Raw genomic sequence first — 72,089 nt, forward strand, 5'->3', positions numbered from 1 at the left:
TGAAGGTAGCTTTCCGTTTCGAGTATTGTTTCATCCCCTAATTTCAAAGTGCGGGGTGTTGAATTCACATCGTTAAACACAACTGCGTTACATTTGCTCGCATTGTATACATAGCGATCATTCTCTGAGTTGGTAACACACATATGAATCAAAGAGTCTAGGCCGCGCTTGACGTTAGAAAGTACAACCATATCATCAGCGGATGTTGGACAATCACATTTTAATGTACCTAGTTTAAAACAGTATTGATTTCTTTCTATTTCATTCATCAAATCATTTATGAAAATAATGTAGAGAAAAGGACTGAGGCATTGACCTTGACGTGTTCCTTGCAGGATAGGGAACCAGTCTGAAGTGTAACCGTTTGATTTCACGCAGCTATAGCAGTTATCAAACAATGACATGATGGCTTTAAATAGCGTTATATCAATGCCCATTTTGAACAATTTTACTAGTAATAATTGGGTCCATGTACGGTCAAAAGCTTGTCTAGCATCAAGAAAGCATGCGTATACAGCGGAATTGTTCTCAAAGCCGTAATACACGCATTCCCTGAGCATAAAGGACGTCATAACACAGCTAACATTTTTTTGAAAGCCACCCTGTGATGCATTTAAAACAATTCTCCCGTCTATTTCCAGTAACTCCAACATAACTTTTTCATACAGTTTTAACATTACTGAACATAAAGAGATTGCTCGGTAGCTATTTGGGTCTGATTTCTTTTTGTTTCCGCCCTTAAACAGAGTAATTATTATACCTTTTTTCATTTCTACTGGGGTATGGGAGAGAAGAAGCATACTGTTAAACAATTTTGTGATAGCCTCAATCAATAGTGATCCACCATACATAATGTTTTCGTAATGGATGGAATCATTGCCACAAGCTTTCCGTTTTTTGCATGTTTGCAAAACCTTTTTTACCATTTCAGGTTTTATAGTAAACGTTTTACCAGTCTGGTTTTGACAAATTTTCTTTATTTCTAAAAGATCATTCTCTACCTTTAACCTATTGCTTTCATTGAATCTTGAGTTTTCTCCTGGTGAATAAAGCTCACCAAAATAGTTTTTCCATTCGAAATTTATAATTTGAGGATCATTATAAACTGTATCGTTAAAGCACATTTCAAGACCTGTGTTAAAAGCTTTTTTGTTACGCCGACGGTTAATAAGCCGCCAAAACTCATTGTTATCGCATTCCGCAGCCGTGTCGATTTCCGTTTCCTGTTCTTGCAAGAATGTCATTACTGCGTCACGATGTGCAGATCTGAATCTACTTTTGAGCAATTTATAATCCTTGAAGGGTACAGAGTCTGCCTTTCTTGGTTTACCAGCGCGTATCCAGTCAGCACGTTTTCTTTTCATTTGATTATGTAGGGAAGAGAGTGTACTATTTCAATATGGTTTAATGAATGGTTTGAAGTTTACCTTTGGTATAAACAAATCAGTTGCAAGGTTCACGATAGTAACGATACCGGAGTAAAATTCATCTATGTCATTTTGATTATTAATAGGAACGTTTTGTGCGTATTGCAAGACATCGCAACTTTCTAAGAAGCTTTTATACTTATCAAGATGGAAATGTTTAACGTTATGCCAGTTTATGATTTTACGATTGTTTGTTTGAGAATCGGTACGATCCAGCCCTATGAATTGTCTTAAATTCAATTCACAAACAATTGGACGATGTGTAGATACATTAAGTGCATTGTCGTCAAGGATTTGGCAGTCTTTTACATTTTGTCTATATAGTTCAGGTAAGACGATGTAATCTATTAACGTTTCTCTGTTACTATTATATGGAACATTACTGTATTTTGCTCCGCGACAAGAGTTTAATGTATTTATAGGTTTAAGAGAGTATTTTTGCAGTAATTCTAATAAAAGGGCACCTCTAGAATCTAATTTGAAAGAACCGCTGATCCGCTCAGACTCTAGTTCCGTGTTATAATCCCCCATTATCATCAACAATCCTTTATCATCATACATACAAATAAAATTTTCTAACTCTTCAAGACAATCTCTATAAACATGTATGGGATGATTCTTACACGGTAGATATATCTGGAAAATAAATATGCAAGTACCTGGGTTAACCATAACTTGGATACCAATAAAATATTTAGAATCAATGTCTAACGGCATGATATACTGATTCAATTTTTTATGCCATAAGAATGCAAGACCCCCTTTACCGACCCTCCTCAGCGATGGCATGTCAAGGTCAGGGTCCGACACGGAGAAACTGGTATAATTATTATTGACGCTATCTAAAAAGTGAAGGTCATTTCTGTACAACCAGTGCTCTGACAAACCAAATATATCTATTCTTTGATTTATTAAAAGATCACATAAGTAACTTGCGCCCGAAATAACACATGTTGAGTTCCAGGTAGCAATGGTTAATCCATCTATAATGTTACTAAGACACATATTTATTCTGCATCTTGGTCTAATACAGAGTATGGATTATAGTTGTTATAATCGTACTGATTGCCCTCCCAGTATTCTTCGTCAGAATTCTGATTAGACGTAACGTTCCATTTGTTATTTGACCTTTTACCTAGAGCTAATTGACCGTTCTCTCTATCTTTGTAACGGTTTTTATACGAATTGAGAGACATCCAAGGTCTGCATGTAATGCCCTTCAGCCAGAAGTACGGGTCATTTGTGAGGTAATTTGCTTTACCGTCGTCCTCAACGTTAATACGTACTACAACTGTTTTACGTTTGCGGTTTCTAAAAACACAAACTTTAGTAACCTTTGGTCCTTTCACCTGCACAAATTTTGTGATTTTTTGTTCTGTTATTGTCTGTTTGAAACCACCAACGTAAAAACGCTTTGTGCGTCGCCTAACATATTGCGCAAAATCTTCCTCATCATCTTCCCTTGATGCAATATTAGTTTGTTGGGCCGGGATATATTGAGATGAAGGGTGCGGGCTATTGCTATGCGAAACCTTTTGTAGGTGATTGCTTGGTGGGTTGGATTCTGGTTTGAGCACTTCATTTGACATGTGCTCTGTACCATTATCGGGTATATGGGTATCTACATTTTTGTTACTACCTTGTAGGGTTCCTTTTACATCATGTTGGGAGTTTAAAGGACATTCAACATTACCGGCTGAGACGTTAGTGTTTCTACATATGTCGGCAAACGTAACACCCCGTTTTCTCTTGTCAACAGACCTTGTTGTTATAATAGTGGGTATTGTTTTGTAAGAATGTCTTGTTTCTCTGTCATCAGTAGAAACAGATTCGTCTGATGTATATACGGTAGGCTTAAGTAGAGTTTGGTTTTCATATTCTGATAACTGATTTCCGGGTGACAGGTTGTTACATATGGTACCATCTTCGGGTGCAGAAGCTGAATTACCGGAGGGAGCTTGGTAAACAGGATCATTATGTGACGAGTCGGTAAAATCTTCTGCATCCGGAGAGTGTTCCAATACAGATACTCCGCACTTTTCAACACACGATTTTAAGTGTGCAAATGAAAAAGATATCTTGATAAATGTTCTTGGGTTTGTTTGATGGAATCACTATTTGATTGAATATAAGTTTGGCATGTTTTAAGATCGTTCATTGCAACAGATTCTAATTTAGTAACTCGCACTTTAATGTTGTCAACACAGCTTTGAACGATTTCCTGTTTATTTGCAAGATCTAATCCAGTTTCTGCAACTGAGTTTGTTAACGTTTTTATGTGTTCGTTTTGCGTACTCTCCATAGTGCACTGTTTCTGTTTTATCAATAGCAGGTCTGCCTGTAGAGATGATATTGTTTCCTTTAGCTGCTCAATCTCCGGTTTGCACATACATTTCTCCTGAGATACTGGTGTAACAGTTGCAGATGATTTACGTCGGTTTAGCTTCTTTGATGTTGTTATGACGTCCTTCAGTAGAGAATAATCTTCCCCTTCGATTACACTGAGTAATGTGTGGATATCGTATGCAAGCTTTATGTCTGCCGAGTCACCTTGCCTAGTATTTACACGTCGTTTTAATGCAGTATTGACGGCGAAAGGATATCCGTCACACTCTCGCAATATGTTAAAAAGCATTTGCCGACTGTTTTCCAGCTTCATGTCCGATTTATTATACTCCAGAATTAGCCTATTTACAAACATATCGGTGGGCAGGTCTCTAACCCACGTCTGCAGCTGATAAAGTTCAGCAAGATCAGTCGACGTACTACTATCGATCTGTAGATTTGTCCCATGTGATAACGATGCATCTAGAGGCGTGTCCATATTTGTGTGATAAGTAGACGGTTGAAAGTTATTCGGTGGTATGGGGGATAACTCTAGGCTGTATTCATTTTTAGTCTTACACCCCGCATTGCAAGTCGCATTAACGGGAATTTTAACTTCAGTTTGATCACTCAGTAAAATTGGTTCAAGTTCCGTTATATTTTTCTGAAGCGCCATAGTATAATAGTATAATACTATTTGTAGGTATAAACCTATCACCGATCACAGATCATCAATTATGTGGCGATTATAACAGCGAGCATGTCTTAGCGATAATACAGCTGACAACTTTTCACCTTTGATACTACCCAACAATAGAAGGCAATAGAAGACAGGAAAAAAGTTTTCCTTTCTTAATTTTAGTAAAACCATGAAATACTTTATAATTCCAGTAAACAATCCATTTTGCTTATCTTATTCTCAACAAGTACATTCCAAAAATATAATCCAACAACACTTTATTCGATATTAAATCCACATTTTTGACAGAGAACTTTTTTACACCTTTACATATCCGGCCGATTTTTACTGTCAATATACTGTGAATAGTCAAAGTCGAAATCACGAAACTATTATGATGAAAATGCGATACAATTTCGCGCTTATACCAACGTGGCTCCGTGTTTTCATCATTATGGTTTAGACTTCCGGCTTTCTTCATCATGATATCGACTTTCACAATTGTGGTTTCAATTTTCCAATCAAAACCCGTCATCATCTGGAGTATTCCCCATTGTACATTTTGCACTTATTTTAGGCAAATGTCAGCCAAAAATAAGAGTGACCTTTTTTTCGCAACAAGTAGAATCTGTTTGGTCAAATGGTACATTATTAGCCATATTTTAACTACTAGAGTATTTAGCATTATTTTTTGGCATACATTTTGTCAGAAAGAAATATTCGAAGAAACATTTTTCAAAATGGCGGATATCCTGGAAAAAAAAACGCTCGTACATCCTTAAGCCATTTTAGATAAAATGTTTTTCAGATTGAAAAGTACACACTACCAGACTGTGTAATTTTAGTGTAAGAGTAGAGGTGGGTTTCAAGCAATCTCATTAACACGTTAGCGCATGTATGCGAAGAGTATTCAACTCAAAGTCTAAATGAGACTTGGGTTCGATGGTCTCTCTGTGAAAGTCGAAATTCTTCAAGAAAAAAATCAGGTTAAAAAGTACACACTACTAATCTGCATAATTTGAGTGCAAGTAGGACGGGGGATCGAGCAATCTCCTCAACACGTTACCATGTATCGTGTAATGTAATTTCAAAAAGGGTGCTAGGCTATTGTTTTAAAAGACTAAATTATTCAATGTCATGGATAGTATATATTCATTCAAAATTAGTTAAAGGCTTTCGCCGGAAACTCTTGACCTTATAAAACTGACAAGTTATCGTAGCTCTGGGCAGGTTAAGACATAACACCAGGAAAACTACATCTTAATTTAGTAATCAACAGTCTGGCCGGTGCATATAAAAGGTCTATGTACTAGACAATCAGGGAGGCAAGGCGGCAGAGCCACCAACCGTGGTTCTGCCAACGTAAATCAAAAATACTATTATGCCTCGTTAGGTTACCTTCCAAATATGTAGATTTCATGAAAGACAACTCAAACATAATTAGTTCTTAACATTTTACAATAGCTAAATATTATTAGAAAGATGGACACTGAGACAATAAAACAACTTGTATTAAAAGACTTTCTTTAACTACCTGAAATTAATTAACATCAGAAATGAACTATTGTGTCTTCAATCTTTTATGTGTGTGAAGTTTCTCCCACAGGTTTTACAAGTCTGGTAACACTGGAGCCATGTGGCTTTTAGAGGCCATTTACCCTACAAGACGATTTTTGGTATCCGATGACCAGGATGTTCTCTGCGAGATTGTTGCGGCCGCGTATTACACGAAGTACTCTGCCACTATACATCACGCCGATCTGAGAAGACGTCACGAGCCACTAGAACTTCAAAAACGCAAGTAGAAATGTCTATTTTTCCTTTTAAAAGTTTTGGGCATATTTTGGGAGAAAAAATAGTTGAATTCAATCTAGCACGAAATGCAATTCAAAAATTAAAACTGTTACTGTAAAGTTTGCCTTAATAAATTATGTATCAAATCAGAGTTGCAAGTTATGTATAAAAGTATTTACAAATCTTGTAGGGTAGGCGAAAATTAAAGAAAGCAAAACACTAAAATATATAAAATTTGAAAACTGTAAATTAGCTAAATCGGGCAGACGAAAGCTGTCAATATAACAATGGTTATAAAACAATTGAAATATTACTTCATAAATATATCGCCATAAGGTTTTAGGTTATGAATAAGACCTAATATATGTTTTTTTCTCAAAGGTATGCATTATCTAGCGATGCCTATCAAGAAAGATATTATAAGATGAACAGTAGACTAAACTGTTTACAAATAAAGTAGAAAAATACAAAAAAAAGAGAATAAAATGAAATTACAAATGTAAAGTACATGAAAGATTTTGCTGCTGGCAGTTTATCTGTTTGAGAATTTTTATTAAAATTACAAATTGCACTAGGTTGGGGTAAAATTAAAAGCAAGGCAGTTGTCAAAGTAATGTGTGAGTAATGTCATTTGTGGTATAAAATCTAGATTACACCTGTCAAATATTAGTAAACATGTAGGTAACTGGTCAAATTTGCTTCTGGCAGTTCGCATGTCAAACTATATTTTAACATACCTGTATTCAATTTGAAATTCATAATTTAGACTATACTTGTTTTAAAAGTATTTTGTCATCATATTTTTTATGGAGCATTATTTAGATAAAATGTTTGTATGGTGTTTACTGTTTCAAAAGAATGAAGGTTCGGATTTTGTAAATAGATGTTGTATATATATTTCTGACTTTGAATGTAATATTTTGATTATAGTAAATGTAACGTGGCAGAAACTAAGACCACGGTAGACACAAGAAATGTGTTTGATGATGACCTGTGAGCAGTGACTCACAAAGAACACTAGATTAGTGTTATTTTAGGTATAAAGGCCATGCTAACAGAAGCATGGGAAACCTATAGAATATACCTATTGAATAGTAGATAAGTATGTCTACGTAACAAACGTATATTTTTTATGAGCAGTGAACAATATATATGCATTTTGTCAACGTTTTGTTTTGAATTAATATGTTGATATTTTATCAAATTGACACAACTGATAAGTTTTCATGTTAATTGAGCTTGTTGCATGTGTACAAGTTGACGAGTAGTGTGGAACATTATTAAAACTTAATAGATATGTAGAGAATATATCTTTTATGTGCATAAGTTATTCATATGAAAAGTTAAAAATTATTCGTAAAAAAAAAGATAAGACCAAAATTTGCTTAAATAATACAGTTCATCAAAATATGATTTAAAACGCATAATAAAATAAATGTAAATGAAAATAGAAGATGATTAATATCAATATTTTTCTTAAGGGCAAAATTATTTATTAAGGCCTTTCACCAGCTGTCAGAAAGTTGGTATGTCATGACCTCTTGTATTGAAACCGTATAGATCTAAATATAAATTACACAGTATTAATATTAAGGAAGTAATAAATTGGGTGCAACTGTTTTGTTCAAAATTTCAAAAACACGTAAGGGGACAGGAAAATGGGCGAAGACACTTGCTATGTGTGCATAAAAATGCTGTGCAAATTTGTGAAAAATTAGAAGTCATCACGGGAAAAATCATTGAAATAAAATGCAAAGTCATACTGGAAATTCTGTGAAACAAAGAGGAAAATAATTCATATTCAGATTGGGAATTTTGTCGAGCTCATGACACGGAGAATTCAAATAGTCATTTTCACATGGACTAGCCTTCGAATTAAAAACTCCATGGAAATATATATCCATAGAAACAATGAATGTTTACAACAATCATGGTGACAATATAATAACATCTTTATAAATTTATAACATGCGTCTTGATGGACATTTAAGCATGACCTGACAATTTTAGTTTTAGACGGAGAAACTCTTTCAAGATCACAGCCGAACATATAAATGCCATTGGGAATGAGCTGTCGAAATTCAATAACAACATGACATTTGCTGATCATACTTTTAGTCAATTTCAGTATATAATAATTCACCGATGAGGTTACACAGTACATGCCGCTTGATGACACAGCCTACAACATGACGATGTCTGCACGTAATACCACTGGGCAACGACGAAACACAGATAAATAGTCACGTGGAATTTTATGTACAATTGTACTACCATTTCAAATATTTACCCATCGCGTTTTGAATTTTTGTTAGCTCTGTGTCCATCAATTTTTGTTTTAAATCTGTATATTTGTCAGCAAAAACGTCTGATATTACCAATAAGAAACAAGCATATGTGTTCAAACACCTATTTTTGCATTACAATTCATAACATTCAAAAGTTTCCGAGGATAGTAAAATACCTTTTTTTATTGTTTTTTTTTTCGTGAAGAAATGAAGGAATTTGTAATGTAATTTCAAAAAGGGTGCTAGGCTATTGTTTTAAAAGACTAAATTATTCAATGTCATGGATAGTATATATTCATTCAAAATTAGTTAAAGGCTTTCGCCGGAAACTCTTGACCTTATAAAACTGACAAGTTATCGTAGCTCTGGGCAGGTTAAGACATAACACCAGGAAAACTACATCTTAATTTAGTAATCAACAGTCTGGCCGGTGCATATAAAAGGTCTATGTACTAGACAATCAGGGAGGCAAGGCGGCAGAGCCACCAACCGTGGTTCTGCCAACGTAAATCAAAAATACTATTATGCCTCGTTAGGTTACCTTCCAAATATGTAGATTTCATGAAAGACAACTCAAACATAATTAGTTCTTAACATTTTACAATAGCTAAATATTATTAGAAAGATGGACACTGAGACAATAAAACAACTTGTATTAAAAGACTTTCTTTAACTACCTGAAATTAAATTAACATCAGAAATGAACTATTGTGTCTTCAATCTTATATATGTGTGTGAAAGTTCTACCACAGGTTTTACAAGTCTGGTAACACTGGAGCCATGTGGCTTTTAGAGGCCATTACCCTACAATCGGAGCAGCAGCTGAAATGAGATTTGTATTCCCTGACAAGTTCTGAAATCCTACACGACAAAATAGTGCAATTTAAGCAATTTTACAAATAAGAAATTCCAGCAAAATCCAGATTAAAATTATACATAACTAGTCTGTATAAATGGAGAGCAGACAGAGGCAGGAGTTCGAGGGTCCTCATCTGAGATATTTTTTGAAATTCTACAAGACAAATGGTACACACTGCCAGTGAGTATAAATGTTTTGATAAATAATAAGCAAGTGAGTGACTATTAAATAGTCCAAGAATTTTGTAAAAGTTGTAACTGAAAACATAAAATCGTAAGTTTGTGACCCAGTTTACTGACCAAAAAATGACATTTCGGAAACAATATAAGATCGTATCTGTTACTTACGACCAACATTTTGGTCAGTTTTAGAAATATCTGCTGAAGAAAAGGATTGTATGTGCCAATTAAATTCTTTTGAGATTGCATGTTATATGGTTTCTACGGTGTTCCGTTCCGACAATCGTGACTTCTTATTGAAACCTAAATCGCGATGCATGATGGAACGATGACGAAAACTCGATGGCGCGATGGCACAATGATGAAACAGCGATGGTATGATGATGAAATCGCGATGGTACGATGGCATCGTGCCATCGCGTTTTCACCATCGATCCATCGCGTTATGACCATCATACCATCGCGTTTTCACCATCGCACCATCATGCCATCGCGTTTTCACCATCGTACTATCGCGTTATCACCATCGTGCCATTGCGTTATTACCAACGTACCATCGCGTTTTCATGCGATGGCACGATGATGAAACAACGATGGTGAAAACGCAATGGTACGATGATGAAAACGTGATATTGCATCAACATTTCACCATCGTACCATCGCGATTTCCCTTCAAGCTTGCCATCGCGTTTTCACCATTGTACCATCGTTGTTTCATCATTGTCTCGTCGCGTTTTTGTCATCGTACCATCGTGCACCGCGGTTTAGGATTCAATATATCAAGGGTTAACTAGACGCTGTATGGAAACTGTGAATACAGACTAGAAACTGTAGAGTACAATCCGCAAGCGGGTTGTTAGTCCAATAAACACCATGAAAACCATGTTCCAATTTCACATGCAAATGAGCTAATGGGTCGCTAATTAACATAAATATGTCGTTTAACAACACGCTAGTGGAGCGCATAAAAGATCGCATAATGGAACACATAATAGATCGCTTAATGGATCGCATAATAGATCGCTTAATGGATTGCATAATAGTGTACAGTAACTGTTGAAAACGCCTTTCTGTTAAAAGTATTAAAGCATTGTTACAATAATGTTAACTATATATATATTCTGCATGACAGGATATAAATTTAACAATCATTCAACATTTTCATGATCATTGCGATTCAGTTTTAAACAAATCATTTGATAAATCATGCAGATAACAAAAATTCAATCTTTATGAAATATGGATAGACAAAGAGAAACTGTTTAAACTTTAACATACATTACTTAGTTTTCATATTGTACAGTAAGTATGCCATTTGAATCAGCACTTCAAAAACTATTATGTTATATTAAATAAAATCTTGGAATTCTATCATGCATACGCTTATTTTATTGAAATCTTTAAAAAAATCACAATGTAAACATGTATTTATTTATACTGAATTGTATGTTTTAAGAAAATACCTTTATTTGTAAGTCATAGAAAATAAATGAAATAACAACCACCATTTCCTCTTCGATAATCCATCCTGTCCATCCTCTATTCTTATTACCTACAAAATGCACTAATTTATGTCCCTCTATATTATTCCTAAGATGAGATTACATAACATAATCATGGCAACTAGAAGATATGCTGTGACTTGTAAATCGGATGGATTAAAACCATATGTTTCCTGATAAAAGAGGTAAAAGTCTTCTGAATGTCTCTGTAAAGTTACTAACTCACTTCAAAATCGCGATCCATTTAATGGAACACGTTCCGTTAGCGATCCATTACAACTATTACTTGATTGTTTCAATGGACCGCTAATGGAACACACTAACAAGCACAGAAAAAGCGGTTTAGACAGTGTTTATAAGGTGTTTTGATAGTGTTTATTAGGAAATTTTTTTGTTTGGGGATAGAAAGAAATCCTTTTTAGAAACAGGCCTGTCTGGCTAACTTACCCTTAGTTTATAGATATTTGCAAATAGACAGTCTGGTTCTTGAACGTACCCAGTGTATAGTACCAATACATGCAACTAGACGCGGTACGGTATAAGGACTAGACGCTGTACGGTATAAGGACCACTGTAGGGTATAAGGACTAGACGCTGTACAGTATAAGGTATAGACGCTGTAGGGTATAAGGACTAGACGCTGTACGGTATAAGGACAAGACCCTGTAGGATATAAGGACTAGACGCTGTACGGTATAAGGACTAGACGCTGTACGGTATAAGGTCTAGACGCTGTACGGTATAAGGACTAGACGTCGTACGGTATAAGGACTAGAGGCTGTACAGTATAAGGACTAGACCCTGTAGGGTATAAGGACTAGATGCTGTACGGTATAAGAACTAGAGGCTGTACGGTATAAGGACTAGATGCTGTAGGGTATAAGGTCTAGACGCTGTACGGTATAAGGACTAGACACTGTAGGGTATAAGGACTAGACGCTGTACAGTATAAGGTATAGACGCTGTAGTGTATAAGGACTAGACGCTGTACGGTATAAGGACTAGACCCTGTAGGGTATAAGGACTAGACGCTGTACGGTATAAGGACAAGACCCTGTAGGGTATAAGGATTAGACGATATATGGTATAAGGACTCGACGTTGTACGGTATAAGGACTAGACGCTGTAGGGTATAAGGTCTAGACGCTGTACGGTATAAGGACTAGACACTGTAGAGTATAAGGTCTAGACGCTGTACGGTATAAGGACTAGAGGCTGTACGGTATAAGGACTAGATGCTGTAGGGTATAAGGTCTAGACGCTGTATGGTATATGGACTAGACACTGTAGGGTATAAGGACTAGACGCTGTACAGTATAAGGTATAGACGCTGTAGTGTATAAGGACTAGACGCTGTACGGTATAAGGACTAGACCCTGTAGGGTATAAGGACTAGACGCTGTACGGTATAAGGACAAGACCCTGTAGGGTATAAGGACTAGACGCTGTGCGGTATAAGGACTAGACACTGTATGGTATAAGGTCTAGACGCTGTAGGGTATAAGGACTACACGTCATACGGTATAAGGACTAGACGCCATACGTTATAAGGACTAGACCCTGTAGGGTATAAGGACTAGATATGTACGGTATAAGGACTAGACCCTGTAGGGTATAAGGACTAGACGATGTATGGTATAAGGACTAGACGCTGTAGGGTATAAGGTCTAGACGCTGTACGGTATAAGGAATAGATGCTGTAGAGTATAAGGTCTAGACGCTGTATGGTATAAGGACTAGATGCTGTACGGTATAAGGACTAGACACTGTAGGGTATAAGGGCTGTACGGTATAAGGACTAGATGCTGTATGGTATAAGGACTAGACTCTGTAGGGTATAAGGTCTAGACGCTGTACGGTATAAGGACTAGACATTGTACAGTATAAGGACTAGATGCTGTAGGGTATAAGGACTAGACGCTGTACGGTATAAGGACAAGACGCTGTAGGGTATAAGGTCTAGACGCTGTACAGTATAAGGACTAGACGCTGTAGGGTATAAGGACTAGACGCTGTACAGTATAACGACTAGATGCTGTAGGGTATAAGGTCTTGAGGCTGTCTGGTATAAGGACTAGACCCTGTAGGGTATAAGGACTAGAGGCTGTAGGGTATAAGGTCTAGACGCTGTATGGTATAAGGACTAGACGCTGTACGGTATAAGGACTAAACGCCGTACGCTATAGGGACTAGACGCTGTACGGTATAAGGACTAGACGCCATACGGTATAAGGACTAGACGCCGTATGGTATAAGGACTAAATGCCGTATGGTATAAGGACTAGACTCTGTATGGTATAAGGACTAGACGTTGTAGGGTATAATGTATACGCTATAGAGTATAAGGACTAGACGTTGTACAGTATAAGGACTAGACGCTGTACGGTATAAGGACTAAACGCTGTAGGGTATAAGGTCTAGACGCTGTTCGGTATAAGGACTAAACGCTGTAGGGTATAAGGACTAGATGCTCTACGGTATAAGGACTAGACCCTGTAGGGTATAAGGATTAGACGATGTATGGTATAAAGACTAAACGCTGTAGGGTATAAGGACTAGATGCTGTACGGTATAAGGACTAGACCCTGTAGGGTATAAGGATTAGACGATGTATGGTATAAGGACTAGACGCTGTAGGGTATAAGGTCTAGACGCTGTACGGTATAAAGACTAGACGCTGTAGAGTATAAGGTCTAGACGCTGTACGGTATAAGGACTAGATGCTGTACGGTATAAGGACTAGATGCTGTACGGTATAAGGGCTGTACGGTATAAGGACTAGATGCTGTACGGTATAAGGACTAGTCGCTGTAGGGTATAAGGTCTAGACGCTGTACGGTATAAGGACTAGACACTGTACGGTATAAGGACTAGATGCTGTAGGGTATAAGGACTAGATGCTGTACGGTATAAGGACAAGACGCTATAGGGTATAAGGTCTAGACGCTGTACAGAATAACAGCCCTTTTTTAATGGTTTTGGGGAAGGGTGGCGGGTCCTTTCAGATGGGGAAATTTGCGTCGTAAAATACCAAATTGGGGAATTTTTTTTTTATATATAAAAAAACAAAAAACACAGATTGAGTAAGATCAAGGCCTCCCCTGGCTGTTTCACACTTTTAGCCATGACTTAAGCCAATTGCAAAATCTTGGGACCATTTCATACCCTAAAGTGCCAGAATTAGAAGCCATTATTTTTTTAAAATCTCTATTTCATTTTATACTTTAACCAAGCAATTTGCCCTTGAACCATTTCATCCTAATATCACATTGAATCAAAAATAGTTTTTAATCTTGTCATTAAAATGTTTAAATTTTTCAAGAACAATTTCAAAGCTTAAGTAATTGCTCAATGTATGAAATTATTCCTTTAATAGTTTGCAATTTTTGAATTATCTCCCTTTAATGGGCATTTTTCACTACTTTGATGTTTATAAAGCATTAATATTTAGTTCTTTATTTTTGACCTTTGTATTTCAAACTTAATATAAGGTCATTTATCAAAAATAGAGTTGTCCTTTTTTATTTTATGACTTTTAAAAAGCTTTTTAAATGTTTTTAATTGCATTATATATAAATCTCAATTTACAATCTAGTCCATACATATTACTGTATAGCGAAAATACCACCTAAAGGTATGATTAGCACTTTGTTTTGAAGCACTTGGGAGGTGCTTTAAAAAAAATCATCCCTGTGTATCAATGCTTTACATTGGGCACGTGAAAGAACCAAACGAACTGCTTTAGTTCATTTGTATCTCAAACTTTCTTCACTAAAATTTAACGAACTCGAGTGAAATGTTGGGCAGACCGGAATGTTTACGCGTAGATTGAAATGACGCGAGTGAAATGTTGGGCGGACCGAAATTTGTACGCGTAGACTGAAATGAACGCGAACGAAATCTTCGCGTCGATTGAAATGAACGCGACCGCGACTGAAATCATTTCACCATCGCACAAATTATTTGTGAGTCTTTCGACTTAACAATATGTCCAGATTTTTTCGTTTATTGAATATATCCGCAAATCCGATTGTTGTAGATAAAATCCGATTGTTGTAGATAAATATATCCGCGAATCAGAAATTCTGGAAAGGCTTTTCTTTGGAAAGGGAAGTCCCGATGACCGACGCTAACGGTAATATCTGAGATGTTCCGATTGCGGCGTTTCTAGAAGCGGTGTTCAGAACGCATATACATTCAGACCTATTAATCCATCGGCGGTGGAAATTTTCGCTGATAAAAATGACTTGCAATTGGGGAATTTTTCAGTGCAGTTGGGGATAAAAGTATATTATTTTGCCAGGGCAAAATCGGCTTAAAAAAGGGCTGTATAAGGACTAGACGCTGTAGGGTATAAGGACTAGACGCTGTACAGTATAAGGACTAGACGCTGTAGGGTATAAGGTCTAGACCCTGTAGGGTATAAGGATTAGACGCTGTAGGGTATAAGGTCTAGATGCTGTTTGGTATAAGGACTAGATGCTGTAGAGTATAAGGTCTAAACGCTGTACAGTATAAGGACTAAACGCCGTACCCTATAAGGACTAGACGCCGTACGGTATAAGGACTAGACGCCATACGGTATCAGGACTAGACGCCGTACAGTATAAGGACTAAATGCTGTATGGTATAAGTACTAGACGCTGTACAGTAAGGACTAGACGCTGTAGGGTATAAGGTCTAGATGCTGTACGGTATAAGGACTAGATGCTGTAGAGTATATGGTCTAGACGCTGTACGGTATAAGGACTAGATGCTGTATGGTATAAGGACTAGACGCTGTAGGGTATAAGGGCTGTACGGTATAAGGACTAGATGTTGTACGGTATAAGGACTAGACGCTGTAGGGTATAAGGTCTAGACGCTGTACGGTATAAGGACTAGATGCTGTAGGGTATAAGGACTAGATGCTGTATGGTATAAGGACTAGAGGCTGTAGGGTATAAGGTCTAGACGCTGTATGGTATAAGGACTAGACGCTGTATGGTATAAGAACTAAACGCCGTACAGTATAAGGACTAGATGCTGTAGGGTATAAGGTCTAGAGGCTGTTCGGTATAAGGACTAGACCCTGTAGGGTATAAGGATTAGACACTGTACGGTATAAGGACTAGACGCTGTAGGGTATAAGGACTAGAGGCTGTAGGGTATAAGGTCTAGACACTGTATGGTATAAGGACTAGACTCTGTACGGTATAAGGACTAAACGCTGTAGGGTATAAGGACTAGACATTGTAGGGTATAAGGATTAGATGCTGCACAGTATAAGGACTAGACGCTGTACGGTATAAGGTCTAGACGCTGTAGGGTATAAGGACTAGACGCTGTAGGGTATAAGGACTAGACGCTGCACGGTATAAGGACTAGACGCTGTAGGGTATAAGGACTAGACGCTGTAGGGTATAAGGACTAGACGCTGTACGGTATAAGGTCTAGACGCTGTAGGGTATAAGGACTAGACGCTGTAGGGTATAAGGACTAGACGCTGTACGGTATAAGGTCTAGACGCTGTAGGGTATAAGGACTAGACGCTGTACGGTATAAGGACTAGACGCTGTAGGGTATAAGGATTACACGTTGTACGGTATAAGGACTAGACGCTGTAGGGTATAAGGTCTAGACGCTGTAGGGTATAAGGACTAGACGCTGTACGGTATAAGGTCTAGACGCTGTAGGGTATAAGGTCTAGACGCTGTACTGTATAAGGACTAGACACTGTACGGTATAAGGTCTAGACTCTGTACGGTATAAGGACTAGACGCTGTACGGTATAAGGACTAGACGCTGTAGGGTATAAGGTCTAGATGCTGTAGGGTATAAGGACTAGACGTTGTACGGTATAAGGTCTGGACGCTATATGGTATAAGGTCTAGATGCTGTAGGGTATAAGGACTAGACGCTGTATGTTATAAGGTCTAGACGCTGTATGGTATAAGGTCTAGACGCTGATGTAGTGTATTTTCATTAATACCTGCGAAAAAAATTAGTAGGAGACTAATCATTCATTTTTCAGACACAAGTTATTTTGAAAATGTAATCTTTCTGCTTCGGAATGTTGTGTTATTTTGCATAACAAATGAAATTGCATTTTTAAAGAGGTAAAAAAAATGTAATTGCTCAATAAAAAACCACCGAGGCAACTCCTGAATGTAGTTACGACACTGTCATGGGCAACGATGTGTTTTAAATGGATCTATTTTCGAACCTTTACGTTTAAATGTATTTTGACTCGGGTTACAAGAAAGAAACAAAAATGAAGGTTACACACATAAAGAATGCCGATCGAGTGTCCTGATCAAAGTAACTTCAACAAGGAAATAAATAAGCAGTCTGACAGCCTAGGTATTTTATGCACATCCTAGTATGTATCATAGCTCTCTGACAAGCTTACCACACCAACAGAAAAATGACTTTCACAGAAGACTTGCATTCGTTCATAGGAAAAATAAACCAAAACAACAACAAAGATACCTACCAATTTCTGTCATTTTCATAAAACTTGATTTTAGATGATGGTGAAGACGAAATGCATATCCCATACTCTCCTTTGGCAGATATACTGGAAGCCAGTTAAAATATGATATTTTTAAGAACAAAGAAATTTGCATATTTATACAAGGAATGAGCTTACGGAAACACTGAAGATATTAGTAACCATCTACTCGATAAAGTCACCTTCTTATCTAATTTCTAATTGCTTCATTAAGATGGGGAAACCCGCAATGGCTCATCTTGTTTCAAGTCTCTATATGAAAGTGTATTTCACGTAGTGTACTTAACCTTTAGGTTTACATATCTTCACATCTTAGTGCAGCTGGAATGGCCCACAAGAATTAGGAAGTTTATTTACAATACACGTTGCACAGAGTTTTTGTCTACTCTGGGCTTGTTTATATCTTTCCATATGTTGACCGTGAGTAGATATATTTCAACTTTTTTGTCTGACATTCTAACTCTGACTGAAACCTTAACTTCTGATAGACTAATAATTAATAAAAAGGATCTTTCATGCATGTCTGTGTAAAACATGGAAAAGCTGGCCCGAGGGTTGGGAAAGCACTTGCCCGACTCAGATATGTTAGATCATTTTTCTTGCTTACCGTAAATATTATTGCAACAGTTCCAAAAATATTGTACATTCAAATTCGCTCATACTATATGACTCTTAGTATTCACAACCCTCGAGGCAGCGTGAATAAAAGGCTTGTTAGCGCTTAATTTTCCATTCCACGCTGTCCCTCGGGTTTCGGAAAACCTTGTCTTACATTCCACGCTGTCCCTCGGGTTTTGGAAAACATTGTCTTACATTCCACGCTGTCCCTCGGGTTTCGGAAAACCTTGTCTTACATTCCACGCTGTCCCTCGACTTTCGGAAAACCTTGTCTTACATTCCACGCTGTCCCTCGGATTTTGGAAAACCTTGTCTTACATTCCACGCTGTCTCTCGGATTTTGGAAAACCTTGTCTTACATTCCACGCTGTCCCTCGGGTTTCGGAAAACCTCGTCTTACATTCCACGCTGTCCCTCGGATTTCGGAAAACATTGTCTTACATTACACGCTGTCCCTCGGGTTTCGGAAAACCTTGTCTTACATTCCACGCTGTCCCTCGGGTTTTGGAAACCCTTGTCTTACATTCCACGCTGTCCCTCGGGTTTCTAAAAACCTTGTCTTACATTCCACGCTGTCCCTCGGGTTCCGGAAAACCTTGTCTTACATTCCACGCTGTCCCTCGGGTTTTGGAATACCTTGTCTTACATTCCACGCTGTCCCTCGAGTTTCTAAAAACCTTGTCTTACATTCCACGCTGTCCCTCGGGTTCCGGAAAACCTTGTCTTACATTTCACGCTGTCCCATCGGGTTTCTAAAAACCTTGTCTTACATTCCACGCTGTCCCTCGGGTTTCGGAAAACCTTGTCTTACATTCCACGCTGTCCCTCGGGTTCCGGAAAACCTTGTCTTACATTCCACGCTGTCCCTCGGATTTCGAAAAACCTTGTCTTATATTCCACACTGTCCCTCGGGTTTTGGAAAACATTGTCTTACATTCCATGCTGTCCCTCGGGTTTCGGAAAACCTTGTCTTGCACAGACATGTAAGATCCTTATAGCCTTTCCCTGTTACATAAATATCATACCACATATATATTTCAGAATCAAAACGAAATTCCATATTTGAACGAACTTTAAGACAATCATTAAAATCACATTTACAATATTACTCTCCTCGATTTTGTTTTCCTGCTTCCCTTTATATATATCAAATCTATAAAAAGATAATTTGGAAGCATAAAATTCTAGGACAGATTCAGTTTGAACGATAACCACGAGAGGTATTGAAACGTGCGGCAGCTGCCACGCGCACATGCATCTCCTGAAAAGGAACTCTTTGCAAAATAACATTGAATAGACTCCATTGCTCTACGGAACCAGAAATTATAACACCATCTAGCCGATACACAGACCCAGACATTATAACACTATCTAGCCGATACACAGACCCAGACATTGTAACACCATCTAGCCGATACACAGACCCAGAAATTATAACACCATCTAGCCGATACACAGACCCAGACATTATAACACCATCTAGCCGATACACAGACTCAGACATTATAACACCATCTAGCCGATACACAGACCCAGACATTATAACACCACCTAGCCGATACACAGACCCAGACATTATAACACCATCTAGCCGATACACAGACCCAGACATTATAACACCATCTAGCCGATACACAGACCTAGACATTATAAGACCACCTAGCCGATACACAGACCCGGACATTATAACACCATCTAGCCGATACACAGACCAAGACATTATAACACCATCTAGCAGACCCAGAAATTATAACACCATCTAGCCGATACACAGACCCAGACATTATAACACCATCTAGCCGATACACAGACCTAGACATTATAACACCACCTAGCCGATACACAGACCCAGACATTATAAGTAGTATAAGAAATGGCGCTTCTGGCGCAATTTTTTCAATTTTAATTAACCACCCTCTTCTAAAAAATCCAAAGTCGACCAATTAAAAAAACAAAAGATTTTAATAAATAATTTATTAAAATCTTTTGTTTAACCAAATGAAGAAAACATATATTTAAAAATAAAATCCAGAAGGAAAATTTAAGAGATTCTATATTTAAACTCCACACTTAAAATAGTTTAAAATAATTTATAATTGTTTGTTCATTTACTCTTTGATTGTTAACTTTTAATATTCTATACAATAAATCATACAACGGTACTTTGTTTTGTAATATTTTTATGAAAAATAAACAATAGTAACCACAGAGTGTACTTGTTTTGTTTTGATATTGAACATTGTTGTACTTTACATTTGGTATATATTCAGTTACCTCCTTCGGTTGAGGAAGTCCAAATGGATCAAAGTACAAAGTATTTAAGTAACAAACCCAATGTGTTCCAGGCCCAACAGAGTCGTCCAAATTTATAATTCCACATTCATTATTCGACTTTGATTTTGGTAAACCTGCGGTCTCCGAGAGTTTCACTCTTGGTAAATTATTTCTACTAAATACACCCCTAAAATTTTTAATTTTTAATTTTTTAACCCATTGTTCAATTTCAAAGTTAGAAATTGGTTTGTTTATAAATTTTATTTTTTTTTACTATAGGAATTCGTCTGTACGGCCTCCGTTGGGAATCAATCTGTAATCCTTTCCCACTTAACAAAGATGTAATCAAAGGTATTCCTAGACTAGCAGCCAGCATACCCAAAAAGCCGCCATTTTGTCTCTGTTTTTGTGTTAATTTAATCACTCCAGATCCTACTAGTTGCTTTCTTTGATTAGGTGTAAGATATGGCGATATCATATTTCTCTTATCATTAGCTACCGAAATCATACCATTCCCAAGTAACTTACTGACACCAGTACTGGCCAGCCCAGAGAGGGCCCCGATGCCCAGAGGAGCTAATATTTTTGGGGCTATTTTTGCTGCCATTGGAAGAATTGTTTTTCCTAACAAACCAGCTAAAGCTCCTAAAAATCCACCATTTTGACCTTGACTGGACATTTGTTTTTAGCTCACCTGAGCAATGCTCAGGTGAGTTTTTCTGATCGCTCGATGTCCGGCGTCCGTCGTCCGTCGTCTGTCGTCTGTCGTCTGTCGTCTGTCAACATTTAGCTTGTGTATGCGATAGAGGCTGTATTTTTCAATTAATCTTCATGAATATTGGTCAGAATGATAACCTTGATGAAATCTAGGCCGAGTTCGAAAATGGGTCATCTGGGGTCAAAAACTAGGTCACTAGGTCAAATCAAAGAAAAACCTTGTGTATGCGATAGAGGCTGTATTTTTCATTTGATCTTCATGAATATTGGTCATAATGATAACTTTGATGAAATCTAGGCCGAGTTCGAAAATGGGTCATCTCGGGTCAAGAACTAGGTCACTAGGTCAAATCAAAGAAAAACCTTGTGTATGCGATAGAGGTGGCATTTTTCAATTAATCTTCATGAATATTGGTCAGAATGATAATCTTGATGAAATCTAAGCCGAGTTCGAAAATGGGTCATCTGGGGTCAAAAACTAGGTCACTAGGTCAAATCAAAGAAAAACCTTGTGTATGCGATAGAGGCTGTAGTTTTCAATTCTTCTTCATGAATATTGGTCAGAATTATAACCTTGATGAAATCTAGGCCGAGTTCGAAAATGGGTCATCTCGGGTCAAAAACTAGGTCACTAGGTCAAATCAAAGAAAACCTGTGTTTGCGATAGAGGCTGTATTTTTCAATTTATCTTCATGAATTTTGGTCAGAATGATTGCCTTGATGAAATCTAGGCCGAGTTCGAAAATGGGTCATCTCGGGTCAAAAACTAGGTCACTAGGTCAAATCAAAGAAAAACCTTGTGTATGCAATAGAGGCAGTATTTTTCAATTGATCCTTCATGATTTTGGTCAGTAGATTACCCTTGTTGAATCTAGGCCGAGTTCGAAAATTGGTATCTAGGAGGTTCAAAATACTAGGTCTCTAGGTCATATCGCGTTATTAAAAACCTTGTGTATGCGATAGAGGCTGTATTTTTCAAATTGATCTTCAATGAATTTTGGTCAGAATGATTGCCTTGATGAAATTTAGACAAGTTCGAAAATGGGTCATCTGGGTCAAAAACTAGGTCACTAGGTCAAATCATAAGAAAAACTTGTGTACTTGCAATGAGGCTGTAATTTTCAATGATCTTCATGGAAATTTAGCCAGAATGATTACCCTGGTTAAAACTAGGCTGATTTCGGAAAAAAATGGGGTCATTGGGGGCAAAAAAAAACAAGGTTCACTAGGTCAAATCGAAGAAAAACATTGATGTATGCAATAGAGGATGTATTTTTCAATGAGCTGCATGACATTGTGAGTCAGATGTGATTGCCTTGATGAAAACTAGGTCGGTTTTGAAATGGTTATCCTGAGGTCAAAAACTAGGTCACTAGGTCAAAGTAAAGAAAAAATCTTGTGTATGCGATTAGAGGGACTGTTTTTTTCAGTGATATTTATGTAATTGGTCAGTGGTTGATAGCCTATTGAAATCTAGGTCGAATTTGAATATGGGATATCTGAGGTCAAAAAACTAGGTCACTGGTCTCTAATCAAAGAAATAAAAACTTCTGTTATGTGATAGATGCCTGATTTTCAGGTTGTTCTTCATGAATTTTGTCATGAATGATTGCCTTGATAAATCTAGGTTGAGTTTGAACATGGGTCATCTAGGGTCAAAATACTAGGTATATCTAAGAAATGCTTGTTTTATACGCAGAGACAATTTTTGGTCACCAATCTAAGTGAAAAGTTGGTCGAATATTTGTTTCCATAGAATTCACTAGGTCAAACATGTTTTACACTGTTATGGAGTGTTTCTGAGGTGAGCGACATAGGGCCATCTTGGCCTCTGTTTGAAATTGATATTTCGAACCCTTATTATTCTAATAGACTTTTTAATTGATTTAATTTGTGTTTTTGTTAAAAGTAAAGGGAAAGTTTCCCATGCAGTTGGTTCATGTTTTAATCTAAATTTATATGGTGTTTTATTACTATAAGCTGTTTGCTAAGTTTTTTCTTTTGGCCGTTGTTTAATTTTACTTTATAGTCAATATAATTGATGCCATTATATACTTTATATTTTATTTTAATTTAATTTTATTTTATTTTTATTTTTAATTAAACAATAACAAGTCATTTCCAACAGTATTTATTTCAACTGTTTCCTCATACAATACAATTGCATAAACACGAATATTAGCTGTGGTGCAGCATTTTAAACTTAGCTGGTGATGTAATTATGCTTAGGATCTTCTGTTATTAACTTCCTTTTTTATCCAAATTAAAATGAAAACTAATCCAATAATCTATTAAAAGTTTGATCTATTTAGCAGACTTTCTGTGGTCTTATTATTTTGTTTATAAATAATTTTGTTACATCATCTTTTATTCTTGATATACTTGTGATTCTGCATCTGGATAAAAAACACCATCAATACTTCAAGGACGACACGATTCTAATGCTACAATTCACCATTGCTGCATTAGCTTTAAATGTATCTAATAAATGCGGATTCTGTCTTTGTGCATTACTTTTATTTCAGGTCGTTGTAAATAAAACAACACTTGTTGTGGTTTTGTTACACAGCTGTTTTCTAAAGGTTATATTGTCTGTTGTGTATCGGTTGATGGTGTTATCTATTTCCGAAGGTTTTGACCATCTTGTTTTGTAAATCTGTCATAAATTTGATTAAAACAATTATTAAAAATTAAACGTGGAACCCATCGAATTAATTTTGTTACTATTACCCTTCCTGGTATCAGCAGCATTAGCTCTTAAAAAATTAATTCATCATCATTCTGTCAGCTGCAGTGTTTTGTGAATTTGCCTTGGAGTTAAAAATTTTTAGTTTCTAAACCCTGAACAAAATGAATAATTATTTAGTAGAATTTTAGCATTACCTCATTAACCACCTGGATTGATAACTTTCTAGAAGCAAAACCTTTATTATTTCCAGATTGGTATCCCTACTTTCTGCAACAGCCAGTTAGTATCTACAATAGATAATATAAATAATTCATTTGTTTTCCAGTTGATTCTGCATTATCATTAGATAATTCAAATAATTTTTTACATTTATACCTTGTATAAATTATTACAATCATATACAATTTTCCCATTTTGTTTAAAAGCTAAACTGAGCTATTAATGGAAGCTACATTTTTAATTAAAGCAATTTGATTTCATCAGCATAATTAGCACCATTCAAACAAGCTATTAATACTTTAAAACTTACTTCAAAAATAACCATTAAACCAGTCAAAATATGTGCTGCTATCGTTAATTGTAAAGTGTGATATCCGTTTTTTTATGTTGCGTTAACATTATTTCCCAAGACGGATATGAAAATGATATCTAACTGAATAGGAGTTAGTTCGGATCTTTCACAATATTGTTTTGTTCCTAAAACATGTAATAGTATATATTATTATTTATTTTTATAAATTATTTGGTTAATACGTTTACGCGTCCCCGATCCTGGACATATTCTATTTATTTTCTTATTAATTTCCCCTTTCTTATTATTTTTACTGTTATTCTTTTTCTTGTAATTCCTTAACAATTTAAATCACCAACTGCCGGAGCAGGTTTCTTTTTAATTTTTCCATCAATTTTAGTACCAGCAAAATTTTTCCAAACTTCCATTCCAACCATTTTTTGTTCCACTTTCTATGCGGCTTTTCCTGCTGTTTTCCAGTGCTTTTTTTCCAGCTGTGCTTATTGAAGATGCAACTCCGCTTTTGTAAAATCTATTTCGTTAAAGTGTCAATGGATTCCTGTACCAAGGACTGCGTCTCGGAGACCACAGGTATACGTTGTGTGATTTCTTTTCCCGTGGTGAGCTCAACATAATAAATATTCCTTTATTTTTATCCATAAAACTTTCTTGTACATTATATAAAACTAAATTTTAATTAATTTCTTTTAATATAATGTAAAACCTTGCCTGGCTTCAACTCATTAAAATTATTATTCTACAAATATGTCTGTATATATATTCTTATTGAATTTATAATATTTTTATTAATTTCAGATTATCAACTCTTTGTGGTTCTTTTGTTAAACGGATTAAGCTTCTTGTTTAATCTGCAGTAATTAATGGCATAGATAATATCACTGAAATAACCATCAAACAGCGACGAATTATCAATAAGATCACAATGATTTATAAATTGTATCCACAGAGTAGTTATATGTGGTGGGACGGGGGTGTTGTAGTTCCTTTCAGTATTTATCAATGCTTATTTTCTCAACCCAAGCAATGTATGAAAATTTGACATTCTTAAAAATCCAACATAAAATTATCTTAATTTAAATCCAAATCTTTAAAACTACTTAAATCAAATTCCAAATTATTGGAGCAATGTTGATTTATCAAATTCTAATCATCATTAATTAATAATGTTTCCCTTATATAATTATTAATTACTGTGTAAACTGTAAGAACCTATTTGTAAATTAATATCTTTCCAATCTATTTTTTTTCACCCCCCCCCCCCCCCCCCCCCCCCCCCCCTTTTTAACCATTTTTTTTTATTAATATTATTTTTTTTTCCTCCCTTTTTTTTTTTTTTCATTATTATAACGAATTCTTTTTATTATCATATTCATCCCTAATATTATGCCAAGCATATAATTCATAGTGTTTATATATCCAAACAATCAGCATTAGTTTTTTTTTATCTTAGATTAAGAACGGACTAAATCTGATTGTTAAAATATCGCGGAGTATTTTATTATCATCTTTAAACTGTTTCAGAACTTATACTTTTTTTTGTTCCATTTATATATTCAAGTAAATATTTTTATATTACATTTCATGTTGTTCTGGTTAAGAGTGAATTCATTTTAATAATGATCTACTACCCTATACCTTTTCAATTTTTTTTTTTTTTTTTTTTGGTTTTTTTTTCTTCTTTTTATTATTTCCAGCAATCTCAATCGAACCCCACAAAAATTAGTTCCAAATCGTTAATTATTTTCGTCTGGATTACTGGACAAACGTCATAAACTTGTACCCTAATTACTTTTTTAAAATTCATAGATCTTTTTATGATAGGCATCCTGATTTTTCTGTTAATTCTTTAAAATTTTTCTAGAATGAATTGGAATGTTTTTATTATTTTTTTTTCTTTTATTAATCAAAATCAATTAAATCATTATCTAATTTAGTGGTTAATTACTTCTTTTCCAGTTTTTTTTTATCTTAGCAAATTAATTGTTTTGACCAGAAAAGTTTATTTAATGTTAATCATTAATTTACCATAATGTCCTTTTGGTGATGAAACTTTTAACGGATTATGATATCTTATTCCTTGTCCATATGTAGAAGACTTACAAGAAATATGATTTAACCGGACTTTGTACTTTTTTGAGTTCATTTCGTTCATGTTTTAATTATTTTGCTTCTTCTTGAATATTTGGATCTTTTGATTTAATTTGCCAGTTATTAAACCATTTAATCTTTTGATATCTCAGTAACACATTTATTTGTATTTTTAACTATGTCTTTATCTATTTTATCAGGATTAGATTCATCTGCAGTAAAAAAGTTAAACATTTCAGATGGTTTGTAATATCTATATTCTTCTAAAACATCATTATCCAGAGAAGTATCTAAATTTACTGTAGGTATTTTTTTTCTTTGGTCTTGCTCCCAATTCCTTTTGTCTTATTCCCAATTATTCTTTAGAATGAGTATACAGATCCTTCTGCGCATATTTTGGTGGCATAAAGTTTTTCTAATTTATTTAATTTCTTCTCTTGATTTTTATTATTAAATTTTTTCCTCCCATTCGAATTATCTGCTGGTGGCGGCCATGCAAATCATTCCTGCAGGCAAATACCTCTTTTCTCTTTCCATAATCTTCTAATTTCTTAAATTAATCTTGAGCGAACCCTTTCAAAGCAGGTTCATCTCCCAATCTATCGGTTGTATAAGGAGTTCATTTTAATGCTTGTTGTTTTTTAAGATTCTTCTTGCATTCATTTTAGTAATTCAAGTAATATCTTCTGATATACTTTTTGGAAGTAACGCTAATTGTTCCTTTAATTCCAGGTTATGCTTTTTACTGACTTGATAATTTTCTTTTTGACTTTCTATTCCTTCAGTATTTGCTTATAGATTTCTGATGTACATATCTCGTTTTGTAGCTTTTTTAGTTTCTCTCTCATTGTTTCTTCTCTAAGAGCCCTCATCTTTTGTCAGACTAAGTTTTTTCTTATTCTCATTTCCCATTAAGTTTTGATTTTGCATTTATTAATATGTTAGATAATGTAAAATTATGTAAGATAAGTAATATTATTTATATAATGGAAATGCCAAATTATGTACTAAAAGTATTTAACTCCAATACCTTTAAACAACTTTATCCTTTTATGGCCGGATTTATGTTTTAGATGTTTATATTGGATCTTCTTGGATCTGGAAAAACAATTACATTAATGCTTATCTATGATACAATATCCTCTTTATATTATTGATATATTATACTTGTATGCTAAAAACCTAGAACAATCTAAAATATTCAGGATTTAAATTAAACTTTTAAAATGGTTGCAGAAAAAAATAAAATAAATCAAATGAAAAGACTGAATATTCAAGCTGATTCCAGCCAACCAAATTGAACCTTGTGAGAATCTTGAATCAAAAAAAACAAAAGTAGTAATTATTTGATGATTTTATGTGAAGATAAAAAGGTTCAGAACAATGGTAACAAAATTACATCATTCAGGACGACACAAAAACTGTTGTGTTATTATTTAAGTCAGTCTTATTATAAAAACACCAAAAGATATTCGATTAAACTGTTCACATTATATTTTATTTGAAAGGCCCAAGTAAACGAGAGAAATGAATGATTTGTAATGAACAAAATATGAACCTAACTCTTTTGCTAATGTAACAAATTCAAAAATATGATTTTTATATATTGACAAAACCAAGGAAGTTTTTAGAAAAAACTTTACTGATAATATATAGATGGGAGTTTTTAATGATTTAAAACAAAATAAATCAACCTGACAGTATATGTAAGGTTAAATTTTGATATTGATTTAAGTGAATTTTGCTACTAAAAACAATTCAAAAAACTTAAATGTATCGGAATCATATCTTCACAGAAATAGGAACTTGATAACACCAATGAACAGAGCATTAGATATGGGAAGGTAATAACCTTTATAATCCTAGGAAAGCCAGATAAACCCAACGATTGCAGTTTCGAGACGATTTATGTTTAAAAAAGTTAAGGGGTAATAGATGATTATAATCTTAAGATATTAAAAGTATTAAACAGACATTAAGAATAACAGAAGTAAAGAATATTGAAGAAATTAACAAAAGATTTAAAAATATTTCATTATTAATAGTTCAATTACAAGACAAAAATTGAAAAAGAAATGAATGCTAGGTTGATTCTATTAAAGAATCTTGAAGAGAAATCTGATTTGACAGAAGAAAAACATTAAAAGACGTATTTGACTCAATTTAAACATTTTATTCACTCAAATTCAAGAATTATAAGATTGTATGATTAAACATGAAGAACTGAAAGCCAATCATAAGATTATTGAAGCTGAGATAAAAAGTTATACTCAAAATATGTATCAGTTAGAATCAGAACAGAAAGAAAATAAACTAAATTACTGGCTTTTACAAAAAAAAACACCAAGGGATTTACTCGATAATTTTCAAATAAATTTGCAGATATAAATCTGTATGGAAAATTGGAAAGGCAGCTTCGCAAAGAGGCGACGACCATGACACTACATTAAATTAACCTTTTAAAAGAGCGTAATTCTAAAATAGTTGACTTTAAAAATCATATTCGAATCTGGTTGTCTGTTGATAAACCGTTCATAATTTAAAGTATGCAGATCTTAAGTAATATTACAAAAAAAATTACAAGAAGATATTAATGAGTGTAATGCTAAAGTTGAGAAACATTAAAAATGAACTGGACCTTGGTAGTTGTAATAAAAAACCAGGTAAACAAGGAGAAGCAATAATATAATAAGGGGATCGGCTAGAATATTTGAATAATAACTCCGGATCTTGATTCGTACTGTTGACACAGCATAATTTAAGTATGCGGAATTAAGTACACTTAAAGGTTTATTACAAGATGATATTAATGAATTTAATGATTAAAATTTAAAAAAAAATAATGATCTGATTCTGTAGTTGAATATCTGCTACAAGGAGATTCAATTTCTGCTTAATACCCATGTTATTTCTACTATGGCTGAAGATATTTTAAAAGTAAAAAATGTTTTCTTAAAAAAGGAAACACAATTAGCTAGACCAAAAGGTGTTGTTGACAATTTGTCTGCTTCTGAAGTTGCACAACAATAACGAGTTGATGATTTCGCTGAAGTAATTTCTCGAACATGGAAATATAAATTTGTTAGAATATAAAATTGAACTGGAAAAAGTAAGACGTGAAGTGTTTCTTTTTGAATGTAACTGCGTTATAGTAAAGAAGAACCAGATTCCTTTACAACATATTCATATATAAAAATGAACAGTTTTTGATCGCCACGGTGTCTGGATATATTCATTATTGAAAATATATTTAGAGCGTGGTTCAGGTATTTTTTAATTACATTTAATTTGTACATGAAAATATCGTAGTAGAGAATATAGATTTTATAAACACAAACAAGTATATAAACTAGCTTTACCGGTATTGTACTATTTTAATTAATGTGTTTTTAGTCAAAAAAGCTGAATTGTATATAAATAGAATTAGGTTTTATTTAACGTCGATTGGTATCAGAGGGAAATGCCAAATAATCACATTTCTTTTTAGGTGGTGGCAAGATGGTTTTTACAGGTAAATTTCCCGGTGGAGTGTAATAATATTAACCCGAGAAATAAGTGATGTTAGGACCCACCCAAATCTGTATATGGGATATCAAAAAAATTAAAATGTATTTACAGAAATACATTGTTTGACATTCATCCTTATGACGATTCAACTTCCACAGAAGTATCAATTTACACTTTTTGTCGCGATAGTTATATTCAAATTCTACTGTATTGGAGGAATATATAATTTATATAGAAGTAAAACTTTTGATTAAAAACTTAATTAATTGCTGTATTTTATTAACTGGAATAAATTAATATAATGGGAATATTCAATAATTATAAACGAAAAAGTAGTAAAATTGAAAGACAAAAATATAAGGGAAAACCTCACTGTTTTTTAACCATGTTATACCGAAGATTATGTAGTGGATTATTTCAATGGAAAACTGAAAATCTAGTCTGGTTTAGTTATAATGGTAATAATGTAACAATTAATTTAATGTATTTTAATTATTCTTGTTGATGCAATTAAATTAGTTAAAGGAGAAGCTAAATTACAACTAAAAACAAATTAATTATAATTCTCTTCAAAGTTATGATGTAAAATATAACAGAAAAATGAATCTATTTATATTATTTATGCTATAATTTAACATGAATGATGTTATTTTATTAATCTTGAACGCCAAAATAATATTAAGTTTAACTATTTATGGTTCTTTTATTTATGTAGAAATTATGTTTCTCCTAAAAAATCATAAAAAACAGAAACTTATGTTTTTCTAAAACCGGAGCTTAAAAATTGGGAAATGTGTCCCAAAGAAAAATTCATCGTAAAGGATGTCTTATATTTTAGAAAAACTATGTTCTTTCTAAAATTGTGAAAAATTACATCATATAAGATGTCCTAAAAAATAAGAAACTATTTTCTTTTCTAAGTGTGAAAAATCACCATCGTAAAATGATGTCCTAAAAATAAGAAACTTTGTTTCTTTCTAAAGTGTGAAAGATGTATAAATCTTTAATTTATTTATGTATAGTGGGTAGTTTAACCCGTCCTCGAGGGATATATCTTTTATTCATGCATATACATGATAATGATGTTTTAATTTATAACATAACTAGAAAACTTTGTTTTTTCGATCTTATTAACTTTAAATTTATGCCTATTTGTGTTGAGATTAAACCAAAGTATCTTTGTAATCTTTATGAACTTTTGTCTTCTTAACAACACTCTTTTTATTCACGTTACATTTTTTAATATTCACTTCATCTCTAATAAATATGAATTACATTTTACTCCGTAATCCAACAAACTCAACTATTGAATGCCGGCAGCTTCTTCTTTAAATTTTCCTATTACTTTTTTATTATTAACGAAGTAAAATTTTGGAATTACTTTAGTAATCACTATTATCAAAATTATTCCTGATCTTTATGAAAGTCTTGATACGATCTTTAGTTTTAATTTCATAACTCATGAGTTGTGTCAGTAAATAATAATTTTGCTGAATATCCAAACTTTTCTTTAATGTAATTATAATGGAAATTCATACATTAAAATTTGATAAAGTCTAGAATGCACATTCCGAACGTAACAAGGTCTATTTAATAATAAACTTTCTTTTATTCTATGAATCCCAAAAGAGTTCTCGTTAAATTTTGTTGATCTAATAAATTGATGGTTTGGCATCATGTTGTATTAAAAATTTTTCATCATGAGTTAGTTTAATATTAACCCTCTTGAGTAGATTTTCCATAGTCTTACCGAATACACCATTTGTTCATAACTTTAAAAAGTCCTTTTTCAAATGAATTTTTTGCTTCTGTTCTTTTCTGTGTATTAAAGTCAATATATTCTTTTAACCAGGGACTTTCATCAAAAAGTTAATATCTATGTATTTTGGTTACTTTTTAACCGAGTCTGTTTATACAGTATTCAAGATTTTTAAAATGAACAACATATTTTTCTTTTTCATTAAAGTTGGAACCAACTTCTTTACATTGCTTTTTCCTATTCAAATTTTTCCTTTAATATTTTTACTGTAATTTAGATTACCATTCATCTGGTTATTTAATTTTTTCTGGCGAGCTAATAGGATAATCGCGGTGAATAGTATGTAATTTCTTTTGGATATTCCAAATCACATTCAATTATAAAATTAGTTTTACCTTTTGTAATATATTATTTATATTGTTTATCGGTGACCCATTTTAAGTTCCCAGAGGGTAAAGGTCGCGACATGGCCCAACCGTAAAGGTTATTGGCCAGTCAAGGTACATAATGTATTTACTTTTTCTTTTGGTTGTATTCTTTCATACTTTTTTATTTGCTTTGCTATATTCTGTTCGAAAATATAGCTAATTCCGCCTCTAAGAACCTTTTAAGATATTAAATTACATATCGATATCATTATTAAATCTAACTGAAATTCGGTATTTTAAGCTTGGATCCCAGGCTAACCCAGGACTAATTAAATAATGGCACGGATCTAATTTATAATATGGATATAAACACACCTTCTAATATTTTCAAATACGTCTGCTAGATGCTGTACGTCGTTTTTAGGTAGAGATCATGGTAATCTCCCATTGTTTTTATTTTATTTTTTTGTCAGTTATTTTTAGCACCTTGTTCGTTTTCATTATCAGAAATATTAGTTTCATTTAACACTGTATAAATTCTTCTTTTGATGGTAATTTAGTTCTTGAATTTTTTGAATGAATCCATGTAATTTATGGATAAACACCTTTTGTTTTTATAATTAAGTTTATTGTTAGGAAATTCTTGGGATAAATATTTAAAATCTGCGGATGTGTTTTACTAAGTTATCCAATGACTGCGACATAAATTGGAAACTATCAATAAAAAATTTAACTCAGAATCAAAAACGCCATGGATTGTTCCATATTGTTTGCAAATGACGTTAATTCTTTTTTGATTTTCTATTTGCTGCATAATAAATTGGCTGTCTTAAACTCTTTAATTATGAAAAACAACAGGGTATTTTTGGCGTTAGTCTTAAAATTAATATTACACTCTGACTGAGCACGCTTCCTCTAATTTCCAGTATATGACAGTGATCCCGGACCTTTGGTCCGTTTCGAAAACTTTGTTTTTAATCTCTTAATGGTGGTCATTTTTTCTTATTTTTCTTTCCACAGATATGACAAGATGTTTGCTTTTTAAATAAGACTTCATTTTTTTAGACATTTTCAATTCTTTCTTAAAGTTTTCATTAAACAGTTACTTACAATGCTCTTCTTCCTCGTGCATTTTTTCTATAAACGTATAAAATCTGCGTGGGTCTCTTCTGTAAACCCGTGTTGTGTTGGTTTAGTATATTTGTCGTCTTAACATCAACAACTTTGTAAACTATAAACCACTATTATATGTTTTTGATACGGCTCGGTAAAATGAAGATTCGGGTGTTGGTTGTTAATACAGTCGAAACTTTTTTGTTACTGATTCAATCAGCATAGATAACAAAGGGTACTTCTAATTGTTTGTGGTAGTTTTAAATTCTACTTTACTACCTTCTCGGTGGCATTGTATCACCTGAATCCCATTGATCGTAAACAATTTTCAAACATGTTCTTTTAATATTTTTTCTTGTGAAAAATTTTTTTTAGCAGAATGATTTACATAAATGTTTTATATGGTTGATGAATTGTTTTTTTAACATTAATCTATTAAAGTCTTTTATCCAAAACATAATGATGGAACGGGGTCCCTGCTGACTTACAGTCGCCATTTATCATATCTTTACTGATTAATAACATATCACAGTGTTCTTCGTATTGATTTTTTTGGATATGTACAATGGATAAATCCCAAAGGTTCTTCATAAACCAAATATATTAAATGATATTTAAAACTTCTATTTTAGGTATTTGATTTAATTGTAACAGGATATTTTATTCCAGTATATCAAGATCGTTTTATATGTTCTTCATATTTGAAACTCTTTGAGGATCTTTTTCAACAGGAAATTTGTAAGCTAAATGACACCATCTAAAAAATTCTTATCATCATTCTTTTTATTTATTAATCCTTCTTTTGGATTCTGTAATGGTTTTGGTAATTCTAAATACTGAAGCAGCAATTGGGGACTATACTTATATCTATTTATATATTGAGACATTCTCTGACTTATTCCTCCAACCACTTCCTTCTGAAATCTTATTACCCAATTCTATTTATTATTCATCAAAAGCTTGACGTAAGGTTTTTTTTTTTTATGTTATTTCGTTTGTGTTAATATTTCTAAAGCCTTTGATTGAAAATAAGCTGATTTATATATTGTATCAGTTTTATCCTTTTACAAAAGTTATTTTTAAAACAGTTTATTTTATACCCTTTTAAAATTTTAAGTTCGATTTAAGAAAATACCAAATGAGTAGTTTATAGTTAAATCATAATTGATTCTTTGGATCTTGTCTATATTCAATCTTTAATTTCAAATTTCTTATAATATTGTTTTCAATAGATCTCTCGATTTTCCATCTATTATTATTTTAGAAAAATAATCTTCAAGCAAAAAAAATAAGGATTATAAAATAAAAAAAAATAAATAAAGTTTAAGAAGAAATTAAAATATTTAAATTTATATCTTTTTCCAATTAACTTTTGATATTCCACATTTTACTCGGTTTGTCCTTCACAACACATTTTTATTTACCCAAGCATTAATACCAAATTCTTTGGATGCTTTGTAAGTGCTTTTATATGTTTTTCTTTCATTAATATCACAATCGGTTACAATAACTTTTTTAGGATTGTTTTGAGAATTATTTAGTCTGGGACAGTCACTTAGCTTTCAGTTTTTCTTCTTCTGTTAATAGACAACCACATTCCATTCAATATAATTTCTTTCTAATAGATAAGGATCTATAACATTTGGTAATGTTTCATTGACATGTTTTTTATATTCATCGCTAACTATGTGATTAAGTTTTGATTTAAAACATTTCTTCTTTTAAGAACCTTTATATGAATTTTTGTCTGGGATTCATTATTTCTCCGAAAGTGTTGATAAAATTTTGACATATTCATTTTCTATCTACTTTTTATGTATCCATCTATTTAATATACTTATAGAAAAAAAAATCTTTATAAAAAAAAACATCTAAAGAACATTTAAAAAATAGATAATATTATCTATATCTTTTGAATAAGATTTTAAAGTTTTATTTTTTCTAAATTGTTATCAACTGTTATTAAATTTCTAATACCCTCTTGAGGGACATTCTGTTTAACCATTCTTGTGTAATATGTGTAGTTTTTCTAAAATAATCTTAAACCAACTCTGTTTTCTTTGTTCTGTTTTAATTTTTGAAGTCTTTGTAAACATATTTTAGGATTCGGCTTTAACATAAATAAAAGCATTTCAATTGGTTTTTTTTTCATGTATTTTAATACATGTTCAATTAAGAAAAATGTCATCGGCCCACTCGGGGGTCATTTATAACTCCGTTGTCATGATATTGTTTTGTAAAAACGTTGTTGTTAGTTAGTATAAACATCGTTCAAGAAACGGAAACACCATCAATATTTTTTGGCATGAATTTAACATTTTTATGTGACTGTTTAAAGTTGTAGATTGAAAAGTAATGAATATATTTTAGAGTTTTGAGCAGCAAGTTTCAAAAAGGTTATCGTTATATGGAATTTCCGCTTGGGTTGCATAACATTTTGCCATTCATGCATGGTTCTGGAATTATATTAAAAATTAGGTTTTATTCTTTTAATAATACCTAAAAAACGCCCCCCCCCCCCCCCCCCCCAACCCTATATCCTTATGGCAAATATACCTTCCAACTGATATAAATTTTTCTCATTTATTTAAAATACTTATAAAAAAAATTTTAATTAAAGTTAAAAGGATAATATAACTCTTCTTCTATTTTTACTTTTATATCCGTTAAGGTTTAAATTCCTTCATATTATATTTCATAGGGCATTTGAATAGTTTTTTTCTTTCGCATTTTAAACAGTATTGTAAAAACATCTTGAATCCCCCTTTTTTACTCTCCCCTTTTCCAGATCATTGGGGTTAGGACAGCTAAGCTGCATCGTGTGCTTTTGTTATTAGTTGTTTTTTTTTGTGATGTTGTGCTTTTAAAAAAAATTTCTTGTCGCCTACTTTTAGTCTATTAATAAATATAGTAATTATTGATGGAACAGCACCAGTAACTGCTACAATATAGGAATAGCTGGAACAAGGGCTATAATGCAGCTGAACAACCAAGATACCTGCTGTAATCTGTATTTCCTGTATTTACTCTTCCAAAAATTTTATTAACTTTTTCTGTAAGCAGGCAGCTAGTTTAGGTTAACGTGGATAATTTTAATTGATCTATTGTTTCTATTCCATTATTAGGAGATTAGATTTTTTAATCACTCATTTTATATATTATATTTTCATATAATTTCTTCCAATTCACTAAACGGAAACCCAACTATTAAATTTTTCATTGTAACCTTTCCATTTTACTAAAGCTTGTTTTTTCTTATAGTCTCGTCTGGTAACTTTTTCTATTCTAATTTGCCCCTCATCGATGTGGGTTCGAAACCTCATTTGAGGCGTAGAATTCTTCACGTGAGGAAGCCATCCGGCTGGCTTACGGAAGGTCGGTGGTTCTACCCCAGGTGCCGCTCGTGATGAAACTGTGCACGGAGGGCACCTGGGGTCTTCTCCACCATTAAAGCTGGAAAGTCGGCCATATGACCTAAAAAATTTGGCGGTGCGCGTTAACAACAAAATAATAAATAAATTTTCCTATTCTAATATACTTCTTGTGTCAGTAGGTAAAAGTTCTTGTTCGTAAAATGAACCTGAATTATTTCATCATTTAAATCTTTTATAGTTGTTTATGTTCTGGTTTTGTTATTATTAATTCCATGGAATTATAAATATCTCCTCTGTTCAGTTGGTGTATATCCTTTTTCAAAATGTCATTTTCAGTTTTGCTTAAAGCGAACACGATCATCAATTTTAAATTTTGCTTTCTCTTTGGTTCTTTAAATTAACCATTCTAAGGTTTAAAGTAACAGTACCTTTATTTAAGTTTTTTATGGCTTTGGTTGGTGTCATTTTTTATACTTGTGTGTTTTGTTTTGTTATATTTATAACCATATCTGCATATATCTAAATAAGTTATAAGTTTTATTGCTGTAAAAAATTTCCACATTATTCTTTTTAAACTTCTATTAAATTTTCGATTACATACGGCCTTTCCGTCATTAAATGTATGATTCATGTTAATCTTATTTTTATTCAAAATGATTCATACTTTTTTTTATAAAAATTCGTTTCTTCATCTACCCATAAATTTTGTGGATTCCTTGCAGTCTTTGGGGATTTCGTCCCTGGAATTCGATCTTTGAAAATTATTTTTTAATGCTTCAGGAACAGGATTCTCCGGTTTTATTTTCTTTAATGGAATAACCCAAAGCATATATACTGTATATACAATAAACGGTTAACAAGTACTTTACTCCTTTATTATATTTGAAAAAGCTTGCATATCAACTAAATCGGACAGATCAAGTTATCATCAATTCATTGACAATTACTCGTCGTTTTGTAAAATTTTCTTTATATGGGTTTATGTAATTCTTTGCTAATGCATCACTCCTGGTGGTTAGCTTGGTAAAGTTATTTCGGGGGTTGTACTTTACCCCTTTTCCCGTTTTTGACTTTCGTTCTTTGTTCCAAAAACCGAGGTTTATATTGTTTTAATTATAGGTTTTTCAACTAAATGTTTTGCAATCTTTCTCCAAATGTTTTTGATTTAGTGTTATTTAAGTTGGAAAGCATTTGTTTGTACATTTTCCCTTTTTTACATCCGCTGCATTGCAAAAGTTCGTGGGTCTTACATACTGCGTCCAGGTTCGGTTGACATGGGTCCATTATCTAAAGGATTTCCTGGGCCTTAATAGTTATATCTGGATGTGTTAACCTTTTTTTAGGTAATAAAGGTAACACTGATTTTTGGATGTCCTAAATTACCTGCTGTCATAGTACTTTTAACAAACTTTGATTTCATTCTTCACAGACGTAACAAGTAGCCATTATCATTTTTCTCCCGTTTTTTGTTGTAACATAATGAGGATTTATATTATCAGTAAATCTTCTTTCTTTCAAGCAATATATTTTATTTTGTAAACTAATCTATATTATATGTATTTTAATTTAAATCACACAATATCAAGCCAAAAACAAGTACACTCTGTGGATATTATTGTTTATTTTTCATTAAAATGTTACAAGATAAAGTACCGTTGTATGATTTATTGTATAGAATACTAAAAGTTAACAATCAAAGAGTAAATGAACAAACAATTATAAATTATTTTAAACTATTTTAAGTGTGGAGTTTAAATATAGAATCTCTTAAATTTTCCTTCTGGATTTTATTTTTAAATATATGTTTTCTGCATTTGGTTAAACAAAAGATTTTAATAAATTATTTATTAAAATCTTTTGTTTTTCTTAATTAGTCGACTTTGGATTTTTTAGGAGAGGGTGGTTAATTAAAATTGAAAAATTGCGCCAGAAGCGCCATTTCTTATACTACTATTATAACACCACCTAGCCGATACACAGACCCAGACATTATAACACCACCTAGCCGACACACAGACCCAGACATTATAACACCATCTAGCCGATGCACAGACCCAGACATTATAACACCATCTAGCCGGTGCACAGACCCAGACATTATAACACCACCTAGCCGGTGCACAGACCCAGACATTATAACACCACCTAGCCGATGCACAGACCCAGACATTATAACACCACCTAGCCGATGCACAGACCCAGACATTATAACACCACCTAGCCGATGCACAGACCCAGACATTATAACACCACCTAGCCGATGCACAGACCCAGACATTATAACACCACCTAGCCGGTGCACAGACCCAGACATTATAACACCACCTAGCCGGTGCACAGACCCAGACATTATAACACCATCTAGCCGATGCACAGACCCAGACATTAAAACACCATCTAGCCGATGCACAGACCCAGACATTATAACACCATCTAGCCGATACACAGACCCAGACATTATAACACGATCTAGCCGATACACAGACCCAGATCTTACGGCAGTTACATGTGAAGACTGATGAAATATAAAAGAAGATAATAATAACAATATTAACATTCAGAGCAGTGTTGTATTTTATTCCAAATCGTAAGTTTTATATAGAAAAGAGTTTAAATACAAAAATAAACTATGAAAAAGGTAACATAAACAAATATAAATACCATTAATATTTATATGAGCAGAAAGGAAAAAGTTTGATATCAAAAAATTAAAAAAATGAATGATGCAATGTGCCTCTTCTTAAATAACATCGGTTGTGTATTGCTCGTAGGTTGCAACATATGACACTACAGTCATCCCAATGCACATCTGGACAAGCTGAAAGAAATCACATTGTTTGGAGAACAATCCTATCTGAAGCACAACGAGTGCCAAATTCAACAAAATTGTCTTCCGGATTTTCAAGTGTCGTCTTTCCAGCCTGTAGCACATGGTCCAAACTTGTAGACTAGACGCTTTCCAAGAACCGGCTGAAATATCTTCTTCTTGTAATAGTACCTGTAAAATATTTGTAACTTTTGCGTAGATATCTCTGTTTTACGATTGGCTACGTTTGGAATGATTCACAACAAACATCTGCTTCAGTAAGAGTAGTGACAATGTTTCAGCAATCCTACATCCCCGGTTATTTACATAACCTTCTTTAACAATTAAAATTCCAAGAAAACGAGGCTATTTACAGTAGTATGAATAGCACATTTACGGATAACTTTAAAAAAAGCTTCAGGAAGAGATAAAGATAATTGTATACTTTCACTGAATCACTACCTTGTTTGGAATTATTCAACTTACCCGTTTATGCACATATATATAAAATATCATCATGTTACAAGAAACTTAATATGTATATAAAATCTTGTACGGCTTTAATATTATAACAGTATTTCAAAATTCACAATTCAAACAAAACAACGAGAGACAGAGAGATAACCATTCACATTTGTTGTTGTTTTTTTGTTGGGTGTAAGGTGGCACCGACACAATTAACGACACAGTGGTAGAGTAAATGACTTCGTAATTCATCACTTTAGCAACATTTAAAAACTACAGTAAAATACAGCTGTTCTTCTCTCAAGTAATCATTCGTGTGCAAAAAAAAAAAAAAAATACGTTAAAGGGACTGGCCTCCAGATCGTTCGAAAACAATTTTTTTTTGATATCTGGAAATAAATGCTATATTTCTTAAGAAGGCTTTAAAACTTAGTTACTGACACACTATATGTTACGGAAACACGAGAATTTGCTATTTTTTCTACTTTTTACGATGAAAATCGAAAAAAAGGTTTGTCACGCTTTTACTCCAGGTAAACTGTCTCGATTATAAATATCTATATTTTGAAGTCCTAATTCACTACTTCCGCTATAGCGCTATTGGGTACGACGACGGGAAAATGTCTTTATTGCCGTGGCGGTCCGGAGTTCGTTCCCGACGCGGTCATCTTTTTCTCTTGATTCGGAATTTTAAAAATATCTTAGAAACAAAAACTCATATTCTAATGTTCATAATATGACCAAACTTTAATTTGAAAGAATGAATATTTTTTAGCCAAATCTGGAGGTGAGTGCCTTTAAAACATGTCTCCCCGTACTGGAGGTGAGTGCCTTTAAAACATGTCTCCCCGGACTTGGACTCAGTGTTGTTAAATTATCTGCTCCATTGAGATCATGGAGTAGCCTACATTCGTTTTTACTATAATATAGTTCCGCTTAAGCCGATACTGGATGGCGTGAGGGGTGTTGCTTGTTTGTGTTCATCCCTTTTCACAGATTTTATTGAATTATTACCGTTTATACTATTCATTTATCTATAACAGACACGCAATAAACACTTGTCTCAAATTACAAATTCTCCGAACATTGTTTTATTTCATTCTTACTTTAAATAGGTATTTATGATTTAAATGATATGTACTGGTTTGAATTCCGAATAACAAAAAAAGCAAAGCAAAAAAAAAAAAAAAAAAACAGACTTATTTAAAGCACATTCTCAACATTTTTGCACATTTCTTTTAGCTTTTTTAAGTGGGACGAAATTCAGTCTCAATAACGAGTTAAGGAGGCTTCCTCTGCAGAGGTGTTTCGGCAATAATATTTAGAAAAGTATCGTTTATTGTTTGAAGTTGAGGCTCCTCGTGATATTAGTACAACTGCGTGTTAGTTAAATTAGATTTTTTTGGCTGTTCTAAATTTTCGAAATTGAAATAAATACCTTGCATGTGTTAATTTGATAGTAAAAACTTCTCTTAAAATCTACTTTTGAATGAATGAAATGATACTGTTAATGAAAATGGCAGTTTTTGAGGCATTTGAAACATTGCCCTTAATACCTTAGCGCAGTTTCTATGACATTTAAATGACAGTTCAGGACTGTTCATAAAAACTCGTAAAACATATTTCTAAAAAATATTATTAATAACTTCCTTATGTCAAGTAAGAGTGTTGTTGCCTCACTAATCTTAATTATTTACGACTGTGTTAAAAATGCATCTATATATATATCCCTTTTCAATAACTTAATCAAAATAGGATTGCGCAATCATGTATTAAAATTCTACAATAAATAAATAAATAATCTTCAAAATCAAAATTATTATTTTATGACTCCAATCTGGAATCATAGAAATTATATCTATAATAATCATTTCTCGTGCCAGTACCAAAGACACGTGTTATTACTGGTCCATTGTGTCAGAAACAAAGACACGTGCCACTACTGGTCTATGGTGGTTGAAGCAAAGGCACGTGTCACTGACAGTCCATGGTGTCAGATGAAAAGCAAGGGCACGTGTCCTGTGTTAGAGGCAAAGACACGTGTCACTACTGGTCCATGGTGTCAGAAGCAAAGACACGTGTCCTCTGTCAGAGGCAAAGACACGCGTCTCTAGTGGTCCATGGTGTCAGCAGTAAAAAATCACCTGCCATCTGTCAGAGGCAAAGACACGTATCACTGCTGGTCCATGGTGTCAGAAGCAAAGACTCGTGCCCTCTATCAGCGGCAAAGACACGAGTCACTACTGGTCCACGGTGTCAGAAGCAAAGACCCGTGCCCTCTATCAGAGGCAGAGACACGTGTCACTACTGGTCTACGGTGTCAGCAGCAAAGATCCGTGCCCTCTGTCAGAGGCAGAGACACGTGTCACTACTAGTCCACGGTGTCAGCAGCAAAGACCCGTGCTTTCTGTCTGAGGCAAAGACACGCGTCACTACTGGTCCACGGTGTCAGAGGCAAAGACACGCTGTCTCTAGTTTCTTTGACTTCAGATCATCACTACAGTTTTAGAAAGAGAAACCTGAGTTTTCATTACCTCATAGCTCTGCTGAGTTTTTCATAGCTCATGTCCGTATTACCCTTCTTCATGCCCCAGTTATAAGCTATTCTCTTGTTTTCAACGAGTTTGAATGTCCCCTCATTACGGTCCTCCCATTTTATAAGAGAAGGATTTGTACAGGGATCTAGTAAGAGGTTTCGTATGTATTCCCATAAACGGCAGCCTCTTTTTACTGTAAGTAAAAGGTAAAAATGATTGGTGTAATTATTATATATAAACGTTACAGTGCATCATTTTAAATGAAATATAATTGTCGCAAAAGACACAAAAATATTCCCCAGTCGTTGGGACTTTTTGGCAGTTGTCTTGTAAGTTAATAAATTTTACAGCTACATTGCAGTTCGATTACTAGGTCATACGTGTTTACACGTTTTAAACCCAAAATTTCTCTACTTACAAAATGACCTTTTTACTTTTTGATTATGTTCTGTTTTAGCTTGAGCTTACGTTTTTCTTATACAAGACACACTAAAATATGGAACCCTGAGCTAAGGTTACAAAACGCAATCTTTAATGTTTACAATCATGATGTTTACGAAAACGAACTGTACTAATAAACTTTGATAATGTGGCAGTTGACCTAAATCCAATTGACACTGTTTATTTTCCAGTACAGGTAAATCCAATATTTGCTTTAAAATAGATCTATGACGGATTATCTTTGAACACCCCTGGACTTATTGGACTCAACTGCCACATTATCAAAGTTTATTAGTACACGGTGAGTGACCACATTAAATACCATAACAAAGTTAAGACTGAACTTCAATACAGGTGCAAACTACGGTGAATAACTTCATAAATATCGAACGATCTGAAAGATTTTAAAACACTAGGTGACATAATTTTATTCATGTACTAACTAAATGTGACAATTTTTTGAATGCTTTACCTGAGGAACTACTACCAAGTCTACAACTATATGTCATGGTGAGCCAACACACCAAAATTTGAAGGAATGGACTCAATACCCAATGAGGACTTGGTCAATGCATCCAAACAAGTTGCTGCCTTGTTATTGAGATAAAATACAAACGCACCTGTTACATTCTATTAATCAAAATACAGATACTGCGCAGGCGTTTTCCTACTGTTTTGGACATATATTGTATGTCTTTAGGTATAACTGTGACATTAGTTTACCGAATCCTCGTAATTTCAAGAAAATATATAATACCTCTTAAAACGACCAAATCAGCGAAAAGATGTGCTGACTAAGAAATCATGAAGATCGCAATATGTTACTATTATTAACATATGACTGTACAGTGTATTCATTTAAAATAAATAGACTAAGATTCTTTGAATAGGATCGTATTACTTAGGTATTAGTTGTAAACAAAAGGTTCGAAAGGAGTGCATTACTAGTAATCTACGCTTAAAAATATGCATGCAGTCCACACACTGCTATGATGATGATCTGCACATAATCCACATACTGCTATGATGATGATCTGCACACAATCCACACGCTGCTATGATGATGATCTGCACACAATCCACACATTGCTATGATTGTGATATGCACACGGACCGCACACTGCTATGATGATGTGCACACAGTCCATACACTGCTATGGCGATGACCTGCACACAACTTACACACTGCTATGATGATAGTCTGCACACAGTCCACACACTGTTTTGATGATGATCTACACACAGTCCACACACTGCTATGATTGTGATCTGCACGCAATCCATACACTGCTACGATGATGATCTGCACACAATCTACACACTGCTATGACGATAATCTGCACACAGTCCACACACCGCTATGACGATAATCTGCACACAGTCTACACACTGCTATGATGATGATGATATACACATAATCCACATACTGCTATGATGATGATCTGCACACAATCCACACACTGCTATGATGATGATCTGCACACAATCCACACATTGCTATGATTGTGATCTGCACACGGACAACACACTGCTATGATGATGTGCACAGAGTCCATACACTGCTATGGTGATGACCTGCACACAACTTACACACTGCTATGATGATAATCTGCACACAGTCCACACACTGTTTTGATGATGATCTACACACAGTCGACACACTGCTAAGATGATGACATTGCACACAGTCGACACACTGCTAAGATGATGACATTGCACACAGTCAACACACTGCTATGATTGTGCTCTGCACGCAGTCCATACACTGCTACGATGATGATCTGCGCAATCCACATACTGCTAAGATGATAACATTGCAAACAGTCAACACACTGCTATGATTGTGCTCTGCACGCAGTCCATACACTGCTACGATGATGATCTGCGCAATCCACATACTGCTAAGATGATAACATTGCACACAGGCCACACAATGCTGTGATGATGATCTTGCACATAGTCCACACACTGCTACGATGATGATTTGCACAATCCTCACACTGCTACGAAGATGACATTGCACACAGGCCACACAATGCTGTGATGATGATCTTGCACATAGTCCACACACTTTTATGATGATGATGATCTTCACACAATCCACACACCGCTACGATGATGATCTATACAGTCCACACACTGCTACGATGATGACATTGCACACAGGCCACACACTGCTACGATGATGATCTTGCACACAGTCCACACTGCTTTGATCATAATCCACACACTGCTATGATGATAATCTGCACACAATCCACACACTGCCATGATACTGATCTAAACATAGTCCACACACTGCTATGATGATGATCTACACACAGTCAACACACTGCTACTTTATAATTCTGTAACAGTGAGCTTCTGTTTTGCTCAAACTATTGTAACTGCTTAGATGACCTCATAAGGCAACGTTGGTTATTTAACCACTTTATGTGTCTTAAATGATGACCAAACGTTGGTTGTTTAACCACTTTATGTATCTTAAATTATTACCAATTGTTGGTTATTTAACCACTATATGTATTTTGAATGATAACAAAACGTTTGTTGTTTAACCACTAAACGTTGGTTGTTTAACCACTTTATGTACCTTAAATGATGACCAAACTTTGCTTGTTTAACCACTATATGCATTTTGAATGATAACAAAACGTTTGTTGTTTAACCACTAAACGTTGGTTGTTTAACCACTTTATGTACCGTAAATGATGACCAAACTTTGCTTGTTTAACCACTTTATGTATCTTAAATGATGACCAATGTTGCTTGTTTAACCACTTTATGTACCTTAAATGATGACCAAACTTTGCTTGTTTAACCACTATATGTATCTTAAATGATGACCAAACTTTGCTTGTTTAACCACTTTATGTATCTTAAATGATGACCAAACTTTGCTTGTTTAACCACTTCATGTACCTTAAATGATGACCAAACTTTGCTTGTTTAATCACTTTATGTATCTTAAATGACGATCAAACTTTGCTTGTTTATGTATCTTAAATGATGACCAAACTTTGCTTGTTTAACCACTTTATGTATCTTAAATGATGATCAAACTTTGCTTGTTTAACCACTATATGTATTTTGAATGATAACAAAACGTGTGTTGTTTAACCACTAAACGTTGCTTGTTTAACCACTTTATGTATCTAAAATGATGACCAATGTTGCTTGTTTAACCACTTTATGTATCTTAAATGATGACCAAACTTTGCTTGTTTAACCACTTTATGTATCTTATATTAAGACCAATGTTGCTTGTTTAACCACTTTATGTACCTTAAATGATGACTAATGTTGCTTGTTTAACCACTTTATGTATCTTAAATGAGGACCAAACTTTGCTTGTTTAACCACTTTATGTATTTTATATTAAGACCAATGTTGCTTGTTTAACCACTTTATGTATCTTAAATGATGACTAATGTTGCTTGTTTAACCACTTTATGTACCTTAAATGATGACTAATGTTGCTTGTTTAACCACTTTATGTATCTTAAATGATGACTAATGTTGCTTGTTTAACCACTTTATGTACCTTAAATGATGACTAATGTTGCTTGTTTAACCACTTTATGTATCTTAAATGATGACCAAACTTTGCTTGTTTAACCACTTTATGTATCTTATATTAAGACCAATGTTGCTTGTTTAACCACTTTATGTATCTTAAATGATGACTAATGTTGCTTGTTTAACCACTTTATGTACCTTAAATGATGACTAATGTTGCTTGTTTAACCACTTTATGTATCTTAAATGATGACCAAACTTTGCTTGTTTAACCACTTTATGTATCTTATATTAAGACCAATGTTGCTTGTTTAACCACTTTATTATCTTATATTAAGACCAATGTTGCTTGTTTAACCACTTTATGTACCTTAAATGATGACCAAACTTTGCTTGTTTAACCACTTTATGTATCTTAAATGATGACCCAACTTTGCTTGTTTAACCACTTTATGTATCTTATATTAAGACCAATGTTGCTTGTTTAACCACTTTATGTACCTTAAATGATGACTAATGTTGCTTGTTTAACCACTTTATGTATCTTAAATGATGACCAATGTTGCTTGTTTAACCACATTATGTATCTTAAATGATGACCAAACTTTGCTTGTTTAACCACTTTATGTATCTTAAATGATGACCAATGTTGCTTGTTTAACCACATTATGTACCTTAAATGATGACCAAACTTTACTTGTTTAACCACTTTATGTATTTTGAATAATAACAAACAGTTTGTTGTTTAACCACTAAACGTTGCTTGTTTAACCACTTTATATATCTGAAATGATGACCAATGTTGCTTGTTTAACCACTTTATGTATCTTAAATGATGACCAATGTTGCTTGTTTAACCACTTTATGTACCTTAAATGATGACCAATGTTGCTTGTTTAACCACTTTATGTATCTTAAATGATGACCAAACTTTGCTTGTTTAACCACTTTATGTATCTTATATTAAGACCAATGTTGCTTGTTTAACCACTTTATGTATCTTAAATGATGACTAATGTTGCTTGTTTAACCACTTTATGTACCTTAAATGATGACTAATGTTGCTTGTTTAACCACTTATGTATCTTAAATGATGACCAAACTTTGCTTGTTTAACCACTTTATGTATCTTATATTAAGACCAATGTTGCTTGTTTAACCACGTTATTATCTTATATTAAGACCAATGTTGCTTGTTTAACCACTTATGTACCTTAAATGATGACCAAACTTTGCTTGTTTAACCACTTTATGTATCTTAAATGATGACCCAACTTTGCTTGTTTAACCACTTTATGTATCTTAAATGATGACCAATGTTGCTTGTTTAACCACTTTATGTACCTTAAATGATGACCAATGTTGCTTGTTTAACCACTTTATATATCTTAAATGATGACCAATGTTGCTTGTTTAACCACTTTATGTATCTTAAATGATGACCAAACTTTGCTTGTTTAACCACTTTATGTATCTTAAATGATGACCAATGTTGCTTGTTTAACCACTTATGTACCTTAAATGATGACCAAACTTTACTTGTTTAACCACTTTATGTATTTGAATAATAACAACAGTTTGTTGTTTAACCACTAAACGTGCTTGTTTAACCACTTATATATCTGAAATGATGACCAATGTTGCTTGTTTAACCACTTATGTATCTTAAATGATGACCAATGTTGCTTGTTTAACCACTTTATGTACCTTAAATGATGACCAATGTTGCTTGTTTAACCACTTTATACACCTTAAATGATGACCAAACTTTGCTTTTTAACCACTTTATGTATCTTAAATGATGACTAATGTTGCTTGTTTAACCACTTTTTGTACCTTAAATGATGACCAAACTTTGCTTGTTTAACCACTTTATGTATCTTAAATGATGACCAATGTTGCTTGTTTAACCACTTTATGTATCTTAAATGATGACCAAACTTTGCTTGTTTAACCACTTTATGTACCTTAAATGATGACCAAACTTTGCTTGTTTAACCATTTTATGTACCTTAAATGATGACCAATGTTGCTTGTTTAACCACTTTGTGTATTCTGAATGATGACCAATGTTGCTTTTTTAACCACTTTATGTATCTTAAATGATGACCAATGTTGCTTGTTTAACCACTATATGTATCTTAAATGATGACCAATGTTGCTTGTTTAACTATATTATGTACCTTAAATGATGACCAATGTTGCTTGTTTAACCACTTTATGTATCTTAAATGATGACCAAACGTTGGTTGTCTAACCACTTTATGTATCTTAAATGATGACCAAACGTTGGTTGTCTAACCACTTTATGTACCTTAAATGATGACCGAACTTTGCTTGTTTAACCACTATATGTATCTTAAATGATGACTAATGTTGCTTGTTTAACCACTTTATGTATCTTAAATGATGACCAATGTTGCTTGTTTAACCATTTTATGTATCTTAAATGATGACCAATGTTGAATGTTTAACCACTTTATGTATCTTAAATGATGACCAAACTTTGCTTGTTTAACCAATTTATGTATCTTAAATGATGACCGAACTTTTCTTGTTTAACTACTATATGTATTTTGAATGATAACAAAACGTTTGTTGTTTAACCACTAAACGTTGGTTGTTTAACCACTTCATGTTTCTTAAATGATGACCAGACCTCGGTTGGCTAACAACTTAATGTAACTTTACTGATGACCAGATCTAGGTTGGCTAACCACGATGACCAAATCACGGTATATAGCTCACGCGGGTTTGTTGTAATTACAATGCCACTCTGATGAGAGAGTGATTTTTTCACACGTTACCGTAAATCGTGTATGTTTTCACTCCGCTTTTTGTGCAGACTTTTTCGCGGATATCATCTTTCTGCTGACACAGCAACAGTGCCATTTCTCTAGGCAAAAGAGTAGACTAGCTCCTGGACTATGATATACCTATTTATATTTTTATGACTTAATGTAGTGAACTGAGCCAGTCTATATCCTATGTCCAATATCATACTAGACTGATAATTTTAACATTATTCCTCTGTGAAAATCTCTGAAATGTCTTTGGAATTGAAGTCGACAAAAAAAAGTAAAAATGTAGAAATACATTTATTATCAGTCTACTGGCTAGTCTAGCAAAAGAGGGACTAGCGCAAGTGTTAGTACAATCACGTTTAATCAACCCACTATGTAGTATTCAGTTTGACGTCAAACTAATAAGCTCTTAACATGTGCGCAGTAATGCATCGGCCCCAGCATTCCTCTTGGCCATTACCTTAGGACTTTCAGAACTGAATGGATAATGCCTTTCGACTTGACAATAAGCATTGTCTGTAAGTTGTTATAGTTAGAAACTCCAATTAAAGTTAACTTTAACTTGATTTAACGAGTCACTGTTTCAAATAACTTGTTTACATTTTAATGAAAATATTTTGAATATGAATACATTTCATAAAACAAATGAACCACTTAAATTAAAATAAAAATTGTTTAAATATATCGAATTTTGAAGTTGCTGTCATCATACCTATAACTGAATGATGTGTGGATATCAAGAAAACAAATTCAGGAAATAGCATTTACTTGTCCTGTGATAGGCAGAACTGCTATTTAAAATAATTTTCAAAGAATACAAGCAGTTTTTTAATCCATTCTCTGAAACACAGTTTATTCTCACTTACATATTGTGATTCTCTGAAAATGTAGTTCCACTTAATCTTATCTTATCAATTTTATTTCGAAGTCGTCAGAAACGTTTGAGCTATGCTGAGAATAGCCGCTCTTCTTGTTAGTCCTTTAAATAGAATTAACCTGTTTCGTGTTCTTAAACGTGACTATCCCATGAAACAGTCCAGTATTTTAAACGTAAACAAAATTACTGCGTTAACAATAGCGTGTTTTATAGTATGCACCATTAGCATGCAAGATAAATTACTTATGCACTATTAAATGTTCTGGGTATTGATTCCGCAATTGATGGTACAAGGGATCAAATATTATGTGAATTTAACATGATAGGACAATATAGCATGATAGAGTAATGCCACTAAACAGAAACGTTTGGAAAACACCTGGCATAGCACCAACGTGGGTATTACATTTAACCATATTGTATATAATAATATTATTATTATTATTTACCAGATTTTTATAGCGCTCTTTTCATCTATAAAATAAACGTTCAAAAGCGCTGTACAAACTACATATCACAGAATGATATGGACACACAATACAACACAAAAATATCAGATGTAAATGTAAATCAATTCGTTTAACATACTTGCCCACCGAGTAAGATATTTTAAGAGACGTGCTTACAAAAATGTTGAAAAGTATAAGTACGTATTGAAAAATAATTCCGCATCCTCGGTCAGTAAATATCAAATGCAACTGAACGTAACAGAGACGTTTCAATGTTTTTATTTTCCATGCTATGTACCATTCAATAAAACCCTATGTGCATAAAGTTTATCCAAAACAAAAGAATTCTTACGCTGATGCAACGTTTGTGAGTCTTTGTAAATTATCAAATAAAAGCAAGGTCACAAGCCCAATAAGAAAAGTTTCAAGAAGGCAGCAACCCGTATGTACAACACTCAACATGGAAATAAGGGTACTTGTAAATGTATACACAAGCTTGTATTTAAATCACTGAATCATACAATTAAATAGAACTGGTATAACTATTTCAAATGGCACTGTTTAGTTAAGTACCTGGTGGTATAACTATTTCAAGTGGCACTGTTTAGTTAAGTACCTGGTGGTATAACTATTTCAAGTGGCACTGTTTAGTTAAGTACCTGGTGGTATAACTATTTCAAATGGCACTGTTTGGTTAAGTACCTGGTGACTTGGCACTGTTTAGTTTATGTACCTGGTGAAACTAGGCAAACTTACATTTTTTCTTATGTTTGTATTCTCTGGTTTCCGTGTTATTGTGTTTACTGTGGTACAAGTACGTGTGGGAGGATCTTTCTCTAATGTCTGTCTTTTCTGGAATAAAAAAAGCACTATAATATAGCACAAAACATAATGAAGAAATATTGCAAAGAGGCATCCATATAAGTTTGATAAAAACAACAACAAGAAGAGATGTTGGAGGACAGGGCCCAGATGTTCGAAACTTTAACAGGAGATTAAGCTAACGGCTGATTAACTTTTAGGATTAGTTTTCGACATTTTAGAAGACTTAGAAAAACAAATGGATGAGTTAAGAATTGTGAAATTTGAAAATTCTTTACAATAAAATCAAAACATCATACTAGTGTTTCCCACCAAGACTAGTGTTTTGAATCAAAATTTAACCAGCGATTAGTTTAACAGCCGGTTAAAGTTTCGAACAACTGGCCCCAGAACTATTTAAAAGCCTTGTTACTGAAAAAACTTAAAATAATGAAAACGTAGACATAAAAATACACACGAACAACAGTTTTGAATCAAAGAGCTTTGCCCTATTTTGCTTAACAAGATAACATATCACACAAAAAGATTGCTTACTCGGAAAAGGGCGAAACAGCAAAATATAGTTATAGGACCTGTGCATTACATGTCATAAAAATATATGTTCCCATAACTCTCGTACCAACATGTTGATAATCATATATATATATATATATATATATATATATATATATATATATATATATATATATATATATATATATATATATATATATATTAACTTTGATCAGATAATTAATTAATTTATTGACTTGAGACATATATGAGCCGCGCCATGAGAAAACCAACATAGTGGGTTTGCAACCAGCATGGATCCAGACCAGCCTGCGCATCCGCGCAGTCTTGTCAGGATCCATGCTGTACGCTTTCAAAGCCTATTGCAATTAGAGAAACTGTTAACGAACAGCATGGATCCTGACCAGACTGCGCGGATGCGCAGGCTGGTCTGGATCCATGCTGGTCGCAAACCCACTATGTTGGTTTTCTCATGGCACGGCTCATATATGTTTTGATTTAAAAAATAAAATAATTTATTGACTTGAGACTTATATATGTTTTGATTTTGAAAAGATAATCAATTTACTGACTTGAGATATATAGATGTTTAGATTTTGAAAAGATAATTAATAAATTTACTGACTTGAGAAAATCTCCTTTTTGCTTTATCTTTTGAATAATTTATTCCAGTACTGAGATTCAATTTTTTCCGGAAAAATCATTGACTTGGAAAGTATTTCTAAATCGCAACTGGAGAAATGCAAAAGTTACTTTAAACACAAATTTATTAACACCCAGTAATATTTATTTAAAGACCAAAGTAAATATAATTGAGTTGTTGCGCTAACTACCTGCATATGGAGTAACATCTTGAGAAAGTTGATTGAAGTCTATATACTGAGATTTCTGGTCGTTTGAGCTAGATACATCCTCAGTCTGGCTCTTATTACTATGCACACTGTGTAACGTGCCTTCTGTTTGTTTCCAAACTTTATTGTGACGGTTCGAAAGTAAAGATGATTTTGTAGGGAGTGATCCAGCAAACGGGGTTATGCCAAATACTTTTCTTTCCTCTCTAAGTGACTGGTTTTCATTTGTCGAAATCGACATATATCGTAGCCACTGTTCTCGTGCATGCGAATTAAAGTTTTGATCAGGGTATTGATGCACATATTGTATTTGTTCACAATTAGTCCATTCCATTTCTGTCCTCTGCCTAGTTAAATGTGGATATGATTCAGTGTGAAGTTCAGAAGACAACATCCTGCTCACACCTCCAGAGTCCTGGTCCGCTATGACTGGATATGAAAAACTTGTCCTTTTCATACTTGTGCAGGGTTTTTTCTTCATACAAGGATCAGAACTTGTTCTTTGCATTCCACCATCAAATAGGCTGTCTAATGTTGTACTGTTAGCCTCTTGTTCAGTTTTTATTCTAAATTTAGGAACTAGTGATGAATGAAGGTTGTCAGCCAATTCATTACTTGTCAGAAATCGTCCGCCAATCGTGCAGTTGTCATACTGAGGCATAATTTCATCATGCCGGTCGTCTCCTATAACATCAAATAGTAATTATAAATATTGGAATTCTTTGTCATTACATTTACAGAATATAACTTGCAAGGTTCGCCATCATGATGTTTAGCACTAATAATAATAAGCTTAAAAATACAACTTCGTTATCGTCGTATTTCGAGTGAAATGTCGTATTAAAAGAGCGGCCAATTTATAGTAATCAGCATAATACAGTATAAATATAATAATGTGTAAATATAAAAGGTACCAGTCAACATGTTTTCCTCAGTATCATACGTTGTATCTCCGGACATAGCTCCAGTTTTCTCGTCTTGAAAACCCATTTCACTGAGCTGACATTTTGTATCTATTGGATATTCATGTGACCAAAGTTTTACTTTTGTTTCTCCTGTAACTTCATCAAACACTGCTTCAACATCATCACTTGGTCTATTTGCTTGAATTGAATACAAAAATGGAGTATTTACCCGTTAGCATTTTATTAACTTTGATTTTGAATTGAAGTATTTTAAAGTAGTCTCACCTGTTTAAAATCTGAACGTATACACGAGTATGTACAGTTTCCACGTTTAGTTTAATTATATAAAAATGTTGTTGTTATTTTGAGACTTTATCAACTTAATTTGTCATGGAACTTGTGCAGTTCATTACATGTTTTGCCGCAAGAATGTAACTTAAATAAGAACCAAATTCAATAGATGAAGAGATTGGTTAAAACGTATGCATGCAAACAGGTACAACGTGGATGACATATATTCCGCATACAAACAGGTTCAACGTGGGTGACATATATTCCGCATGCAAACACTTACAACGCGGGTGACATATATTCCGCATGCAAACAGTTACAACGTGGGTGGCATATATTCCGCATGCAAACAGGTACAACGTGGGTGACATATATTCCGCATGCAAACAGTAACAATGTGGGTGACATATATTCCACATGCAAACAGGTACAACGCGGGTGACATATATTCCGCATGCAAACGGTAACAATGTGGGTGACATATATTCCACATGCAAACAGGTACAAAGTGGGTGACATATATTCCGCATGCGAACACTTACAACGTGGGTGACATATATTCCGCATGCGAACACTTACAACGTGGGTGACATATATTCCGCATGCAAACAGGTACAACGTGGGTGACATATATTCCGCATGCAAACAGATACAACGTGGGTGGCATATATTCCACATGCAAACAGATACAACGTGAGTGGCATATATTCCGCATGCAAACAGATACAACGTGGGTGACATATATTCCACATGCAAACAGGTACAACGTGGGTGACATATATTCCGCATGCAAACAGATACAACGTGGGTGGCATATATTCCGAAAGTAAACAGTAACAACGTGGGTGACATATATTCCACATACAAACAGGTACAACGCGGGTGACATATATTCCGCATGGGAACACTTACAACGTGGGTGACATATATTCTGCATGCAAACAGGTACATCGTGGGTGACAAATATTCCGCATGCAAACAGGTACAACATGGGTGGCATATATTCCGCATGCAAACAGGTACAACGTGGGTGACATATATTCCGCATGCAAACAGGTACAAAGTGGGTGACATATATTCCGCATGCAAACAGGTACAACGTGGGTGGCATATATTCCGCATGCGAACACTTACAACGTGGGTGACATATATTCCGCATGCAAACAGTAACAACGTGTGTGACATATATTCTGCATGCAAACAGTTACAGAGTTGGTGACATATATTCCACATGCGAACACTTACAACGTGGGTGACATATATTCCGCATGCAAACAGGTACAAGGTGGGTGACATATATTCCACATGCAAACAGGTACAAGTACAACGTGGGTGACATATATTCCGCATGCAAACAGGTACAACATGGGTGACATATATTCTGCATGCGAATATATATTTTTTGTCAAGTAATGATTATTGGCTCATTATATTTTATGGTTAGAAATTGTATCGATATTAAATATTCTCATAGCAATGTGCCAATATAGTGTGTGTTTTTTGTACAATTTATTCTGGCATCATTATTTTTTTCATTTCAAAGTAGTAAGTCATACGTATGCATATATCAAAAGAAAAAACTCTTAGTTTGCTAAGCAAATTGTGCAACTGAAATATATGTCAACTACACAAACATTTAAAAAAAATATGACTAATTTGTCTGCATAAATATATCAGTCACATTGAACAGAAATGAATCTTGAATAGTGCCACCGAGAGGCACAGATAAAATTAATTTTAGATCAAATTGTTTACCTGTTTCACACTTTAAAAAAAAACTATCAAAGTCATTTATTTTTCTGGTCACATAACATTTTGTACTTTTAAATAATCAACACATGAAATATAAACACTACCTAGTGAACAAATTAGAAGTGTGATTACTTTGAAAATTGTTTAATATTAAATATCTTTCAGTTATTTTCTTATTTTTCTGATTTTCTTATTAAGTTTCAACACCTTCGCGCAAATAAAGTTTTATTTCTTTTTTTAATCTACCTGAACATTTTTGACGAGAATTAAATAATTAATTATATTTGATACATTAATTTGACCAAAACAAAAATAGTTATAAAAATAATAAAAACTGTGTACCTTTTGTATTACTATCATCCATATATATATATTTTCTATTTTGATTGTTACAACTTTCATGTGTTGTATTTCTCCGCAGTGGGTCTAGTGTTTCATTAACACCAAGTTCAACATATTGTTTGTTTGCCTCAGACAGAAAGTCCAGGTCTGCCGGTGTCTCACAAGGACCGGGGCTATTTTGCATTGAGATGGGACTATGTCCACGCTGTTGTCCAGCACTGCATACAAAAGTCCAAAGAAAATCTTCTTTCATGTACTGTGATAAATCTTCCTTTGTAGAATACAGTCTGTTTTCATTTATCTGCAGAAATATAAACAAACAAAGATCCAAGATGGCTGACCTAACAAAAATATGCATGTCTTGATAGCGTATTATGTCAAAACACGTCTGATCCTTTCAATCATATTTCGAAGATACTGTCGAAATATTTATATGTACATGACTCCCCTTCTTGTCTTCAGTAAAATATTTCTTCACGTCTTCAGTACCAGCGGCGGAGAATGGTCAAATAGAAACATCTGTCACAAATAGTATTTTATTTCTATGATAGTGCGTGTTTGTGACCTACTGACTACAATGTCCAAACTATTCGTTCTACTTACAAGGAAACAAATGACATACATTTATTTATTTGAAAATACAATGTATCAAAAAATATTATTATTTAAATACATTAATATAAAATTTTGTTTTTCAGAAAACACGCACTTCATCATTGATGTTTTTTGTAAATATTAATAAAAATTCTACGTAAAATAAAGACTTTCAAAGAAATCGTGTAACGCGAATGATGTGGATTTATTAAAAGAGAAATGCGACACTGATGACTAGCTGTGTACCAGCTTAGTGATACAAGCCTCGCGGAATGCTATATTCATATATCATTTAGATAATACCACTGTTACAGTAAAGATTATATATCGCTCATGATTTAAAATAACATAAGCGTGCATGCGATTTGAGAAATAAGATACAAAAGATGAAGGTAAAAGCTACGAACGTCATAATAATAATAATAATAATAATAATAATAATAATAATAATAAATTGATAAATAACTAAATAAATATTAAAATAATGCAATTTATGATACAAGAAGAGTCCTTACCTCCAGTTCAACCAGCATGATTGTGTTTGGTTACAAAGTTATTCGCCGTATTCATTCAATTTTTGCCTACTAAGAAATCACCGAAAAATGCACCGTCGGTAGTATTTTTGTGCTATGAAGCCTGAAGATATACCCTTATAATCATTGTATGTAAACCATGAATAAGCAGCTCAACCATATCTTCTCAAGGCCAACAATACCCAATCAAAATAAAAAGGAAGTAAAATAAAAGTTTTCGTAATAACTGATTAGTGTTAAATACGCCTACTGTGTAGATATGGAGAAGACAGGGGAACTTACATCGCGGTAACAAGACACAGAATCCGGGGTAAACAGCCCGGGGTTTAAGGGCTATATATTAGGTATATTCTGTAAACGAAAGAGGAAATTATGCATATAGAGTGTTTTCTAGCAGGCCCGTAGTTACACTGAGACTAACGGAGGCAAGAGCTCTGTCAAAATTTCAGTTAAAGTTTATGATGTAATCCCAGACTTTCTACAGAAATAAAAAGAAGCAAAATTTATGGTAATATCTGAAACAGATTTTATCTGAACATATCGAGTTATCACATATAAAAAAAGATAAACCAACACCCCCCCCCCCCCCCCCCCGAATTTACCAAGCCCCCACCCATTCCGCGATCCGCAAGTGAGATGGTGATTACTAGAAACCTTAAATTGTGTAATGTAAATGCAATATGAAGATTAAGTAATGCTCAAGTAAATATATTTATCCTCGAAAATGATACATACGCTGATTTTTGTATCGAAAAACACACACACTAAGTTAATTGTTGTTTTATCGAACGTTTTACTGGGGTAGACCCAATCTTCTTTCGCAAAACCATAATCTAGTGACAACGTAAAAGATGACAAAAATTGTGCATCGGTTTTCTTTCAGTCAACTATTACATAAATATCTTGGTTACTTTTGCAAAATAAAATTGTGTTTAAAATGGCTTATCAACAGCTTGTTGAGACTCTTTTTGTGAGAGGCCACCGTAAAGCCGTTCTGTTCAAAGAATAGAACGCTTTCCTATAACCTATAAATGAACAATATAACTTTCTGTTCTGAGCTAAATACATGTCGATTAACATTTTTAAAGAAAATATATGGCCGACTGTACTATCATTTTTCTAAATCAAGCCTGCTTTTCACAAAGAGTATTATATCTTTCTAAAAAAAAAATTTAATCTAATATTTAACACAGAAGTAAATAGTTTGCCGAAATAGCTAAGATTTGATATCCCTCTGTAGGAATCAGGGTTATTAATATCATCTTTATTTTTATACAGTGCTAAAATAATTCCCCTACCCCAGATTTCAAGAAACATACCAACATCTAATAATATATTGAAAAACTTACAAAACACAAGAAACATAGATACATGAGAATGTTTTAAGTACTCATTCAAAACCTCATCAAACAAAGAGGCTGACTTATTGTTTTTCAACAAATTAATAGCATTTTGTATTTCATTTTCTGAAAAGGGTGCATTTATTTCTTCATTATAATTATTTATATTTTGCAAGTCAATATCGACAAAATCATTACCTACACCAACAAGGTTTTCGTTTAATTTACTGACGTGTTCATAAAAGACATCACTAGACATCTTTCTAATAATATTCTTCTTATCACCAGAATATTTGTTCAACAAAAGGATTTGGGATCAGAATGCTTCAAGCTTTTTAGCTTATGCATGATTTGATTATTAAACAGTTTAATTTCTTATTTATTTCTTTCTTACATTTCCTACTTTGAACAATCATAGCTTCCTGATTTTCTTTAGATTTGTTCTTTCTAAAATTATTTCTACTAAGTAAATAATCTTTTCTAGAAGACTTACAATTTTCATCACACAATGGTTTGTGTACTTTCTTTTTGTTTACAGAAGTATATTAATTCCTTTTCTTTATGAGATCACAACCTTTAGGAGCATTTATCATAATATTGTGGTAATTTTTCTGACAAAACAGTTACATCGTATAACTTATTCACAAAAATGTTATCCATTTCAATGATGACATCATGAATTACTGAATTACATTGACGTAACATATACCACTTAAACACAGTTTAATGGCGCAATGAACATCAGATAGTATAGGATCGAAATCCAATTCATTAAAATGTTTCAGTTTGGGAAAATTAATATCAGGCAATAACACATAGTCAATAACACGTCCACTAATACATGTACTTTTACCTATATAAACATCAGCATCACATCTTCCATTTGCTATTTTTTATTTATTCATTTAAGTCTCTTCCATTTACAAACTACAAGTATATACAAATGTACAACATAGCATTAAAACATATGTAAATGGCCATTCAATTTTAGAATTATAAGAGACATTTAAAACGGTAAAAAATAATGTTACAAACACCAAAATCCACAAAAATCCAAATGACTGAAAACATACGTATAAGCATGTGTGTGCTCGTGTGTGTATATGTAAGTGTGCTTGTGTGTGCCTTTGTGTGTGTGTTTGTGTGTGTGTGCTTGTGTGTGTGTGTGTGAGTGTATGTCCATTACTTAAAAACGTATACAGACATGTGTAAATGTGTGTGTACATGTGTGCTTGCATTTGTTTGTGTGTGTGTGTGTGTGGTGAGATAAAGTTACCCCAAAGTGTACTAATATGCCAAGTGTGGAAGTCAAATCTATATTTAATGAACATGTGACTAAAATATTTAGTTCAGTCACTCACATTCCATAAAATATTAAAACAACATTTATATAAACCGTACTCTACCAATGATACCTATTTATTATAACAGCTGGTACTAAAAACCATACTAATAGACACATGATAGATTTGTGAAGTTGGCATTAATCCTGCCTGGTTCATGTTTAAATAGAATGTACTAAGAAAGTTAAAATAAAAATAATAGCACACAAGTGCATTAAAAAAAATTAAGATAATGGATAATACTTCAGATCAGATCTAGAGCAACATGGTTAATACCAACTTCCTACAGAATTGACCCTCGTAGCATTTCAGAAAGTGATTAAAACTAATCAAATTTAGTAGAAAAAATTTCTAAAATTCTATGTAAAATTATTTACATAAATACAATTTGCGACGGTCTAACATATTGCAACAGGTTTTGGCAACAGATCTTATTAACAATGGGTTTGTAAATAGATATTTCAGTTGTTCTTGTTCTGACAAATTCTTAAAAATTGTCATTGTTTCTAACTACATAACTGAAAAGAGACTCCCTTAAATCATTATACAAGGAACATTTCAAAATAACATGTTTTTCATCTTCCACAATATTCGGACAGAACGGGCAAACTCTATTTTCAACTTGTAAATTTTCATATCTACCACTTTCTATACGTATTGGTGCAACACCGCATCTAAATTTACATAAGGCAGACATATGTTTTCTTGGCAGAATAGTTTTACAATAATCTTCAACAATAAATTCAGATTTAAATGTACAGTATGTCCTTAATTTATTGTTGCCTTTACCACTATTACTAGTTATTCTATTGATACCGCTAAACCAATCTTGAACATATTTTTCCATGATACATTAATTTTCTCAATATTACCAACAACGTTTGACTTACACACATAACTCTGTATATTGAAAGTAATATTACACTCTTGAAATCTCTGTTTCACATAGTAAAACCAATTCTTGCACCGAAGTTTAGAATTTGAATTTGTTAAAGCCTCAGTCCAGAAGTTTATTCAACACTAAAATTGCATCCCTGATTCCTATTGACTGATTTGTTGTTGTTTTTTTTTTTTCACTTTTTCTGTGCATGCTATTTTATGGGCAATTTCTGGCCAGGTTTTGCTTAGTAGTCATGGTTTCCAGCTATTTCGCAGCATGTTTGCGCAACTAGTTCGCGGGATGATCGCAGCAACTTGTTCGCGTGAAGCTCACAGCTCTTGTTCGCGGGGAGTTCGCGGCAAATCTAATTTGCATGTAAAAAGTGAACACCAAACAAACATAACGCGAACATTATATCAGTTGTATCAAAAGTGTTCGCGGCATGTTCGCCTGATATTCGCGGCATGATCGCAACAAATGTTCGCGGCAAACTATAATATTTCCGTAAGAGTAAATTCTTCCTAGATAAGAAACACGTGGAATTCTGGGCATGATATATTATATTTGTTACTTTTGACTTAGAAAGGTAAATTTTATAATTACAAAGTAATATGTATATATACTATGAAATGTTGTTTAAGTAAAGATAAATTGTTTTATTTCTTATTGAAAGTCCCTTCTTTAATATAATTTGTAACTGAAGTGACATGTCAGTCAATTAAGTTTGTTTAATTTCTCATGAAAACCCTTTTGAAACAGTCATGTAGGTGACAAATACTCGGAGGGAATAAATATCGGCATATTATCTTTATAAGTCGGTCACCTTTACAACATAGCTGTAGTCTTCCCTCTAATATCAATTTTCTGTCACATCGGTCCGGAGGTTCCTCATGAGTATTTAGGTAACAACAAACTAAATAGCTGCTCTTCTTTATTCTTTATAAAATTGACATATTTCCAATGGCTGTAGCACAAAGCAGTACCCATTTAAATGTCTGTAACTTACATTTTCTTGAAGAATATTGTAAGTGCTGAATAAAAATCAAAAGAAACGTGGGGGTCATATTTGATGCAAGAAATGTATTTACAGTCAAACAATAAAACTGCAAAATCAGCTAAAACATGTTACCTCTAATTGTAGTGGCGGCGTATGATCTAAGTTTCCATGACAAATTATGTCATGTTATCATTTCATTAAGAAAATTCTACCTACATATCAAGCATAGATACATGTGATTTCAGCAAAAATTTGCACAGAAAATAAGGAAAATAGCTGTATAGAGCAAAAATACTGAGGGCTATTTCAATCCGTCATTATGCGACAACGGTGACCTATAAATGGCCTTTTCTTCAGATTCATGTGCTAAATAAGGACATGCATAAATGGCTGAAATTTAGTAAGAAGTTTCTTAACAATGACTATCTTATTCAAAAATGAAAAGTGATGCGTTAGATGAATTGGTAAGTATACACAAAACACACTCATATTTGTAAAACTATCTGTTACACAGTAAATGTGTCGACCACACGGCAAAATATGCTAGCCGCACAGTAAAATGATGTAAATAGATGGAATTCAGTTGAAAATTTTATCAGACTTAAGATGAAATAACTAATTAAACATTGATTTTTTTCCTTTTGTCATAATCTGTATACATTACAATTCGAGTTATGTTGTTGTCATATTCTGTGTATGTTGCCATTCGAGTTATGTCTCAAGTTTTTTATAGTCTGTATAAGTTACCATTCAAGTTATATCTGTCTTTTTTCAGAATCTGTATACGTCGCCATTCGAGTTATATCTTTTGTCACTTTATATATACGTTGTCATTTGAGTTATATCTTTCGTCACATCACAGGCGCTTGAAGCTCTATCAATAAATATATGCATTACCTTATCCCACCCACCTAAAATACTATGAAATAGTACAGGTTGGCAAGTAAATCTCGTCTTTTTTTTATCAATTTTTATCGACTGATAAATCGAACCACATGTCAACTAGCAATGAATACACCCTTTCAAATAGTAAAATAATTATTCCTCTTACGGGACGCTGAGCACATCTAGTAAGAAACATACCCAAGTCGTTCATTTCATTCGTTATCTTACACTATCGAAATTGCCATACTGGTATTCCGCCATACTTTCTCCAGCTTCCGGTTTTAAAATTCGAGGTGAATCACTTCTGAGAAAATCCTAAATTCACCGATAACAATTCATATCGAACAACAATGGTGATTAAAGGATTATAAAACGCCAGTTTGTAAACCATCCGAGCTGAATAGTCAATAAAACTTTTATTTACTTTGGAAATCCCCAACGGTTTCAAGGAACTGTGACGTAATGTTCGTGACGTCATAACAGCCTTGGGATGAAGAGGTTCTGCTGTGTGCTTATGTAATAGTTATAGTATGTGTGAGAGTGTGTTACCAGGATATATCAGAGCTAGGGGTACATCGAGGGTATTTTTCTCTGCATATATCGTCGAGGCCGGTAGGCTGAGACAGATATGTGCAGAGAAAAATACCGAGAAGTACCCCTAGCTCTGATATATCCTGGTCACACGAGCATTACATATTATAACTGTTTTATCGCATAGTTTATCATTAAAATTTATATATTATTTTCATTTAAATTTGTTTATTATTATTTTTACTCTTCTGATTCCCTTTCTGCGCCTCGCTGACTGAAAACACTAAAACTTATGTTTTAGAAAATGTGTTCCCCAGATAAAAGTATCCAACAGATTTCTGCATACACAAAACTGAATAATAAACACTTGACGGGCCTCAATGGTTTCATTTCATTACTGACGTAGATAACAAATGACGTCACATACATAGTACTTGGAAATAGTTGCAGCCATGTTTATAATATAATGTTATTAATCAAGCAATTTCATATTGGCCTTGTTATTTGTCCAAGGGTTGTCGTATTGTACGTTGCCAATACGACTGCCCGAGGACAAATAACTAGGCCAATATGTAATCGCTTGATTAATGATAATATTATTATTCAACTTTCGACTGTTGGCGGTAACAGTACAAGAACTCACTTATGGCAGTTATGCGCGTTCAGGGGAAAAAACTTGACAAGTTGTTTAGACTTATTTTAGAAATCATAATCATTTTAGCCGGTAAAACAGAATGAGTTGTATGTGGGTACTTGAGAATAATTCTGAGAGATATTTTTGTTGTGACATAATCAAGAGTAACTAGAACTTACCTTATTTTTTGAATTCCTATTTATTTTCTTTACAGTAGTGAGTTATGTTATCATGTGAACTGTGACAAAACTGCTTTAAATATCACTTCCTTTTAGGCTGCAGGCAACGAGACACAAAATTGTACACATATGTGTTGATCAAGATAATACAACCAACCAAGCACACATTATACACTCCCATGCCTCGTTTAATTCTTATCCGAAATTGTTTGCAGTTCACAATTGACACTCTTGTTCGCCAATTTATTCATCCATTTTCCAGCATTTGAATCGCTATTTATCATTGCACAAATAGTCCACACTATCAAAATGTCTGTTAAAAAGAAGTCTCATCCTTTTAATAAATCTGAGTTTCCTTGTTTTCTCATTATTTTCCTTGACAACTGCCAGAATTTCTGACAGGAAACACTTGCATTTTACACAATACCGAATAAGCGAAAGTATCATATTGTATAGTCATTTAAAAATCTAACTGAAGTGACTTCTCCGTATTGGCCCTCTCTTTTGAACCAATCAAAATGCTTGAATTCCGTATTGGCCCTGTTTTTCTCGTATTGGCCCTGTTTTTCTCATATTGGCTCAGTTATGTTTTGTATTAGCTCTGTCTGTTTCATATGATGTTTGCAATTGGTCTAATACAGTGTGTAATATTGTATAGTTGAATAATAATGTCAGTTAAAATGTGATAAATGGACTTTGGAAAGAGATTTCGTGAAAAACATATTCGTGTTAACTTCGGAAATCGGACATTCAGCTTCTAAAATGTGTCAGGTATATACTGTACAGTTTACACTTTCAAATTCCTGTATCATATGTTTCAAACCAGGGGTAGCAAAAATGTTCTTTCTGTTCCATAACGACCTGTTTAAAAACTATATATGACGCTATGTCCAATTTTTACGAGTTGAACAATTGCTCGTCCTTGTTCGTAAACATTTTGGGATGAAAGATTCTTAATTTGTTGCTAAGCGATACATTCTCTCCGACTGACCGGAAGTTGGATACGGAATGGCCGAATACCAGAACATTTTATGTACTTTATATGCAAAATGTGTATTCTATACATGAAATGAGTCCTAGACATATAAGTACGTAAAAAAAATTTTTTTTTCTCTTTGGAATGGTGTATCATGGACAAAAATCCAACGTCATTTGCCTTCAAAATCGCCGTTTAAAAAATCGAATCGAGGCGCAAAGTTGCCAACCTGGATCTCTTTCAGAGATCTACGATCTCTTCAAGAGATCTAACCTGCACATATATTTCGTTGATAGAGCGTCAAGCACCTGTGGTCACATTATGTAAACGTTGCCATTTGAGCTATATCTTTCGTCACATTATGTATACGTTGCCATTTGAGTTATATCTTTTGTCACATTATGTATACGTTGCCATTCGAGTTTTATTTTTTGTTATTTATGTATACGTTGCAATTTGAGTTATATCTTTTGTCACATTATGTATATATCTTTTGTCACATTATGTATACGTTGCCATTCGAGTTATATCTTTTGTCACATTATGTATATATCTTTTGTCACGTTATGTATACGTTGCCATTTGCGTTATATCTGTTGTCACATTATGTATACGTTGCCATTTGAGTTATATCTTTTGTCACATTATGTATATATCTTTTGTCACATTATGTATACGTTGCCATTTGAGTTATATCTGTTGTCACATTATATATACGTTGCCATTTGAGTTATATCTTTTGTCACATTATGTATATATCTTTTGTCACATTATGTATACGTTGCCATTCGAGTTATATCTTTTGTTACATTATGTATATATCTTTTGTCACATTATGTATACGGTGCCATTTGAGTTATATCTGTTGTCACATTATGTATGCGTTGCCATTTGAGTTATATCTTTTGTCACATTATGTATACGTTGCCATTTGAGTTATATCTGTTGTCACATTATGTATACGTTGCCATTTGAGTTATATATTTTGTCACATTATGTATACGTTGCCATTTGAGTTATATCTGTTGTCACATTATGTATATATATTTTGTCACATTATGTATACGGTGCCATTTGAGTTATATCTGTTGTCACATTATATATACGTTGCCATTTGAGTTATATCTGTTGTCACATTATGTATATATCTTTTGTCACATTATGTATACGTTGCCATTTGAGTTATATCTGTTGTCACATTATGTATACGTTGCCATTTGAGTTATATATTTTGTCACATTATGTATACGTTGCCATTTGAGTTATATCTGTTGTCACATTATGTATATATCTTTTGTCACATTATGTATACGTTGCCATTTGAGTTATATCTGTTGTCACATTATATATACGTTGCATTTGAGTTATATCTGTTGTCACATTATGTATATATATTTTGTCACATTATGATCGTTGCCATTTGAGTTATATCTGTTGTCACATTATATATATTCTTTTGTCACATTATGTATACGTGCATTGAGTTATATCTGTTGTCACTAATATACGTTGCCATTTGAGTTATATCTTTGTCACATTATGTATATATTTTGTCACATTATGTATACGGTGCATTTGAGTTATATCTGTTGTCCATTATTTACGTTGCCATTGAGTTATATTTTGTCACATATGTATATTCTTTGTCACATTATATATACGTTACCATTGGTTATATCTGTTGTCACATTATGTATACGTTGCCATTTGAGTTATATATTTGTCACATTATGTATACGTTGCCATTTGAGTTATATCTGTTGTCACTAATTATCTTTTGTCACTTAGTATACGTTGCCATTTGAGTTATATCTGTTGTCACATTATATATACGTTGCCATTTGAGTTATATCTGTTGTCACATTATGTATATATATTTTGTCACATTATGTATACGTTGCCATTTGAGTTATATCTGTTGTCACATTATGTATATATCTTTTGTCACATTATGTATACGGTGCCATTTGAGTTATATCTGTTGTCACATTATATATACGTTGCCATTTGAGTTATATCTGTTGTCACATTATGTATATATATTTTGTCACATTATGTATACGTTGCCATTTGAGTTATATCTGTTGTCACATTATGTATACGTTGCCATTTGAGTTATATATTTTGTCACATTATGTATACGTTGCCATTTGAGTTATATCTGTTGTCACATTATGTATATATCTTTTGTCACATTATGTATACGTTGCCATTTGAGTTATATCTGTTGTCACATTATGTATACGTTGCCATTTGAGTTATATCTGTTGTCACATTATGTATATATCTTTTGTCCCATTATGTATACGTTGCCATTTGAGTTATATCTGTTGTCACATTATGTATACATTGCCATTTGAGTTATATCTTTTGTCACATTATGTATACGTTTCCATTTGAGTTATATCTTTTGTCACATTATGTATAGTTGCCATTTGAGTTTTATCTTTTGTCGCATTTTGTATACGTTACCATTTGAGTTATATCTATTGTCACATTATGTATACGTTGCCATTTGAGTTATATCTGTTGTCACATTATATATACGTTGCCATTTGAGTTATATCTGTTGTCAAATTATGTATATATCTTTTGTCACATTATATATACGTTACCATTTGAGTTATATCTGTTGTCACATTATGTATATATCTTTTGTCACATTATATATACGTTACCATTTGAGTTATATCTGTTGTCACATTATGTATATATCTTTTGTCACATTATATATACGTTACCATTTGAGTTATATCTGTTGTCACATTATGTATATTTTTTTTGGTCACATTATATATACGTTACCATTTGAGTTATATCTGTTTTCACATTATGTATATATCTTTTGTCACATTATGTATACGTTGCCATTTGAGTTATATCTGTTGTCACATTATGTATATATCTTTTGTCACATTATATATACGTTACCATTTGAGTTATATCTGTTGTCACATTATGTATATATCATTTGTCACATTATATATACGTTACCATTTGAGTTATATCTGTTGTCACATTATGTATATATCTTTTGTCACATTATATATACGTTACCATTTGAGTTATATCTGTTGTCACATTATGTATATATCTTTTGTCACATTATGTATACGTTGCCATTTGAGTTATATCTTTTGTCACATTATGTATACGTTGCCATTTGAGATATATCTTTTGTCACATTATGTATAGTTGCCATTTGAGTTTTATCTTTTGTCGTATTTTGTATACGTTATCATTCGTTATTTTTTACTTTAGCTGTGGTAAATCTGAAGGCCTTCCAATGTAAAGCAAAATGTCCTGATATGCAAGAATGAGTTGAAATTATGCATAGACGACTGGGATCTAAATGAATGAATATTAAACTTAACCGCCATTTATTCCTGTGTCGTGTGAAATGCATGTCTTCGCTAACATTTACTTCACTAAACACGACACTGTTGTATAGTTCTTTCCCAGTTTAATGTAAATGCAACAAGTTCGTGTTCAATCTTCTTAGAAGAACGGAATCAAAGTTGCAGATCTATCATGTCAGCAATAATAAAAATTAAGTGCCAAGTTACCGGTTGCACTGCCTTAGTTCTAAATAACGTTGCATATGTGGACTATTATGTCAAATTAATAAATATACTTCATACAAATAGGTTCTGGTTTTAGCTGAACAATATGTACATGCGGAACATCGGAAACCCATTCTCTAATTTACAGAAATCTGTTCCCCAGCTATATTTTGTAGACGAACTTTAAAATGTTTCATGGACGCTTTATAGAATCTCTTACAGTGCACAAAAAGCAAAAAAAAAAAAAAAAAAACAAAAAAAAAAAAACACCATAGTTAAATTCAACTCCAAAGTATATCTTTAGACTGTTGCACAGAGCAAGCATAATATGAAATTAGGTGCTACCCAAAAGGCAGAGCTCCCTTGCAATGGCTGCAAATATCTAAAATTATGGATCCGTTTTAGGAAGATTACTAGTATGTTCTATTATTACAATTAACTGTTTTAATGATGAATGCAATTACATGATGTACACGCTTGTTGTCTTAAACTGCATTTAAATTAAATCTCGACATGTGAACACTTGACAAATATTCTAAACAAAAGAAAATACGGTATAGATGCACCAAGATGAAGAGAAAATTTCTGTTATGCATACTGAAACATATTTTATCAACAATTTGCATAAATTATTATCATAGTTCTAAACCAATCACTAATAATAAATGCTTCATATTTAAAAGCTTGGCCTGTGATTTTTCTTAACCTAATAAAATCTCATTAGGCCTATAGCCTAATTAAAGAAATTGTGTCGCTTTTCGAGTGAATGTTTGGAAATGAAGACCTAATGTAAATATTTTATGTTCCAATTTGAATGTTTACAGAAATCAGAATTTACGTAATCCTGGGATCATAGACAATGACTGTTGTAATTCTTTCTAATGTCATTATTGTAAAATTACGTTCTTTTTGGAAGGAAGAATAGGACCAAATTTCAGCCAAAAATACTGCTATGATAGATGTCTGGTATGGGAGAATGACAAACAATCATTTACATGTACAATGTTAAATTTTGTATTAAATTCAAAAGACAAACAATTTCTAAAAAATGATTAGAATTTTACTCAGAGAAAAAGAATGTTTACCGAAATTCTCGAAAACTCCTGTTTAATTTACTGAACTGCTACAAATCTGGGGCTTTTTTAAGGTTAATCTTTTAGCTCCATTTTAATGTTTATTCTCATTTGTATAGCCAACAGTTTGTCCAAGTGTAAAACTCTGGCCAGTGATTCTTAAATGTGTGAATGCAATATATGTGAAAGGGGAGAAGAGCAATGTGAGCTTTTGCAAAATTCAACGCCTGTTACTTTGGACCCTAACATATTTTTTTAAAGTTATATCTACTGTACAGGCAGTACATTGGAACCTGACATCAAAACAAAACATTCATAATAATACAATTTAAACAAGAAATATCTTTAAAAATGATGGTCGGCGAAGTGTAATAAGGAAAGAAGTTTATGAATTTTTCATCTAACATTCATCTTTCATCTAATATTTTTTCAAATTACAAAACTAAACACCGCACTTTAACAATTTAAAAGGTTCTCTTTTAATTTTTCGCAAAGGTTTCGTAGGGTTGCAATTTTTGTTTCGTTTATCCTTAGACGAATAATTACAGCAGTAGTTTGATGAAGATTCATGAAGCGGTTCATGAGAAGAGGTCATTAAACGTGTTTATATTTTTAGCTAAATTGGTCCCTATCCCCATTTGTAACAAAATAGCAGGAGACCTTGCGATATTGTTACACATCGAGCTTGATAAAAAATCCATTACATTTTAGTGGTTAATGCGAAGAAAGGCATATCTACTTTTAGCTATAGTGGTCCCTAATAGGGCCCAAGTTCCTATATAAATAAATTTGGAAGAGGACCTTATAATGATGCTCCAGACCAAGTTGACAAAGATCCACCAATCTGTTCATGAGACGCTTTATAAAGGCATTTCTAGTTTTAGCTCTAGCAGCCCCTAAAAGGGGTCAAATGTCCCAGCTGAACAAAGTTGGCTGCGGGCCTAATAAAGATGCTACAAATCAAGTTTGATTAGAATACATGAGAAAAATCAATTAAAGGATTTTTTTATTTATTTCTAAAATAGGCCAACTGATCCCGCTTTAACAAATGCATAATCGCTATTCATGAATCTTTAGACAATGACGTCACACCTATAAAAAAAGTGAAGGTCAAGCAAAACATACAATTGTAATTATTTCAATATTTCTGTTTCATAAGCAAAGTTTGACTGTAGTCATATCACATAGATAAACTGTATGCAGCATACCTTCATTTCAGTGTAATGAGATTCAATCATTATATAGCATATACATAATAAAACAGATTTGCATACCATACTAAAGAAAAATATTCATATATAATAAATCAGTTAAATAATTTATAACAAATATATCAAAGCAAACAAGTACTCATTTTAATATGCAATCTGAATAAGTCACAAAAGCAAGAAACCTTTTCATATACAGACGACAATTGTAACAAGGAAAATCTTTTAAAAAGCACTTCTCTACATAAAAGACTCTTATCACACCCTTATTCATGTGATACGCAGACCGTATTCAGCTCTTTCTTTAATTTGATATATGTTGGTATTTGAACAGGTTTTTATCATATCTATTAAACTTACTTATCATTTTGAGATATATCAATATTCTTGCTAAATATACTGAGCCAAAGTTAGCTTTAAAACTGTGAACAGCGTCGTTTAGGATAAACGTTTTGTCTACATTTCACTCAGCGTAGCACAATCAACAGAGTGAAAGAAATTGACACTCTCGTCCAATCAGGCAGAGTGTTGCATAAATCTTCCATTTTGATAAATTATCTATAATGCGTTATCAAGTAGTTTGATTTGCAAACTGAAGTCACGTGGCATAGGTAACGAATTCGTTCTTAAACGGCGTTCGCCGAAAAATAATATACAGTCTGGTACTAATAGGGACTGAACTCCCGAACTTACAAGTGTAGGCGGACACGCTACCATCTCACCAAAGTGAAATCTGTTCGACAATTATATGTATATATTAAAATTTTCAGTTACGGCAGCGGGATGAAACCTTTCACATTGCAATTTATGTATTACCGCATTTTTTTCGACGCTAATTTCTTATCATCAAACGTCCATTTACATTGTTATTCAATGTTCATATATAGTGGACGCAACTTGACCCCGATGGTTGACCTTTGTATTATAGTACATAAAGAGGTACAACCTATTAGTAAAAAGGAGTGTACGTAAAACACTTAATCTCTGCATCTAAAAACGCGAGCTGCACGAGAAAATGGAAATATAAATTTGTGTAAATATGAATTAGTGTATTGGAAAGTTTAAAAAAAACTATACTGTATACAAACTAATTCCATATAATATATACGGCTACCCTAAGCACCCCTTATTTCTACAATGAAATAATCGATATGAATAATCAGCCTAAGGTCAACCATCGCGGTCAAGTTGCGACTATATAATAGTCGCAACTTGACCACGATGGTTGACCTTAGGCTGATTACTCATATCGATTATTTCATTGTAGAAATAAAGGGTGCTTAGGGTAGCCGTATATATTTATGTGGAATTAATTTGTATACAGTGCAGTGTCAAAGTATGTATACTTAAATTTGATCAGTTAGAACTTTTCAATACACTAATTTATATTTACA

The 72,089-nt window shown here is 33.3% G+C and overlaps 1 protein-coding gene across 2 annotated transcripts; it reads right to left on the reverse strand.

Moving 5' to 3' along the window:
* Positions 1–39,141: 39,141 nt before the first annotated feature.
* Positions 39,142–57,247, reverse strand: LOC123536551 (uncharacterized). 2 transcript variants are annotated; one of them, XM_045319829.2, is made up of 7 exons: positions 57,069–57,247; positions 55,960–56,260; positions 53,584–53,772; positions 52,652–53,353; positions 51,240–51,335; positions 42,391–42,586; positions 39,142–39,583 (listed from the first exon to the last, which is right to left on the reverse strand). In XM_045319829.2, exons 1-7 carry the CDS (start codon positions 57,084–57,086, stop codon positions 39,487–39,489), a joined length of 1,599 nt encoding a protein of 532 aa, XP_045175764.2. In that variant the 5' UTR covers positions 57,087–57,247; the 3' UTR covers positions 39,142–39,486. The 2 variants fall into 2 exon arrangements, with proteins under 2 accessions (XP_045175764.2, XP_045175765.2); XM_045319830.2 differs by lacking the exon at positions 57,069–57,247 and having other exon boundaries at positions 55,960–56,702.
* Between the last annotated feature and the right edge of the window lie 14,842 nt (positions 57,248–72,089).

Source organism: Mercenaria mercenaria, chromosome 17 (genome assembly GCF_021730395.1).
Source record: "Mercenaria mercenaria strain notata chromosome 17, MADL_Memer_1, whole genome shotgun sequence".
NCBI classification, from domain to species: Eukaryota; Metazoa; Mollusca; class Bivalvia; order Venerida; family Veneridae; genus Mercenaria; species Mercenaria mercenaria.

Coding starts and splice junctions, on each gene's coding strand:
- LOC123536551 (XM_045319830.2), bottom strand. CDS start 56,317: ATGCATATTTTTGTTAGGTCAGCCATCTTGGATCTTTGTTTGTTTATA. Junction 42,587..51,239: donor ATACAAACATAAGAAAAAAT/GTAAGTTTGCCT, acceptor TTTTACTTACAG/TAAAAAGAGGCTGCCGTTTA. Junction 39,584..42,390: donor AAACTCAGCAGAGCTATGAG/GTAATGAAAACT, acceptor AATATTTTACAG/GTACTATTACAAGAAGAAGA.